General features: G+C 41.7%; 1 protein-coding gene across 1 annotated transcript; it reads right to left on the bottom strand.

The window, feature by feature from the left end:
- Nucleotides 1–14,627: 14,627 nt before the first annotated feature.
- On the bottom strand, nt 14,628–38,316 carry th (tyrosine hydroxylase). The gene is given in 14 exon segments (XM_029668794.2): nt 14,628–16,926; nt 18,564–18,697; nt 19,555–19,650; nt 19,869–19,925; nt 20,163–20,232; nt 24,033–24,168; nt 25,342–25,487; nt 27,304–27,354; nt 33,862–33,929; nt 34,216–34,304; nt 34,761–34,938; nt 37,332–37,535; nt 37,995–38,211; nt 38,213–38,316. Coding segments are annotated over 14 exon segments (1,710 nt in total). The 3' UTR covers nt 14,628–16,766.
- Nucleotides 38,317–72,089: the final 33,773 nt, after the last annotated feature.

Raw genomic sequence — 72,089 nt, 5'->3', positions numbered from 1 at the left:
ATAATGTTTGTACCCTGTGCTGCTGCCATGTTGTGTCGCTATCATGTTGTTTTCATGTTGGCTTAGGTCTCTCTTTATGTCGTGTTGTGTTATCTCTTTTGTCGTGATGTGTACTGTGTCCAATATTTCTGTTTAATTTATTTTATTTTTAATCCCAGCCCCCGTCCCCACAGGAGGCCTTTTGCCTTTTGGTAGGCCATCATTGTAAATAAGAATTTGTCCTTAACTGACTCACCTAGTTACATAAAGGTTAAATAAAATAAAATAAAGTAAAATCTCCATTCTGAACTCATTCTCCCTAGGATGCATTCTAATGTTGTGCTGATCAAATCAAAATTATAGGTAGAGTACACAGTATTTAAAGGGATCGCTTTAGATAAATGAACAGATAAACAAATGGAGTAAAAACTTCCTGATCAAATTGGTAGGCCACCCAGTGGGTGTGTTTACCTTGCCTGATGACTCAAACTGAATTCATCCGCTGCTGTATGTTCGCTGCATACTTGAAGTCATTTGTGGTGATATCAAAATGAGGGGTGTTGTAGAAAACATGCCCCTCTTCCCAAGTCATCAGCGATTGGAACATTTCTAACCATCAAAGCCAATGACGAATTTTCTAAATGCCACTTTACTCATGTGTGTTCTGGCTCTGGCCCAACCTATCGTTTTCTGTGACCAATTAGAACCATTAGAATGTGTTTGCGTTCTAGCAATTGTTGGGGAGGTATTCAGATCCAGACTCATTTCGGTGAAGAAACGTGGGTGTGGCATAGCATTTGGCCAGAGCAAGGAGTTTGGGTAGCCAGGGAAGTTTTTTTGGGGATTGAATTAGATTTATTCAGTGCACACAAGGAAGCCCCACCTGCAACCTCGTTACACAAGTTTATAGGGTAAGTAAACACCAAATAATGAGTGTTTAAATCAAAAAGTGTAAAAAAGGCATACATTTCCTAAATCTGCATCGGTTCCTATTTGAATTCATCCTCCCTATATAAAGCGAAGCCACTTTAGAAAGGGAACCCAAGTGCCCGCCACAGCTGAAGCATCAGGTGCTCATAACAATCACACCTACCTTATTTGGCTGTCGACTTAAGGTGACCGGTTCTGCTCACACATTCTGCTGTTGCTCTCTGCTTCCACTAGTATGTATTTGCTTCTTTTGCTGCATTGACGCTCTTGCTGTAATTGGCGGTACTCTCTATGCTGCTGTTTCTGATATGACATTTTCTTTGCAAATTCTCGCTATCTGTGTTTGAATCTCACCCACGTCACTCAATCTGCTCATGTTGTAATGTTAGGCTGCTGCGGGGATGTCATTGATTGCGGGGATCAACCACGTTGCTGCTCTAGTGTTGTCAGTCAATAGCCGGCTACAATTAGCTAAGTAGAATTAGCCTCGGGAGTAGCCTATCATATACTTTGTTTGTTCCCAATGCCAGTTTTGTTGTACAAATGATTTCTGACTATGGTTATTATTCTTTGGAACCCTATTCCCTTACACTTTTTAAACTAGAAACACATTCAACCTCATTTTCAGACTGGTCTGGATTAGTGCGCTTGTTCAAATCCAGGCTGTATCACATCCGGCCGTGATTGGGAGTCCCATAGGGCGGCACACAATTGGCCCAGCGTTGTCTTGGTTTGGCCGTGTTAAGCCGTCATTGTAAATAAGAATTTGTTCTTAACTGAATTGCCTAGTTAAATAAAATGTCATTGAAAAAAACAAACATTTTTTATACTACACATTTGCTGCTTTTCTGAGAAAATCAGAGTATATGGTGATGACCATGTTGGCTCCTCATCTAGGAAAGAGACACTTTGTATGTGGACAATTGGTACAGAAGTCTTCCAGCATCTGCTCTCCAACGGCACAGGGACCTGTGGCACAGTCAGGTCGAACAGGAAGGGGATGCCGGGATTCGGAAGCAGGAAGATGCAGAGGGGGAGGTTGAGTTCAAGGAGAATGGTCAACAGCTGGCAGTAAAGTGGCACGACAAACGAGACATCCATGTCCTCTCCAGTGTCCATACGTCGACCATGTCGGTCACAGGGATGGAGGAAACATCAAACCAGACTGTATGCTTGACTATAACCTCAAAATGGGGGCAGTGGATAACGCAGACATGATAAATGTGAAATGCGTTCAGAAAACTACCAAGTGGTATAATAAGATATTTTTAATAAGATAGATAAGATATATCTCATTGACACTTCTGTCCTCAATGGCCACATAGTTCACCACCAAATAGCTGGTGAGATGATTACTGTACAATATGTTTTTGGTAATTGGACATATAGTTCACATACAAATCACATAAAGTTGCATTAATCAATTATAGTGACAATATCTCACCCACCTACCCACTCCCTCATCCTCCCCACTCCCTCATCATTCTCTCCTCTCCCTCATCCTCCCCACTCCCTCATCATTCTCTCCTCTCCCTCATCCTCCCCACTCCCTCATATGTAAAGTAATTACCTACCAAAAGTACAGAGAGAACCTCATGAGAGAGCTGCTGGAGGAGCACCACACCCCTCAGTGTCGATCCACTGGGGGTCGTCCTGCTGCAGACAATTCCCTATGCCTTCACTGTACGACATTTTCCCTGTGAAGTCCCTCAAACTTATGCTCAAGGCAGTCACACACGGAGACACTGCAAAGTCTGCCTGTCTGGAACCAGGAGAAGGAAGCAAAGGAGGTTGACCAAGTATATGTGTTTAGATTGTGACACACTCCTGTGTGTTTCACCATGCTTTGGGGAGTACCAAACGCTCAAGCACTACTGAGCACATCTGCAGACATTACTGACTGACTGACTGGACAGGTGACCTGCCATGATGTTATGCCTTTAGTTGTTGTTCAATCACTGCATGAATATTGAAATATGGATTATGCATATTCATAAGTTGTCAGTATTTTCTTGCAGTTTTTTTTTTCCTTGAGTAAAGCAAGTTTTTGTTGTTCAACCACCGACAATATTTAAATAAAATAGACACACGTCTTGCAGAGCGTTGGTTTTCCTGTGATTTACTCCTCCCGTGTATGATAGTTTTTTGCCTGCCTCAGTAACTTTGCTTTTTGCATTTTCCCTGCTTGTACTTCAGCATATTGGATATCCTGTTATCTACCTATTGCCTGATCTCCCAGACTATGTTACTAGCCTTTTCCCTGCTTGTACTTTAACCTATTGGACTTCCTGTTATCTACCTATTGCCTGATCTCCCAGACTATGTTACTAGCCTTTTCCCTGCTTGTACTTTAACCTATTGGACTTCCTGTTATCTACCTATTGCCTGATCTCCCAGACTATGTTACTAGCCTTTTCCCTGCTTGTACTGTTGCCCTTTTGGACCCCCTGTGTGTGACCTTCTGCCTGCCCCTGGATGTTTCCAGATTGGTTGTTGAAAATGGCGCTGGAGGAGATGGACGCCGTTTTACGGTCTCCTAACCAATTGTGCTATTATGTGGGTTTTTTCGCGATATTTGTAAATGATTTTGTATATGTTTCTTTAACCGTATCTGACGGAAGAAAAGAGCTTCTGGACATCAGGACAGCGATCAAGCACCTCGGATTAGATGAAGATTTCTTCAACAACAACAAGCAGGACTCAAACGATATTCTCCAAACACCCCACAGGGCAGACATCCCAATTATTCACAAAAGTAAGCGACGCAGAGGACGAAGTGCCGGATGCCTCGTCCGGACCCGCAGAAGACAACTAGGAAAGCTGCCGTTACCGTCAATATTACTCGCCAACGTGGAATTATTGGACAATAAACTAGACGAGTTAAGATCACGAATATCCTATCAACGGGACACCAAAAACTATAGTATCCTATGCTTCTCAGAATCGTGGCTGAATGACGACATGGATATTCAGCTAGCGGGATACACATTGCACCGGCAGGATAGAACAGCACACTCCGGTAAGACGAGGGGGGAGTGGTCTGTGCACATTTGTAAACAACAAATGACAGCCACCACAGACAGAAGCTGGCACTAAGACCGCACTCAGTCAGCTGTACAAGGAAATAGGCAAACAGGAAACCACTCACCCAGAGGCGGCGCTCCTAGTGGCCGGAGACTTTAATGCAGGGAAACTTAAATCAGTTTTACCAAATCTCTATCAACATTGTAAATGTGCAACCATAGGGAAAAAAATTCTAGATCACCTGTACTCCACACACAGAGATGCGTACAAAGCTCTCCCTCGCCCTCCATTTGATAAATCCGAATCACAACTCTATCCTCCTGATTCCTGCTTACAAGCAAAAATTAAAGCAGGAAGCACCAGTGACTCGGTCTATAAAAAAAATGGTCAGATGAAGCAGATGCTAAACTACAGGACTGCTTTACTATCACAGAATGGAACATGTTCCGGGATTCTTCCGATGGCATTGAGGAATACACCACATCAGTCACTGGCTTTATCAATAAGTGCATTGAGTCAGTGACTGTACGTACATACCCCAACCAGAAGCCATGGATTACAGGCAACATTCGCACTGAGCTAAAGGGTAGAGCTGCCGAATTCAAGGTGCGGGACTCTAACCCGGAAGCTTACAAGAAATCTCGCTATGCCCTGCGACGAACCATCAAACAGGCAAAGCGTCAATACAGGGCTAAGATTGAATCATACTACACTGTCTCCGACGCTGGTCGGATGTGGCAGGGCTTGCAAACTATTACAGACGACAAAGGGAAGCACAGCCGTGAGCTGCCCAGTGACACGAGCCTACCAGACGAGCTAAATCACTTCTGTGCTCGCTTCGAGGCAAGCAACACTGAGGCTTACATGAGAGCATCAGCTGTTCTGGACGAATGTGTGATCACGACCTTTAAACAGGTCAACATACACAAGGCTGCTGGGCCAGGCGGATTACCAGGACGTGTGCTCCAGGCAGGTGTCTTCACTGACATTTTCAACATGTCCCTGATTGAGTCTGTAATACCAACATGCTTCAAGCAGACCACCATAGTCCCTGTGCTCAAGAACACAAAGGCAACCTGCCTAAATGACTACAGACCAGTACATCTGCCACGCTGATCCTCAACACTGGAGCTCCCCAGGGGTGCGTGCTCAGTCCCCTCCCGTACTCCCTGTTCACCCACGACTGCATGGCCAGGCACGACTCCAACACCATCATTAAGTTTGCAGACGACACAACAGTGGTAGGCCTGATCACCGACAACGACGAGACAGCCTATAGGGAGGAGGTCAGAGACCTGGCCGGGTGGTGCCAGAATAACACCCTATCCTCCAACGTAACCAAGACTAAGGAGATGATTGTGGACTACAGGAAAAGGAGCACCGAGCATGTCCCCATTGGTCCAAACACACCAAGATAGTCGTGAAGAGGGAACGACAAAGCCTATTCCCCCTCAGGAAACAGGGGGAATGGGTCCTGAGATCCTTAAAAGGTTCTACAGCTGCAACATCGAGAGCATCCTGACCGGTTGCTTCATTGCCTGGTACGGCAATTGCTCGGCTTCCGACCGCAAGGCACTTCAAAGGGTAGTGCGTACGGCCCAGTACATCACTGGGGCAAAGCTGCCTGCCATCCAGGACCTCTACACCAGGCGGTGTAGAGAACCCCAGCCACCCCAGTCATGTACTGTTCTCTCTACTACCGCATGGCAAGCAGTACCGGAGTGCCAAGTCTAGGACAACAGTTTTTACCCCCAAGCCATAAGACTCCTGAACAGGTAACCAAATGGTTACCCGGACTATTTGCATTGTGTGCCTCCCCCAACCCCTCTTTTACGCTGCTGCTACTCTCTGTTTATCTTATATGCATAGTCACTTTAACTATACATTCATGTACATACTACCTAAATTGGCCCGACCAACCAGTGCTCCCGCACATTGGCTAACCGGGCTATCTGCATTGTGTCCCACCACCTGCCAACCCCTCTTTTTACGCTTCTGCCACTCTCTGTTCATCATATATGCACAGTCACTTTAACGATACCTACATGCACATACTACCTCAATAAGCCTGACTAGCAGGTGTCTGTATATAGCCTTGCTACTCTTTTTTCAAATGTCTTTTTACTGTTGTTTTATTGATTTGCTTACCTACACACACACACTTTTTTTCCCCCCGCACTATTGGTTAGAGCTGGTAAGTAAGCATTTCACTGTAAGGTCTACACCTGTTGTATTCGACGCACGTGACAAATACACTGTAACGTACTGGGTGTAGTGGGTGAGAAGTCAGGTGCAGGAAACAGAGAGTTCAGGGTAGTGCTATATTTAATGCACAAAACGGCGAACATACGCCAACCCCACGAAAACACACAACTCTATCCTCCTGATTCCTGCACAACAAAACAAATGCCCCAAACACGGGGACTAAAACAGTCCAGCAAAACCCACAAAATGGGAAACAGGTAACCCACAGATGTGCATACAAGTTACACAAAACAATCCCCGCACAAAGAGCAGGCTGGCCTACTGGTAAATAAAGCCTGACTAATCAGCCTAAAACACAAACAGTTGAAACCAATAAACAGAAAGGGGAAAAGGGATCAGGGGCAGCTAGTAGGCCGGTGACGACGACTGCCGAGCGCCACCCGAACAGGAAGGGGAGCCACCTTCGGTAGGAGTCGTGACATACACTTTGGTTTGATTTGATCCAGCTACCTGCCTCCTCCTGTGGTCCTTTGCAATAAACACCTGCTGCGCCCTGCGCCCTTCTCTTGGAACCAGCTCTCTGTCTCCCCTCGTGTTTATCACAAGAGGTCCAGTTCCAGTTATGATACTGGCAAATACTGTTTGTGTGTGTGGTTTCTGGAAGTACAGAATAAATATCAGGATATAGCAATAAAACAGTATTGCAAGGAACATAACACTGCTCTAAAAATAATACCTTGCATTGACAAAATGAAAGCTCTACAAGGGGACAGGGCAAGGCAAAGCAGCGCTATGCTAAACAGGCCAAATTAAATCACACAGACCATGGTCATAAGACCAGGGCAGCTTCAAAAGACAACACAAGCTAATCCTTCTCTGACACCGTTAGCATTGTTTTACAGAGCTACAATAATAGAATAATGTAGCTAGCTACAGAAGCACAACTGAGTATTACACCATAAGGGCTATGTCCACGGTTATAAGGAATACACACAAATATATTATGCTCCATACATACAGTGAGCAACAGTGGAAACGACACACAGAAACTTTTATGATAACCTAGTAAGGCACTTACTTTGATAGAAACGCACACGTGTCCAGAGTTATTATCATGTAGTAATGAAAACAACAATGAAATCAATGAGGGCAATTGTGACCTCTATCTGACCAGCTGGTCATAATTATGACCACTATATTATGTACTATATTATTGTAACAGTTTTCTTCCTTGGCTCCTTACGATAAACAGGGGGAGTCAAGGAAGAAAACCATTACAGAATCACCCACCACAACAGGACCAAGCGGCGTGGTGACAGGCAGCGGCAGCAGGAGCAGCGCAAGGAGGAATGGACATGGGATGATGTGTTGGACGGCGAGGGTTGCTACACATGGGAGGAGATCCTGGCGGGAAAGGATCGCCTCCCATGGGAACAGGTGGAGGCAGCTAGGAGAGCAGAGGCAGCCGGAGAGAGGAGCCGGCGATACGAGGGAACACGGCTGGCAAGGAAGCCTGAGAGTCAGCCCCCAAAATGTCTTGGGGGAGGCACACAGGGAGTATGGCGAAGCCAGGTAGGAGAGCTGCCGTAACGCCCGCTTGATGTCCGCGTCCACCTCCCATACCACCGGTGCCACCAGACATGAAGCTGGAAGTATGGGAGTAGGATCGATGGACCGCTCCTCGGTGTCATAGAGACGGGACAGCACGTCGGCCTTAGTGTTAAGGAAACCTGGTCTATAGGAGATGGCGAACCTAAATCTGGTGAAAAACATGGCCCACCTTGCCTGACGAGGATTCAGTCTCCTCGCTGCCTGGATGTACTCCAGATTACGGTTGTCAGTTCAGATGAGGAAAGGGTGTTTAGCCCCCTCAAGCCAATGTCTCCACACCTTCAGAGCTTTTACCACAGTCAACAACTCCCGGTCCCCCACGTCATAGTTTCGCTCCGCCGGAGCGAGCTTCCTCGAAAAAAAGCGCGGGGCGGAGCTTCGGTGGCGTGCCCAAGCGCTGTGATAGCACGGCTCCAACCCCAGCCTCGTACGCGTCCACCTCCACTATGAACGCCAAAGAGGGGTCCGGATGAGCCAATACGGGAGCATCGGTAAATAGCGCCTTCAGATGACTAAAAGCTATGTCCGCCTCCGCAGACCACCGCAAACGCACCGCCCCCCCTTCAGCAGTGAGGTAATGGGTGCAGCCACCTGGCCAAAACTCCGGATAAACCTCCGGTAGTAATTGGCAAACCCTAAAAACCGCTGCACCTCCTTTACCGTGGTCGGCGTCGGCCAATTACGCATGGCTGAAACGCGGTCACACTCCATCACCACGCCAGATGTGGAAATGCGATACCCCAGGATGGAAATAGCTTGTTTGGAGAACACACATTTATCAGCCTTGACGTACAGGTCATGCTCCAGCAGTTGCCCAAGCACCTTGCGCACCAGAGACACATGCGTGGCGTGTGTGGCGGAATAGATCAGTATATCATCGATATACACCACCACACCCTGCCCTTGCAGGTTGCTGAGAATCTCGTCTACAAAGGATTGAAAGACGGCTGGAGCATTTTTCAACCCATGTGGCATGACGAGGTACTCATAATGGACAGATGTGGTACTAAACGCGGTCTTCCACTCATCACCAAGTTATACGCGCTCCTGAGATACAGTTTTGTGAAAAACTGCGCTCCGTGAAATGACTCCACCGCCTTAGCGATGAGAGGTAGCGGGTAACTAAACCCCACTGTGATGGAATTTAGACCTCTTCAAAATCAATGCACGGACGCAGACCTCCCTCCTTCTTCACAAAAAATAAACTTGAGGAGACGGGTGACGAATGTACCCCTGTCCCAGAGATTCAGTGACATATGTCTCCATAGCCACTGTCTCCTCCTGTGACGGTACACGTGACTCCTGGGAAGTGCTGCGTTTACCTGAAGGTTTATCGCGCAATCCCCTCGTCGATGAGGTGGTAATTGGGTCGCCCTCTTTTTACAGAAGGCGATAGCCAAATCGGCGTATTCTGAGGGAAGGCGCACAGTGGAAACCAGGTCTGGACTCTCCACCGTCGTTGCACCGATGGAAACTCCTATACACCTACCTGAACACTCCGCTGACCACCCCTTTAGAGCCCCCTGTTTCCATGAAATCCTAGGATTGTGAATAGCCAACCAGGGAATCCCCAACCAGGGAATCCCCCCAGTGTGGTGAAAACGCAGGCGAATCAATAAGGAAGAGACTAATCCGCACCTTATGACCTCCCTGCGTTACCATGTCCAGTGGAACCTTGGCCTCCCTGACCAGCCCTGACCCTAACGGTCGGCTATCTAGGGAGTGCACGGGGAAGGGTTGGCCTATCGGCACCAGCGGAATCCCTAAACTTAGAGCGAGTCTGCGATCCATAAAGTTCCCAGCTGCACCTGAATCGACTAGCGCCTTATGCTGGAAAGAGGGGGAAAACTCAGGAAAAGATGTTAGTATGAACATGTGACCAACAGGGAGCTCTGGGTGAGTCTGGTGCTGACTCACCTGGGGTTTCCGAGAAGTGCTCTGCCTGCCCTCTCGACTCCCAGACGAGCTCCTCCAGCACCGATCGGCAGTGTGCCCTCTCCGACCACAACTGGTGCAGGAGGAGCCTCCTCCTCCGGTTCCCCTAGAACCTTGGGGGTGGAACAAACAGGACCCACTCTGGACGCCTGCGGGCAGCTAGCAGGTTGTCCAGTCGGATCGACATGTCTATGAGCTCATCCAGGGTGAGGGTGGCGTCCCGACTAGCTAGCTCCCTGCAGACGTCCTCCCGGAGGCTACACCGGTAGTGGTCCATCAGGGCCCTGTCGTTCCAACCCGCTCCAGCGGCCAGGGTCCGAAACTCCAGCGCAACGTCCTGTGCGCTCCTCGTCTCCTGCTTAAGGTGGAACAGCTGTTCACCCGCCGCTCGGCCCTCTGGTGGGTGGTCGAAAATGGCCCGGAACCGGCAGGTGAACTCAGAGTAGTGGACCCTTGCGGAGTCAGGACTCTCCCAGATCGCATTGGCCCACTCCAGGGCTCTGCCCGTCTAAAAGGAGACAAGGACGCTCACACTCTCCTCTCCAGAAGGAGTCGGGCGAACGTTAGCCAGGTACAGCTCTAGCTGGAGCAAGAATCCCTTGCAGCCGTTCCATCGTACTCCCTCGGGGGTGCGAGCCGAAGAGCACTGGGTCTGGACGGCACCGTAAAATTAGGTAGAGCAGGCGGAGGAGGACACGGGGGGTCGCAGCTGCTCCTGCTAACTCCATGCTTAGGTGCGGGTTTCTGTCACATTAGCTAGGAGTGGTGGGTGTGGAGTCAGGCGCAGAGAGCAGAGGTTCCAGAAAGGACGTATTTATTCCAAAAATGGTCAAGCAAAAAACAACAGGCACAAATGACCACAAAAAGGGACACCAAACAATCCGTAATGGAACAAAACACAAACTTCCACTGACAGAAAAGAAAATAAGCCCACACAAAAGCAGACGGGCCTTGAAGACTTAAATAGCCCCAAATTAACCACAAACAAGATACAGGTGAAAACAATAAAGACAAAACCAACAGAAAAGGGAAAAGGAATCGGTGGCAGCTAGTAGACCGGTGACGACGACCGCCGGGCACCGCCCGAACAGGGAGAGGAGCCACCTTCGGTGGAAGTTGTGACAATAAGTTCTGTACTCCTTCCCGTTGTTCCCTCCTCCATCCTTCCACCCAAGCTAGAAGATTCCTGCAAAAACGGAGAATCAAGAATTGAAAAAGGCAGTTGAGAGGTATAACATTAGAATGTGTGTTGAGGGGGACCAGGGATAGGCAAAATGTATTGTATTGTCAAATACAAATTACACAAAAATACAGTGGCATTAAGTACTTCAGTAAAATACTTTAAAGTACTACTTAAGTAGTTTTTTGGGGTATCTATACTTTTTTTGTTTATATTTTTGACAACTTTTACTTTTACTTCTCTACATTCCTTAGGAAAATAATGTACTTTTCACTCCATATATTTTCCCTTACACCCAAAAGTACTACTTACATTATGAATGCTTAGCGGGACAGGAAAATTCACGCACTTATCAAGCGAACATCCCCGGTCATCCCTATTGCCTCTGATCCGGCGAACTCAATAAACACACATGCTTCATTTGTAAAATGATGTCTGAGTGTTGGAATGTGCCCCTGGCTATTCCTTAATAAAAACATTTAATGATGCCATCTGGTTTGCTTAATATAAGGAATTTGAAAGTATTTATTATTTTATTTGGATACTTAAGTATATTTTAGCAATTACATTTACTTTGATATTTAAAACCAAATACTTCTAGGCTTTTACTCAAGTAGTATTTTACTGGTTCACTTTCACTTTAACATTAGTCATTTTCTATTAAGGTATCTTTACTTTTACTCAAGTATGACAGTTGGATATTTTTTCCACCACTGCAAAAATACAAGGATCTCTGATGAATCAAAAAAATCTTCACATCCATATTGGGGGTACAAGCCGAGCTTACTGTTTTACAGACATAAACAATGAATGTTTTGTCTATCCATGTACCATCCATCCCTCTCTCTCTCATTGTGTGTGTGTGTGTGTGTGTGTGTGTGTGTGTGTGTGTGTGTGTGTGCGTGCGTGCGTGCGTGCGAGAGAGAGAGAGAGAGAGAGAAAAGAGAAAGTCTTTGGATGCAACTCAGCATTCTTTGTCCTCCAAACACGACGAGTTGAGTTTTTACCAAAAAGTTATATTTTGGTTTCATCTGACCATATGACATTCTCCCAATCTTCTTCTGGATCATCCAAATGCTCTCTAGCAAACTTCAGACGGGCCTGGACATGTACTGACTTAAGCAGGGGGACACATCTGGCACTGCAGGATTTGAGTCCCTGGCGGCGTGGTGTGTTACTGATGGTAGGCTTTGTTACTTTGGTCCCAGCTCTCTGCAGGTCATTCACTAGGTCCCCCCGTGTGGTTCTGGGATTTTTGCTCACCGTTCTTGTGATCATTTTGACCCCACGGGGTGAGATCTTGCGTGGATGTCTTCCATTTCCTAATAATTGCTCCCACAGTTGATTTCTTCAAACCAAGCTGCTTACCTATTGCAGATTCAGTCTTCCCAGCCTGGTGCAGGTCTACAATTTTGTTTCTGGTGCCCTTTGACAGCTCTCTAGAGCTTGAGACACTGTACACTTATAGATGATTTTTGACACATTTTTGTTGTGTTTATAAGCTGCACATCACTTAAAGCACGACCAGAATTGGTCCCAAAGCGTCAACAACATTTTCCCAAAGAGTTTCAACAGTGAAACGGTGTCAAAACATATGCATGAAGTTTCCTATTTCAGAACAAGAGCATTTATCGTTATCGGCAAGCTTCATTTTAAATTTGCTCTCAGGAGTAAAATAGGTACTGTGTGCAAATTGTAAACGGATCAGCTAATGGACCAACACATTTGTTACACATTTGTTACATTGTATTCATTTAATTTGGTCCATTTGGTTTCACATTGCCAAATGTCTAACAAACAAAAATGACCAAACAAAACCACATGTTCATGCAAGTCATTTGTTTTTTGGACACAAATGGTCATGTTAAATCCATTTATTATCATCATGTGTGTCCCAATCTTCATACTACCTTTGCTTTGGTCAACATACGGGAGGAAACTCATAACTGCCATGATAGGGGAGACTGGGTGTCTCATCATGGGTTGGTTGTCAGAGTTCTTAGCCTATTACTCTAGGATGCTGTGTAGCCTAGTAATTTTAAGATTAAAACGTGTGACTTGGTCAATTCATATCAACATCTCAAAACATGGAGGAGAGTGGGATCTGTGTGTTTTTATAAGAGGTCAAAATAAAAATACATGCATTGGTACACTATATACATACAAAGGTATGTGGACACCCGTTCAAATTAGTGGATTCGGCTATTTCAGCCACACCGGTTGCTGAAAGGTCTGTAAAATCGAGCACACAACCATGCAATCTCCATAGACAAACATGGCCTTACTGAAGAGCTCAGTGACTTTCAACGTGGCACCGTCACTGGATGCCACCTTTCCAACATGTCAATTAGTCAAATTTCTGCCCTGCTAGAGTGGCCCCGCTCAACTGTAAGTGCTGTTATTGTGAAGTGGAAACGTCTAGGTGCAACAACGGTTCAGCCACAAAGTGGTAGGCCACACAAGCTCACAGAATTGGACTGCCGAGTGCTGAAGCATGTAGCGAGTAAAAATTGTCTGTCTACGGTTGCAACACTCACTACCGAGTTCCTAACTGCTTCTGGAAGCAAGTCCGGAAAAACAAAAACGTCATGAAATGGAGCTTCATGAAATGGGCTTCCATGGCCGAGTAGCCGCACACAAGCCTAAGATCACCATACACAATGCCAAGCGTCGGCTGGAGTGGTGTAGAAGTTAGCAGCCATTGGACTCTGGAGCAGTTGAAATGCATTCTATTGAGTGATGAATCATGGTTCACCATCTGCCAGTCCGATGGACAAATCTGGGTTTGGAGGATTCTGGGAGTACACTACCTGCCCCAAAGCATAGTGCCAACTGTAAAGTTTGGTGGAGGAGGAAAAATGGTCTGGGGCTGTTTTTCATGTTTTGAGCTAGGCCTCTTAATTCCAGTCAAGGGACACTACAGCACACAATGACATTCTAGATGATTCTGTGCTTCCAACTTTGTGGCAACAGTTTGGGGAAGACCCTTTCCTGTTCCAGCAGCTTGACTGGCCTGCACAGAGCCCTGACCTCAACCCCATTGAACACCTTTGGGATGAATTGGAACGCCGACTGCGAGCCAGGCCTAATAGCCCAACATCAGTGCCCCGACCTCACTAATGCTCTTGTGGCTGAATGGAAGCAAGCCCACGCAGCAATGTTCTGACATCTAGTGGAAAGCCATTCCCAGAAGCGTGGAGGCTGTTATAGCAGCAAAGGGGGGACCAACTCCACATCAATGCCCATGATTTTGGAATGAAACATTTGCGAGCAGTAGTCCACATACTTTTGACCAAGTAGTGCATTATTTGAATTATAGGAGTAGGCTATCCATGAACAATGTATTTGTTGAAAAAAGACATATGGAAAATTAATATCACATTTTGCCTTTATGCTCAGTTGTATAAAAAATGATATTACAAAGTTTAAACGGTTGAATTTAAAAAAATAATATTGTTATATACTCTGTTTTTATAGTTTATTCTCCGTTTGTTAGCAGCTCTACACTAAATCAGTTTCTCTGGGTGTGCAGCAGCTCATGCTTTTTAGTCAAACAACCAATAATACTGTTTGCATCTTGTTCTTTTCCTGTGTTTTGTTGGTATGTATATAATGTTTATTTAATTTAATAAAATGTTGCCAGATTAAATTTGAGAGGAATAGTCAAAGCGATATACTAGAAAATGTACTGTATATGTGTGTTTTTGTTTTGAGGAATCCCTTTTTCTTTGAGATGATTGAGTCAGGAATGGACACCAAGAGGTAATGCTAATGTCTGATTATTTCATTTTTTTATATTGATATTTTTTACAGAGAATGTGCATTCATAACTTCCTCAGTGGGCAAGCATAAATATAATTATATAACATCAGATACAGTTCTTTCTTTTTATTCTGCTATTAGATCGCAACAAGCACAATGCTTACAATTCACAGAACATTTTTATACAGACAATAATATATATTTTTTATTCCAAACAGGGTGATTTGTTTTTAATGATTTAAATATTTACCCTGGTTCAATATTACAGTAATTTACATAAACATCTTTCATTTTTATCATTATACCATGTCCAGTTTCCCTACTTTTATTACATTCATAATTTTACTGCTTGGATTTGGTCATTTTCCTAGCGTTTTACATATTTTGTTGAATTCATACCAAACTATTAAAGTGAGGTGAAACTTTGCATTGAGACTTTTGTTTGAAAGCATAACACATGTGAGTAGCAAACCACAACCTTTCCTTAGCCCTACATTAACCCTGCATTTTAGCCCTATTCCTTGTGCACAAAATTTGCATTTTGTCGACAATAGGCCATTTAAAAATAATTTCAGATTGAAGTGACATACTCTCCCCTCTGTATTTATTTGGACAGTGAAGTTTACATGTTTAATTTGTCTCTATAATCCAGTATTTTGGATTTGAGATCAATTGTTTCATTTGATGCAACAGTACAGAACGTAACATTTTATTTGAGGGTTTTTTCATGCACTTTATGTATCAAGTCCCAACATTTGAAGGTGTCAAGTATTTGGACACATTTACTTGTGGTCTATTATAGTAGTCAGAAGCTTAGTAATTGTTCCCATAGTCCTAGCACGCAATGCCTACACTGTACATCAAACTTGTGACTCTTCAAAGTTGTTGGATACATGTGCAGTTTCTTTTGGTTGTGTTTTGGATTATGCTGTGCCCAAAAGGAACTGCATGGTGAATAATGTAGGTTGTGTTTAAAACAGGTAGCCCAGCGCTGATCTTTTTTCCACTAATTGGTCTTTTGACCAAATCAAAATCAGATCTTCTCTCATCAGATCTTTTTCAGACCTGATCAGATTCGTCAAACGCAGCCGAATTGTTCATTTTGGAATCACTTTTATTGTAAATAAGAATATAATATGTTTATGAACACAACAATAATAATGTGGATGCTACTATTATGGATAATCGTGAATGACTACTGAATAATGATAAGTGAGAAAGTTAGAGGCACAAAGACCATACCCCCAAAACATGCTAACTTCTCACCATTACCAATAACGGGAGTTTTTTGGTGGCGGGGTTTGATATTTATGCCTCTGTAACGTTCTCCCTCATCATTATTCAGGATTCATTCATGATTATCCGCAATCATGGTAGCTTCTACCTTCCTTTAGAAGTGTTCAGAAAAATATTTTATTCTTAATTAAAATAAAACTGACTCCAAAATGACACAATATATTATTCACCATTCAGTTCCTATTGGGCACAACGTAATCCGAAACACAACCAAAACAAACTGCAAAATGCATCCGACAAGTTTGTGGAGTCACATGCTAGGAAAATGGGACCAAATACTAAATGTTTGACTACTTCTAATACACTATAAGTGAATTTGTCCACATACTTATGACACCTTCGAATGGGCCGACTAGATACATATAGTACTTTCATTTCTAAACGGTAAAACAAATATGTATGAACATACCCTCAAATAAACGGTGACATTCTGTGCTGTTGCCTCATAAAACATTTGATCTCAAATCCAAAATGCTCAAGTATAGAGACAAATTAAAACTTTTAGCTTCACTGCCCAAATAAATATGGAGGGGAGTGTGTACAACATTTGAGATGAATGCAGTCTCCACCAATGGAGGAAAACTGCCTTTAAACGCCTCATTGTCTACAAAGCACGATCAGATCGAATCCTGACTTTAGTAAGCATGGTAACCAATGGATAATGCCCACCCACCTGCACAACATATCTTAGAGACATCACCAGATCAAATAAACCAAACAAGTCCAGTGAGAGGTTTCAAGGTCGCCACTTAGCCAGCCACATAAAGCACAAGAGAACAATGGTTATGTCACACATCAAAATGGCACAGAGTGGGACCAGCAGCAGTAGCAGTGTTGTTGTGCATCATGCGAGCACGTTGAGGGCATCTGTGAGCATCTTCAGTTCGTCCTTGACAGACTCCAGGCCTCCTCGGATCTTCAGGGGATTGTCCAGGACCTCTATGCTGTAGGTGTAGGGGTCAAACCGCACAGAGAACGGCCTCTTAATTCCAGCCACATACGATCTGTCAGGAAAAACACAAGGCAAATATACAAAGTCTAATATCTATTGATTGGTCAATGTCTGTCTGTCTGTCTGTCTGTCTGTCTGCCTGCCTGCCTGCCTGCCTGCCTGCCTAAAGTTCAATTACAAATTCTCATCATTCTTATTGTATCAGGCAATATAGGTATAAAGGGTTCACCTTTTCTTCAGTAGAGGCCAACTACAAGAAACATGCATTCAATATGCATTGAATCACAGAAAACTGATTTGCATTGCACTGCAACTACATATTAACCATCTACAGTCTAAGCCTCTAGAGAGCGATATCGACTAACCAAACATATAGAATTGTTTTAAGTTAGTAATAACATGGACCATTTAGCTGATTTGAAATTTTAGGACACCTGTAGGTATAAATAAAAAAAAAAATAATATTACCTTTCGCCTTACTGCTATTAGACCATAGAAACCCACTGAATAACACACACATACATGGCAAATAAGAGAAGCAAAAAATGTACACTACTGTTCAAAAGTTTGGGGTCACTTACAAAAGATGATTAAAGACTAATTGAGTATCTGGAGCATCAGCATTTGTAGGTTCAATTACAGGCACAAAATGGTCGGAAACAAAGCAGTTTCTTCTGAAACTCATCAGTATATTCTTGTTCTGAGAAGTGAAGGCTATTCCATGCGAGAAATTGCCAAGAAACTGAAGATTTAGTACAACACTGTGTACTACTCCCTTCACAGAACAGCACAAACTGTCTCTAACCAGAATAGAAAGAGGAGTGGGAGGCCCTGGTGCACAACTGAGCAAGAGAACAAGTACATTAGAGTGTCTAGTTTGAGAAACAGACACCTCACAAGTCATCAACTGGCAGCTTCATTAAATAGTACCCACAAAACACCAGTCTCAACGTCAACAGTGAAGAGACGACTCCGGGATGCTGGCCTTCTAGAAGCTAGCAGGTAGATCAGGTTTACAACAAAAACTGATGTAAGTTGGTAAAATAATAAAACTAGTGTGAGCCCGGACTATACGGCTTGTACGTGTGCGCTTGTGTGTGTATGCATTCGTGTGTCAATGGCCGTGTCTGAAATCTGTCTTGCCTACTACTTACTAAAACTACATGCTGTGTACGTCAGTGGAGGCTGGTGGGAGGAGCTATAGTAGGGCAGCTCATTGTAATGGCTGGAATGGAATTAATAGAAGGTATCAAACAAATCAAACATATGGAAACCACATGTTTGACTCCATTCCATTCATTTATTTCCAGCCATTACAATGCGCCTGTCCTCCTGTAGCTCCTCTCACCAGCCTCCACTGGTGTACTTAGGGTACTACATACTATTTTGTATGTACTGTTGAATAAAAATGTATTCAGCAAACAACAAATATCAACATTCCACTCATCCATACTGAGAAGGCATCATCTAATGCGCAATCGCGCTTGTTAATTTTTCATTCAGCTTTGAATGGATGATTCTCTTCCTCAATAGTGTGCAGTGAATTCTACTTCATGTAAAGCCAAAATGAGTATGACTTCCTGGCATACTACGTTTTCTAAATGTATATTTTTGCATACCAAAAAAGCCTACTATTTAGCCTACAAGTATGGGTATTCTGACACGGCCTATGTGTGTCTGGTCCGTTACCTGAGTTTCTCTTTGGCATCTGTGAAGCTCTCAGAGACAAAGTATACAGACTGGTAGTTCTGGTCTTGGTAGGGCTGAATGGCAGCAGCCTCTGGGTCAAACTCCCTCCTCTCTGGCTCATCTGACAGAGCATGCTGGGCAAGACAGGGGGAGAGTGAGAGATAGAGAGGGAGAGAGGGGGGGGGGTGGTTAATGTCTGGACGTCTGGATATTACTGTAATTCAACATTTAATTGAAAATTAGGTTAGGGGAGGTTTATTCTGTTCCATTATGTTGTCTATATTATGATGGCTTATATCTAAGATGAACATCTTAAGGATCTTTTTTTGTTGCCTAAAATGACATACCCAAATCTAACTGCCTGTTGCTCAGGACCTGAAGCAAGGATATGCATATTCTTGATACCATTTGAAAGGAAACACTTTGAAGTTTGTGGAAATGTGAAATTAATGTATGAGAATATAACACATTAGATCTGGTAAAAGATGTGCAGTTTTTTTCATCATCTTTGAAATGCATGAGAAAGGCCATCATGTATTATTCCAGCCCAGCTGCAATTTAGATTTAGGCCACTAGATGGCAGCAATGTATGTGCAAAGTTTTAGACTGATCCAATGAACCATTGCATTTCTGTTCCAAATGTTGTATCAAGTCTGCCCAAATGTGCCTAATTGATTTATTGATACATTTTCAAGTTCATAACTGTGCACTCTCCTCAAACAATAGCATGGTATTATTTCACTGTAATAGCTACTGTAAATTGGACAGTGCAGTTAGATTAACAAGAATTTAAGCTTTCTGTCCATATCAGATATGTCTATGTCCTGGGAAATGTTCTTGTTCCTTACAACGTCATTCTAATCACATTAGCGCACATTCGCTCAACTGTCCCGTGGGGGGGGTCACCGATCCCATAGAGGTTTTAAGATATGGTATGATTTTAGATTGGAGAGAGGAAGAGAATACTCCATGTCTAAAACCATGTACTCACCACTAGCTCTCCATATGAGGAGAGGAGTCCTGCCCCGTAGGCTTTCACAATGCCACCCTGTTTACACAGACCAAACTCCACCGTGAACCAGTAGAGCTGAGACACACACACACACACACACACACACACACACACACACACACACACACACACACACACACACACACACACACACACACACACACACACAGGAGACATGCTTTCTAAATTAGTCATGTTTCCACAGCTTTACACTTCATATGTTTTGCATGTGTGGTAGGAAGCAAATGAGGGATCAGGAATAATCCAAGACATGTTGCAACAACAAAATTTACCGTTGACAGTTTCTCAATATCTTCTTCTGAAGCCCCCAGTGAAGCAAGACCGATGTTCTACAAGACACATGTGATCTCTGTTAGTTAAGCATGACAGAGTATCATCTTTGGTTCATGGTATACAAAGCAGACAAAAGGGTGATGGGTAGACAGCTCAAGTCAAGGTGCAGGCCAGAGGCCCAACTCTCATTTTAGAACTGCTCCTTTAATAAATGTTATTGGGTTAAAAAATGTCCATCTTCACAATCAATACATCAGAATCAATAAAGCCAATAAAGCCACAGAATTTGTCACCTGAGAAAACTGGGCGAACACCCGGTCAGCCAGAATGGGGACGTGGCCCAGGAGTTCGTGCACACAGTCCCTATCGCAACATCACAAAAATAATGAGATGATTAAATGCTCACAGTCACACAGGAGATGGAGACAGAAAGTGAGAATAAGATGCCCAGTACATATTTCCTACAATTATCGTACAGAAAGTGCATGATGCTGTCTCGATCTAAGAAGGTGCAGATAAGGAAGAGAGAGGTATGGAAAGAGAGAAATTAAGAGAAATAAATGATACAGGACAGAGAGCTGTTTGGACTGCAGACCTGAGTTTAAATACTATTTGAAATCTTTCAAAATACCCTGCAAGAGATGCATAATAAGTCATGTCAAACTTTGTAGAATTGCAGGAAATTGGCAAGCGGTTCCCACTGACAAGTGGTTTCAACTCGCTGTTCACATTTGAGGTCCAACAGAAGGTCTAACCGAATGATTCATAATGTGTTTCGGGGTCCATATTATGGACACCGAAACACATTGAGATATTATTTTACTGTAATAGAGGAGAAGTTTTCTAACAATCCCCTTTAGATGTCTCAAGTCCTCAAATTGCACGCAGAGCAGACACTACTAAAATGGTAGTATCGATGAACATTGATTCTGTATGCTCAGTACTACATACCATTAGCAGGATTTTATCCACAGACTGTTATACTAGCTGTATAGTCTGTGTTTTATAAATGTGCAATAAGCACAAAATACAATTATATAAGGAATTGGCAACACATTCTCATTCTGAGAAATAAGGTAGGCCACTCGATTTCAAAATGAACAAAGTGGACAGGCTATCATGCTGTTCAAACAGTAGGAGACGGACAGAAGGGTGTGTTCATAACAATTCAACTGTTGTGCCTTGTTAGCTAGCAAATAGATCCAAGTAGGATAAACTTAAAATATAAAGATTAGCTGACTGCTCACTAGCACGTGGGCTTGTGCTTGAGAGATTGTTGATGAGACCGGGGTTAATTTTCTATAATGCCTACAAGAAGTTAGTCATTATTAGTGAATTTGCATTATAAATGGTTTTTGGTGTTTTTTTTACAAAATGGTATTGTCATAGACAAACTTGAAAGTCAGATCAGTTTTTTGCCCTACCTATCTCTAACCCTACATAAGGGACGCATGTGGCAGCTCCCTAACGATTGATAAGGATTTTCATAGGGCAAATGGACGGTCCCTTACTAGACGTCCACGGGTGCTATTAAAATAGGCAGATGACCTCAGGTCGCGCCCCAAGGCCTGGTCTCAGGGAAGTAAAAAAAATAAAGTTTCCAGGGCACTCGGTTTCTGAGATACTGTATCTCAGGGACCGTCCATTTGCCTTATGAAAATCCTTAGTCAGACAGTCAGACCCAGAGCTCTGAAACTTTATAAACCTGTTCTAGAGCTTAAGTCGGTAGTGCATGGTGAGTTATGTGGCTCTAGAAGGTTCTCAGGCCGAGAAACAGCCTAGTCCATTTGCAATATCTTCAATTAATTTTTAGTGTAGCGAAAATGACAACCTTTAGAAAAGTCTCGGCCCCTAGAGACGGACCCTACAAGTTTCTGTCCGATAGCTCTTTCAGGGACCCCGTAGCAACGCCCCCAAAAAATGCATTTTCAGCACTAATGAAGGTCGCTGCTCAGGCTCCGAATGACCTATCGAGCCAAAACTCGGGATTCGGGGTCGCCGCAGCTAGGCCTACACAGAAAGTCAGAACTGGAACCGCAGCTAGAACGTAACTATGTGTTTTACGGTCTTTTAGGCGCTGTGAATTTTGGGCCGGCTCTGAAATATGTGATAGTTGGCTTCTAAACGAGTTTTAAAAAAGTGGGTTTGTGTCAGTATGTATCAGTTTGGTGTCAGTATGATATCTTATTGACTGATGGATGGCTGACTTGATGGCTGAATTATTGTCCATTTCCAATAAGTTTAAACAGTGATGAACCATCATCAAATGGACAGGCTGAAATCAACACTGAAAGGGTTGGCGAATGGCATCACCGTAGTCTCTGGGATGTTCCGAGTTCAACGAGGTGCCCCACTTGACCGTAGCTCGCTTGGTCTGACCGCAGCGACTGTGCAAAAAGTAGGCCCAGAATGAAGCCTGACAATTAGTGATTTCAACATGCTTGTGACATATTGTGACCTCTTCGTCACACAGAGACACACCGATTTCGATGGGGTCGTCGAGGGGAGGTTGGGTTGGATAAGCCACAGAGTTATTCTCTCTGCGCTCACAGGTTCATGTAGTTTGACACATCCGAGTTTCTCCATAAGGATAACATGGGTTTACAGGTTATACTCTAACTTTTTGCTACATTAAATACATGCTTAATCATTTGGACAAGTATGCTGCCTCTATTGTATTGTGTTTTGGAGAAAATGGGGGTCATGTTAGCAGTAACTGCATAAGGTTACTATGAAACCAAGGTAAATAAAAGCATTTTTTCTCAATTCCACGCTATGAGCAGTTACTGCCTTTTTGCTTAGTAGGGCAGTACTGCAAAAAATCAGGCTCAACTATTTTGATGAAATAATGACATTATTATTGGGTCTTATGGTTGTGGAAGGCTTATATTTAGATACACAGTTTATTAAGTAAAGCACCCCATTCACGAAAGTGGTTTGCTCTTACAGCGAGTCACGTAGCCGTGGCTTGCTATATAAAGCAGGAAGACAAGCATCGAGGTATTCAGAGACTGTTCGATTGAACGTTAGAAAGGGCAAAATGAGTGACCTAAGCAACATTTAGTGGGGTATGATCATCGGTGCCAGGCACACTCAGGCACACTCACATCTCAGTATCTCAGTATCTCAGCCCACTTGGGCTTTTCACGCACGACAGTGTCTAGGGATTACTGACAATGGTGCGACAAACAGAAAACAACCAGTCAGTGGCAGTCCTTTGGGCAAAAACAGCTCGTTGATGAGAGGTCAAAGGAGAATTGCAAGGGGGTATGCTCTAAAACGTTTTGTGTGCGTTCAAGTCCCCTATGCGACTCAAATTAGAAAAACTATCTCCTGCTGGTCCTTGAGTCAAATAATGCATTTGTGATGTTTGTAGATCAATTTTAATAATGTATGTACAACGTTGTACAGTTAAATATACACGTCTGTGCAATATATGTAATAAACAGGATTATTAACCGTGTGTCTACAGGGCTGAAGAAAGATGCCTCATTAAATGTATTATTATTATTAATTATCAAGGTGTTGCACTTCCCTTTGCAACACAATAACACAAATGTAATTGTACATTAAAAAAATGAATAATTTAATCTGGGATTCAAACCCTTGCTGCAAACTGTGAATATGATCAGGAGCTTGGCTCACTACATTGTGAGCTATTTAACCAGTCATTTAAACACACGTGATTTCGTGACTTTGATTAGCAGAACTTCTGTTAGGAACGCTTTCATGAAAAACTGCTCGATCACGTCCAACTACAGTACGTCAACGTTTTTAACTGGCTGATGTGGAATTTGTTACATTATAGTTAGTTGCATGTCATTTGCGGCATACATTATCTTGAGCAAAGTCATTATAGCCTATCATTTCACTTCCCCTGTGAGAACCATGAGCACAGGTTGATTTGGCTTTACTGTACCACAGTCGAAGTCTGACAGCAGACTACCTACCAAAGGTTGCACTGTATCCAAAACAATGTAGAAAAATGTAGATCAGCTATCTTTTAACCGGGGTATGGAGAACTAGGATGTTGTGCAATGTTAAGATAGAAATATAGCATGTAGAATTAGGAATCACATCAGCTCTATTCATGACATCTCTATCTGCAACTTTATACAATGTTTGCATACTGAATAAGGCCATGGTGAAACAGTAGTACTCACGGTTCAGGGGAGTGCATGGGAGAAGAGGCGTGGCGTATATACTGGGTACACTGGAACACACGGAAGGCCAGACTGGCTAAAAAGTCTCTGGCGGAGAGGAGACCTGCCACGGGACGCAGCTGGAACCCTGTTCGCTCTGTGTGTGAGAGTGAGTGAGTGAGAGGGAGGCAGAGAAAGAAAAAATAGAAAAAGCTGGGAGACAGTGACAATGACAATTGGTACTAATGACTACTCATCTACCAAGAGGTGGAACTTAGGTAGTGTGTATTCAGCCGACAGAAAATGTATGACTGCTGTACGTAACCTTTGTCTCTAAACCCAACCTTAACCCTAACCTTTACCATTTTCGACCCCTACGCAGGTTGAATATCCACTTCTTTGCACTTACATGTATCTAATGTTCAATCAGGAGTGGGCTGTATTGAACATGCTATAGGTCAGTAGTAGACACTAATATTTCTGAGGGAGCTACTTTATTGGGGGGGTCATGAAGTGAAATTGATTCATACATTATATCAAATGAATTCATACATGACATTTAAGATACTGTTAACATGGACCATCAAGCTTTCATTCAAGTTGCAGTATTAGAAACAAATGTTTAAATATCATTGTATGAATCTTTTGAATCTGGCCTTAGTGCTTCTACACCTGCATTGCTTGCTGTTTGGGGTTTTAGGCTGGGTTTCTGTACAGCACTTTGAGATATCAGCTGATGTACGAAGGGCTATATGAATACATTTGATTTGCACCAATTTGTAAGTCGCTCTGGATAAGAGCGTCTGCTAAATGACTTAAATGTAAATGTAATGATTTGATTTGATTTGATTGCCATTTTCTCAAAAATAAAAAGTTGATGATGATCTTTGTGTATGATCTTTTGTGAAGAATCAATTATTTTCCCCCAGTCATTCTGTACAGATTCTTCTCTGTCTCTTCTACTGAGTCCTGCACAGCTTGTGTGATAGATAGAAACAGAAGAGACAAACACATTCCTGAGAATCTTAGCTTTCATGAATGGGGTCAAAAACTAGAGCCAAATTTGTAGGAATATTTTGTATTCAAGATGCACTAAAAGCACTAGAAACCATTGTTACTGTTCCGTTTGTCCCAGCCGCTAATAGCAAAGGTTACTAACGTAACCATGGTTCTATGAACTAAGCGGCGCATTCAGCTGACTGAGGAAAACATTTTTCACAGCACATTCATTCAAATTATTTCTGGAGTTGCCAATGAAATTGCAGAGAGACGCATGCGTCTTGTGAGAAGCTCAATGACAATGGCTGCAATAGGCGGCATGTATGAGTACCTCTGAGGAAGCGTGACACGTCCTCCAACTGGGGGATGTTTTCAGGGCTGTATCCACAATGTCTCTCCAGCAGACGGAAGGCGTCCAGGTGCTCACTGCAGGCATGGGTGGTGTACAGGTCCCTGAGGGTGGAGTACACCTCTCTCCTATCCAACACACACACACGTGGGAGAACACAAAGACATGCATGCACATACGCACACACACATGGATACACACACACCAGAAGGTGAACACACATGATGGAAACAAATATAATTTTGTCGATAAAATTGCAGATGAAAATGTAGAAATCTTAAAACACAACTGTGAGTCGTCATGGGAAAAGGATTGATTTCTCTGCATTTTCAAGACAGAAATGTTATAGAAGTCCAAATGTATACATTAAAAAAGAGAAGACTTCTGTATAACCCATTTCCAGAATGGTGAGCTGAATGTGTGGCCTCTCTTTGATTGAGTTATGGCAGCATATTGTCCTCTAGGTCAACTATAAATCTCTCCAAAACAAAACTGTTTACTCTCTTATAATCGGGTTATCCATGAGCAAGTCTACGTTCCAAATGGCACCCTTTTCCCTATATAGTGCACTGATTTTGAACTGGGCCCATAGGACTCTGGTCAAAAGTAGTGCACGATATGGGAATAGGTTGTCATTTGGGATGCAGAACAAGTCGTGTACCAGATGGTTGACAGTCACTTCGGAGAAGTTCGGTCGAGGGACCTGAAGGTTTTTTTGACAAGGTTTTTATATTGTTCAAACACAATGTTTCCGTTTGGTGGAGTGAGTCAAACAATGAACTGACATTTTAGACTGAAATGATATCTGGGCAATTGACTTTAATCTGTGACATTTGCACATAAACGATCAAAAGCTTTTACTCTAGATGGCTTGATAGCACCCTCCATCCGTGGCAAATCAGGAAAATAACCATTAAATAACCTTTACCACTCTGAGTCAAAATCACAAAATAGTATGAAATAAACACGTCTTTGTGCAAATGGACATGTAAACAGAGGGCTGAAGCATAACAGAAAGCATACAATAAACAATCCTTGCACGATAAGTATTGAGATGTGAAGAGTCATTGTAGTTGCTCAGGCCCTGAAGACAGGATACGCATATAATTGGTACCATTGGAAAGAAAACACTTTAAAGTTTATAGAAATGTTAAAATAATGTAGGAGACTATAACACCATAGATATGGTAGGAGAAAATCCAAAGAAAAACCAACCAGAATGTTTTTTTGAGAGCCCATGCTCTTACAATGGAAAGTAGGGGCATACTGAATTCTAGCTCTCAGGATGCAATTCCTATGACTTACATATACATAGGGTGTCAGCAGTCTATGTTCAAGGTTTCAGGCTTGTAACTTCCCCCCCAAAAAAGAAATATCAGTTTTAGTATGGGGACACAGTCTTGTTTGTGTTTGGGCGCACGATGAACATACTTCTTTCCGTAAGAAATATTATAGCTTGATTACATTTTAGAGTATCTGAGGAGTAAATAGAAATGTATTTGACTTGATTAAACAAAGTTTAGCGGTAGATTTTCAGATTCCTTTCTCTGTATGTTGAACGACTGGATTATTCAAATCAATGGCGCCAACTAAACTGACTTTTTGGGATATAAAGAAGGATTTTATCTAACAAAACGACACTACATGTTGCAGCTGGGACCCTTTGGATGACAAATCAGAGGCAGATTTTCAAAAAGTAAGTGAATATTTAATCGCTATTTGTGAATTTATGAAACCGGTCCTCAAACAACCTCATGGCATGCTTTCGCTGTAATAGCTACTGTAAATCGGACAGTGCAGTTAGATTAACAAGCATTTAAGCTTTTAACCGATATAAGATACTTATATGTACCTAAATGTTTAATATCCACACGCCTATCACTGATTAAGGTTTGAAAACTTATCACTGATTTTACCAGAGAATATCATGCTAGTGCCACTCACCATGTACCGATCTCCTCCTCTGTGTATTCTACTCTGGGGATGGGCTCCCCTCTGACAAAGAGAAGAACGAAATTAGTAGATATACACCATTGTAGCTTCCTATTCCTGGATAAACCTTGAATCCACTTTTTTGATGATTTTTACATGACATTTTAAGTAGTTATTCGTCTCCATTTACTGTGAAAGTTTCATGACTCTTTGTATTTGTATTACTACATGGCAGACCTAGAAAAACTATAGTTTTAACTATTCTTTGTGGAAAACTATTTTTCCAGAGAAATAAATAGTTACTTTTGAGGTGACCACAACTATTTGAGTAGAGATCCCCCAAAAATACTACTTTTTAAAACAATTTGAATAAAAATCTCATAAAGTAACTACTTAAAAAAAAAATCTGTACTGTATCTGGAACTGCATGTTAAGATAGAAATATAATGAATAGAGCACACCAAATCTAATAAACCATTCCAATCTATAGGACAGTCATAATTGATATACACAATACATTTTATCTGAACATTTTGTAAATGTCCATTCTCCTGAATGTCCATTTCCATAAAGTCTAACCATTTATATATACAGTACCAGTCAAAAGTTTGGACACACCTACTCATTCAAGGGTTTTTAGTGAAGACATCAAAACTATGAAATAACACATATGGAATCATGTAGTAACCAAAAAAGTATTAAACAAAAGGCACGAGCACATCTGAGCTATCTTTTTTGCTAATGCATGGTAACAGTTGAATAAAATTAGAAAAAAGAAGAAACCCGCACACTGCTCTTGATAGTATCACTACTCTTTAATAAGCTTTTACGTATCGGCCTCACGGCCTTCTTCAGAGCTTTTTTTGCACTCTTGGCATTCTCTCAACCAGCTTCATGAGGTAGTCACTTGGAATGCATTTCAATCTAATCAAATCAAATCAAATTGTATTTGTCACATATACATGGTTAGCAGATGTTAGTGCGAGTGTAGCGAAATGCTTGTGCTTCTAGTTCCGACAATGCAGTAATAACCAACAAGTAATCTAGCTAACAATTCCAAAACTACTACCTTATAGACACAAGTGTAAGGAGATAAAGAATATGTACATAAAGATATATGAATGAGTGATGGTACAGAGCGGCATAGGCAAGATACAGTAGATGGTATTGAGTGCAGTATATACATTTGAGATGAGTATGTAAACAAAGTGGCATAGTTAAAGTGGCTAGTGATACATATATTACATAAGGATGCAGTAGATGGTATAGAGTACAGTATATACGTATACATATGAGATGAATAATGTAGGGAACATTGTATTAGGTAGCATTGTTTAAAGTGGCTAGTGATATATTTTACATCATTTCCCATCAATTCCCATTATTAAAGTGGCTGGAGTTGAGTCAGTGTGTTGGCAACAGCCACTCAATGTTAGTGGTGGCTGTTTAACAGTCTGATGGCCTTGAGATAGAAGCTGTTTTTCAGTCTCTCGGTCCCAGCTTTAATGCACCTGTACTGACCTCGCCTTCTGGATAATAGCGGGGTGAACAGGCAGTGGCTCGGGTGGTTGCTGTCCTTGATGATCTTTATGTCCTTCCTGTGACATCGGGTGGTGTAGGTGTCCTGGAGGGCAGGTAGTTTTCCCCCGGTGATGCGTTGTGTAGACCTCACTACCCTCTGGAGAGCCTTACGGTTGTGGGCGGAGCAGTTGCCGTACCAGGCGGTGATACAGCCCGACAGGATGCTCTCGATTGTGCATCTGTAGAAGTTTGTGAGTGCTTTTGGTGATAAGCCGAATTTCTTCAGCCTCCTGAGGTTGAAGAGGCGCTGCTGCGCCTTCTTCACGATGCTGTCTGTGTGGGTGGACCAATTCAGTTTGTCTGTGATGTGTACGCCGAGGAACTTAAAACTTACTACCCTCTCCACTACTGTTCCATCGATGTGGATAGGGGGGTGTTCCCTCTGCTGTGGGTTAGGGCAGTGTGCAGTGTGGTTCAGATTGCATCGTCTGTGGACCTATTTGGGCGGTAAGCAAATTGGAGTGGGTCTAGGGTGTCAGGTAGGGTGGAGGTGATATGGTCCTTGACTAGTCTCTCAAAGCACTTCATGATGACGGAAGTGAGTGCTACGGGGCGGTAGTCGTTTAGCTCAGTTACCTTAGCTTTCTTGGGAACAGGAACAATGGTGGCTCTCTTGAAGCATGTGGGAACAACAGACTGGGATAGGGATTGATTGAATATGTCCGTAAACACACCAGCCAGCTGGTCTGCGCATGCTCTGAGGGCGTGGCTGGGGATGCCGTTTGGGCCTGCAGCCTTGCGAGGGTTGACACGTTTAAATGTTTTCCTCACGTCGGCTGCAGTGAAGGAGAGTCCGCATGTTTTAGTTGCGGGCAGTGTCAGTGGCACTGTATTGTCCTCAAAGTGGGCAAAAAAGTTATCTAGTCTGCCTGGGAGCAAGACATCCTGGTCCGTGACGGTGCTGGTTCTCTTTTTGTAATCCGTGATTGACTGTAGACCCTGCCACATACCTCTTGTGTCTGAGCCGTTGAATTGAGATTCTACTTTGTCTCTATACTGACGCTTAGCTTGTTTGATTGCCTTGCGGAGGGAATAGTTACACTGTTTGTATTCGGTCATGTTTCCAGTCACCTTGCCCTGATTAAAAGCAGTGGTTCGCGCTTTCAGTTTCACGCAAATGCTGCCATCAATCCACGGTTTCTGGTTTGGGAATGTTTTAATCGTTGCTATGGGAACGACATCTTCAACGCACGTTCTAATGAACTCGCACACCGAATCAGCGTATTCGTCAATGTTGTCGTCTGACGCAATATGGAACATATCCCAGTCCACGTGATGGAAGCAGTCTTGGAGTGTGGAATCAGATTGGTCGGACCAGCGTTGAACAGACCTCAGCGCGGGAGCTTCTTGTTTTAATTTCTGTCTGTAGGCAGGGATCAACAAAATGGAGTCGTGGTCAGCTTTTTCGAAAGGAGGGCGGGGCAGGGCCTTATATGCGTTGCGGAAGTTGGAATAGCAATGATCCAAGGTTTTTCCCGCCCTGGTTGCGCAATCGATATGCTGATAAAATTTAGGGAGTCTTGTTTTCAGATTAGCCTTGTTAAAATCCCCAGCTACAATGAATGCAGCCTCCGGATATATGGATTCCAGTTTGCAAAGAGTCAAATAAAGTTCGTTCAGAGCCATCGATGTGTCTTGTTAAAAGTTCATTTGTGGAATTTCTTTCCTTCGTAATGTGTTGTAGCCAATCAGTTGTGTTGTGACAAGGTAGGGATGGTATAAAGAAGATAGATTGTTAAAAGACCAAGTCCATATTATGGCAAGAACAGCTCAAATAAGCAAAGAGAAAATGACAGTCCATCACTACTTTAAGACATGGACAGTCAATGCCTATGTGCCAACATTTCTTCAAGTGCAGTTGCAAAAACCATCAAACGTTATGATGAAACTGGCTCTCATGAGGACCACCACAGGAAAGGAAAACCCAGAATTACCTCTGCTGCAGAGGATAAGTTCAGTAGAGTTACCAGCCTCAGAAATTGCAGCCCAAATAAATGCTTCACAGAGTTCAAGTAACAGACATCAACTGTTCAAAGGAGACTGTGTGAATCAGGCCTTCATGGTCAAATTGTTGCAAAGAAACCACTACTAAAGTGCACCAATAATAAGAAGAGGTTTGCTTGGGCCAGAAAACCTGAGCAATGGACATTAGACCGGTGGAAATCTGTCCTTTGGTCTGATGAGTTCAAATTTTAGATTTTTGGTTCCACCAACCGCTGTGTCTTTGTGAGAAGCAGATCTCTGCATGTGTGGTTCCCAACATAAAGCATGGAGGTGTTTTGATGGTGTTGGGGTGCTTTGCTGGTGACACTGTCAGTGATCTTTTATACATTCAAGGCATACTTAACGTGCATGGCTACCACAGAATTCTGCAGTGATACGCCATCCCATCTGGTTTGCGCTTAGTGGGATTATCATTTGATTTTCAACAGGACAATGACCCAACACACCTCCATGCTGTGTAAGGGCTATTGACCAAGAAGGAGAGTGCTGCATGAGACGACCTGGCCTCCACAATCACCCAACCTCAACCCAATTGAGATGGTTTGGGATGAGTTGGACCACAGACTGAAGGAAAAGCAGCCAACAAGTGCTCAGCATACACAAGGCGTCGCTACATTTACATTTACATTTAAGACACAAATTAAACACCCCCGGCCAAACTCTCCTAACCTAGACGACGCTGGGACAATTGTAATCTGCCCTATGAGATTCCCTGTCACGGCCGGTTGTGACACAGCCTTAGATCAAACCCGGGTCTGTAGTGATGCCTCAAGCACTGCATTGCAGTGTATTAGACCGCTGCGCCACTCGGTAAGGGTAGGCCCTAACCAATTATATTTTGTACAGATAAGTATAAGGAAGTTGTGACGCTCAACTACTATGCCACTGAAAAGGTAAAAAGCTGCAAAACATTTTATGATACCTGGAGATACTGCAGAGTAATTCAAAGCCATTTGTAAACAGCAAGTTGGAGGCTTAGCAAAAACAACTTGAACTTTCTCCATCTGAGGATAAATGTTCTTGTTTCAAACACACACTATACCATCTTTAAAGGGATTGTTAACTCAGAATACAAATTAACATGATTTTCAACCTACCTTGGCTGTAATTGATTCAAGAAGGCAGTATTTTCAAAAAAATTGATTTACCTTTATTTTTCTAGGCAGATCAATTAAGGACAAATTCTTATTTTCAATGACAGCCTAGGAACAGTGGGTTAACTGCCCTGTTCAGGGGCAGAACGACAGATTTTTACCTTGTCAGCTCGGGCATTTGATCTTGCAACCTTTCAGTTACTAGTCCAACCCTCTAACCACTAGGCTACCTGACGCCCTAGTATTGGGATTTTTAGTTTCCTTTTGACACTTAATAGGCATATTTTGTTACTGTTAGCGTTCTCAGTAACACTTAACAAACTGTTCTGGCGCCTGTGTAATTAAACTGTAATAACCTTGAGAAACATTTTATTAACATGTTACCTAACACTTTGGTAATTGCATAGCAATGAGCAATACAGTACTCTACAGGAATAGTAACTGCTCCTTATTCCACATGTTATAACTCCATTATTATGCAATTATAAAGCAATTTCCACAATCTTATGGAGGGCTTAGAACCTAAATTATTTTCCAATTGTTTCGTTCTGAACAGAACCCCTCAAAAAAATGGTTTGGTTCCACTGTTACTATACACAAAATACCCCATAATGACAAAGCAAAAACAGGTTAAAAAAAATGTTTGCTAATTTATTTAAAATTAAAAAACTGAAATAACTTATTTACATACGTTTTCAGATCCTTTGCTATGAGACTCGGAAATGAGCTCAGCTGCATCCTGTTTTCATTGACCATCGTTGAGATGTTTCTACAACATGATTGGAGGTCACCTGAGGTAAATTCAATTGATTGGACATGATTTGGAAAGGCACACACCTGTCTATATAAGGTCCCACAGTTGACAGTGCATGTCAGAGCAAAAACCGAGCCCTACGGCGAAGCAAGTTGGTGGCAGCATCATACTGTGGGGGTGTTTTTCAGCGGCAGGGACTGGGAAACTAGTCAGGATCGAGGGAAAGATGAACGGAGCAAAGTACAGAGAGATCCTTGATGAAAACTTGCTCCAGAGAGCTGAGGACCTCAGTCTGTGGCAAAGGTTCACCTTCCAACAGGACAACGACACTAAGCACACAGCCAAGACAATGTATGAGTGGCTTCGAGACAAGTCTCTGAATGTCCTTGAGTGGCCCAGCCAGAACCCAGACTTGAACCTGATCAAACATCCCTGGAGAGACCTGAAAATAGCCATGTAGCAACGCTTCCCATCCAACCTGACAGAGCTTGAGAGGATCTGCAGAGAAGAATGGGAGAAACTTCCCAAATACAGGTGTGTCAAGCTTGTAGAATCATACTTGAGGCTATAATTGCTGCCAAAGGTGCTTCAACAAAGTACTGACTAAAGGGTCTGAATACTTATGTATATGTGATATTTCTATCTTTAATAAATTAGCAAAAATGTTTAAAAACCTGTTTTTCCTTTGTCATTGTGGGGTATTGTGTGTAGATTGAAGGAAACAAAACAACTAATCAATTTTAGAATAAGGATGTAACCTAACAAAATATGGAATAAGTCAAGGGGTCTGAATACTTTCCGAATGCACTGCATATTCAAGTACCTTAAAATATGATTTGTTTTTCTGAGAGGTATTCCAAATACTATTTGTTTTTCTGAGACCTGTATTATCAAAGAAAATAGTTGCCTTTTTGTTCAAATTATATAAACTATATTTGACTACCTCCAGTTTGTACTGTATTTTCAAATAAACTACAAAATATAACTACAGTATTTTCTTCCCAGGTCTGCTACATAGCAGTATATTGAAATATCTATATATATTAATTTGTGAAATTAGAAATCTGATTTCTTAGGGCTTATGTTTAAAATGAATAAATGTTGTAATGAGTCACGGTATAATTATTTCTGGCTTACTGTTTATATCTGAAGGCAATGTCTCCAATCATCTTCCTCCTCTGCCGATAGATGGGATCTGTGAATCCCTGTACAAAACCGTCACACAAAACATGAGTAGTGACCCAATATCTATAATTTCACATTTGATCTAGTGTCATTATACTGTTATTAGAAATATGGCATCGTTATAGCAATGTAATAAGATTATTATCTGATGTAGGCTCAACGACAGTCAAAACTTGTGAGTTGCGCCCAAAACGTTGTTTCCCATTTAATAATAATCATGTAATAACAGTGTAATAACAATGATATTCTCACTCTCACTCTCTCTACACAAGCAGCTAGAGTGATTGTTTCCATTCATTCACTCACTGGGTGTTCTTGGTCTAAATCTGGATCAAATTTTGTGATAAGGTGGTGACATCTGTCCAGCTCAGAGATTTTCTTTGGGAACCAGTGAACTGAAAAAAGACCATAAAGATTTTTTTTACAAACATGCTCCCATTTCCATGTATACCTTTAGTTCTTGTCACTGCAAAACACGTAATGCACACAAATGTTTGGACAAAGCCTGCCATCTATCGTAGATGAATAGCCTTGGTCAACTCAATAGCAGCTACAGTATGACTAAATACAATGCAAAGGTGGCTATATCTAAGGAGGTGACCAGACAATCAAGTCTTGAGATTCAACAGGATCATTCAACTACACTTTTTGAGATTTTGTAAGTGTGAAGATGGTTCAGCTAGGTTACATTTGGGTCATACATTGGCTATACAATATTAGATGGTCTTACACCTGATAGCTGCTTCTGTTTAAGCCTCGAGTTCCACAGCATTATGTGTTCTCACCTGTGCTCGTGAGACTAGTACAGTTTAAATAAAGTGCATTATGCAGAAATGATTGAAGGTTCTCACATTTGACTTCTTTGGTGGTTTTGACGTCCTCTGCTATCCTCTTGATGGAGCTGATGAGGGTGCTGACATCAGACAGGTGCACCTCGCAGCGAACAAAGTACTCCAGCCCCTCCAGGCTGGTGTCCCGGGGCTTCCTGCACGGCCGTGTTTCCAGGTGGTGGATCTTAGCTTCAAACGTCTATCAGGCACAACATATATATCTCTTAGGCTCTTCTCAATTGCTCAAACATCTATCGTTTCCTCGTCTACTCCCCTTCATCTGCACAGTGGTGGAAAAAGTACCCAACTGTCATACTTGAGTAAAAGTAAAGATTTCTTAATAGAAAATTACTCAAGTAAAATTCACCCAGTAAAATACTACTTAAGTAAAAGTCTTAAACTACTTGGTTTTAAATATACTTAAGTATTAAAAATAAATGTAATTGCTAAAATATACTTAAGTATCAACAGAAAAAAGTATAAATCATTTAAAATTCCTTATGTTAAGCAAACCAGACGGCATCATTTTCATTAATTTTTTTACTGATAGCCAGAGGTACACTCCCACACTCAGACATTTATATAAAAATAAAAAAACGTGTTTAGTGAGTCCGCCAGATCAGAGGAAGTAGGGATGTCCAGGGATGTTGTCTTGATAAGTGTGTGAATTGGACCATTTTCCTGTCCTAAGCATTCAAAATATAACAAGCACTTTTGGGTGTCAGGCGAAAATGTATGAAGTAAAAAGTATTTTCTTTTCTTTAGGAATGTAGTGAAGTAAAAGTTGTAAAAAATGTAAATAGTAAAGTACAGATACCCCCCAAAAAACTACCTAACTCGTACTTTAAAGTATTTTAACTAAGGTTTACACTACCACTGCATCTGCACTAGAAAATAGGAAATGTCTGTCAAGCACAACATACTTCTCTTAGGCTCTTTCTCATTTGCTAAAAATGTTTCCTCGTCTCCACCCCTTCATCGGCACTACCTAGAAAAGACTTGAGAACATTATTTTATGGTGGAATCTCATCATTAGACTGGTTCTCATCTGGCTTGTTCTTGCAGTGAAGGAAAGGAAGTGAGGAGATATTACACTTTATATACATCATAGAAGACTGAAATATAACCAAACCGTTTGACATAGAAACACTGGATTTTCGTAGTTAAAGTTTTTAATTATGAAAAAGATTAATAAAGTTCCACCCATAAGGGCGCTTCTGTTCATTCGACTGCAGAAATGAGCTATCACATAGCTACACATCAGTGCAGGATTTCTTCACAAACGCAGGGCAACTAACGCCTCTATCAGACCTATCAGACCCACAGGGTAGATGCATCAATACTTGAAAAAAATGTTTTATTATAATTTTGCACCAAAACGCAACGACACTGACGGTCTGATCAAGGCAGAAAGGGAGATTACATGCACTTGCGTGTTTAAACAAACTTGCTTGGAACATTTGATCTCATGCTGTTGTATCAGGCAGCTTCCTCTAGGTTCTCTACATCCACACCCAATGAAATAGCGACCTATCAGGAACATTAAAAATCTCAAGGCTGGTAATATAGGATTACCTTTCCTACAAAGATTTCATCTTAAATGTCAACATAATTTATGTCATTTTAAATAACTTTATGAGACTACAATTGAATTAAAACAAGATTATACTTTAACGCAATCATGACCCACTGAGCATTGACATCAGTTCAACATGTAGTTTTGTTTGACATTTGGTTCAGTTGTCAATTAACGTGAATTCAACGTGAAATCAACGAAAAATGTTACCCTTTCATTGGATTTACCTTAACAGTTAAGTGAAAAAATGACGAAATTCCTTGACATTGAAGACTTTTGGCAAATCAAATCAGTTTCCCACGTTGATTCAATATCATCACTGATTTTTTGGGTGGGGTTGAAATGACGTTGAAATTAACTCGTTTTTGCCAGTTGGGGGTTGGCTTGATTAGATTAGCCCACGCATTTTAAGATGTGGACAATTCAGGGATACTTTATTTTCCCCTGATAAGAAATTACTATACTTTAAAACAAGTTGTTGTTGATAGCATAAGCTACACCACGAAAACAATATCGCCATAGAATCATTCCCATTTAGGAAATATATTTAGGAATAATCCTTGACACCTTTGTTCAAGGCTCCAACAATCTGCTCTGCATAATTTGCCATAACATTTGAATTTACCTAGTTGCTTCTCCTGGACCATAATGACATAATAGACACAGTGATGCTGCCTTGTCGCCTGGAAAAATTAACACGAAGAGCTGAGAGCAAGCACTAATAGGCTTAGGCTACAACATTTTCTCACACCTTACAACTCCGAATTAATTGCCTTCTTGAATATCTCCTATTTTCCCGTATATTCATACAAAATATAAATTGTGCAAAATATGTATCCCACTCTCCATTTGAACAAAAACAAGTGTTGGTTTATGATAATTGGTAGACTATTAGGTTAAATTCGATGTTGTTTATTTTCAAAGTTAAACGTTTCACTTTAAATACTTTTTTGAATTATCCCAAATCCTATTTAGGCTCTTTAATACAGAAAAAGGCCTAGCTCGTTTGTACTTACCTCGAACACCTTGAGAGAGCGTGACAGTGCTGGTGTCTTGGAACTTCTCAGCGTGAAGAAGAGATTGAGCAGAGCTTTTCCATCCTCTTCCTCAAACACGATCTGTTCAGTCGCTTCAGCCGCCTCTGCCGCGGCTGCCGCTGCTTCTCGTTCCTTCCGCGCATCCTCGATCAAACTTTGTCGTCTCCCAATGAATCTTGGAGACTGCGCCAAAAAAAGATCAACATATTGGATTTAAAACAGCTTTACTGTTATGTCTGTGAACATATTTAAACTCGAACATATTTATCTCGACCACCGGCAGCGCACAAGACACAGCCCATAGAGCCTTGCTTACCTCGGTGGAACCATCTCCAAACACGCATAAGAACACCAATGCCGTCTAAGTAAACCTGACGCATAGCTTAGTCTTAGTGATTTAAAAGTCAAGCTGCTAAACCACAATAAGTTATTTTCCTATAAAAAGTTACCATTTACCCAACCGCTCCTGCATAATTAGTGCCCTCTCCAAGGAGCCAGGCTCTCTGCGCGCATTGAGGCAACATAAAAAAAGTCTTAAAAAGATTAGCAAGTGACACTTATAACAATAGTTTTGACCATTTCTACTCAAAAGTTGAGTATGATAGGTCTAAATGGAATGGTAATAAGAACGTTACTCCTTACCGTAACAGAATCAGACCTCTCGAGCTCGGACGCTGCCCTGCGCATACTCTTCGTTGAGGAAGAAGAGCTGCTTGAAATCGGCATGGTCAGATTCTGGAGTGTGTGAAATAGTGTCTTTGTATGCGTGTGTAATGTGAGTGTCTGTGTATCTGAGCGTCTTTTATTGATGCTCCCTGCACTGCGTTGACTTTGCTTGGTGCGCCTGGTGTCTTTTTCCCCCACGCGGAAGAACTTGTCTATCTTATTTATTGGGGAGGGGGGAGGATTTGTTTGTCCTTCCTGACGTCAAGCATCCCGTTCTCTTTATCAAACAACACAGCATCCGACACATGTTCCCATATTTGCCTTGATTATTATGTAACAGAGCAAGTGGCATTTAAAAAGCCATTTTCGTGTGGTTTCGTTTTGGTATCCTAATGTAGCAAGAACATTTATATTGATCTCCAATCATAGCTGCGGGAAGTAGGGGTGCTGAAGGTTCTGCAGCACCTCCTGATAAATTGAAATAATGTGTGCAAAATTATATGACTACTCCTGTCTGAACACTGATGAACATGGGCAGCACATGCACCAAATATAGAACAGTTTCTTGCTCTGCTGCCATAGAAATCTAATCCATAGCACCCAGCTAGCACATCATGTTCTGAGAACCATATGTTTCTTAGAGCTTGGTGAGAGCATGTTTGTCCAATGGTTATTTTGCATATAACCTTCCCATAATGTCTCCTACATAATGTTTCTTCATGGTTCTATTTAAAGTAATATTCTCAAATTATTCAGAGACCGTAAAGAAACAACCGTCTTCTGTGGGAATTCTAATACTTTAGCATAATCTTTTCTGCAGGTTTCCTCATGGTTCAATTTAAAGTCCTGTTTTCAGAACATTAAGAAAACTTTCCATAAACCCCCCCTAAAATCCTTAGTAATGTTCAAAGAAGGTTCTAATAATATTATTAGTGTTTTGGCCGCGTCCACTAATTGGCCACACCTGAATCAGCTCCTCTGTAGAGATGGGTGAACCTTCCAGGAGGACAACCACCTCTGCAGCCCTCCACCAATCAGGCCTTTATGGTAGAGTGGCCAGATGGCAGCCACTCCTCAGTAAAGGCACATGACAGCCCGCTTGGAGTTTGCACCTAAAGGACTCTCAGACCATGAGATTCTCTAGGCTAATGAAACCAAGATTGAATTATATTTTTGTTCAGTATACAGTACCAGTCAAACGTTTGGACACACCTATTCATTCCAGGGTTTTTCTTTATTATTTTACTATTTTCTACATTGTAGAATAACAGTGAAGACATCAAAACTATGAAATAACAAATATGGAATCATGTAGTAACCAAAAGAGTGTTTGTTATATTTTATATTACATATTTGAGATTCTTCAAAGTAGCCACCCTTTGCCTTGATGACAGCTTTGCACACTCTCTCAACCAGCTTCATGAGGTAGTCACCTGGAATGTATTTCGATTAACAGGTGTGCCTTGTTAAAAGTTAATTTGTGGAATTTCTAATGCGTTTGAGCCAATCAGTTGTGTTGTGACAAGGTAGCCCTATTTGATAAAATACCTTGTCCATATTATGGCAAGAACCGCTCAAATAAGCAAAGAGAAATGACAGTCCATCATTATTTTAAGACATGAAGGTCAGTCAATCTGGAACATTTCAAGAACTTTGAAAGTTTCTTCAACTGCAGTCGCAAAAACTATCAAGGACTATGTTGAAGGACCGCCACAGGAATGGAAGACCCAGAGTTACCTCTGCTGCAGAGGACAAGTTCATTAGAGTTAATGGCGCACCAGATTGCAGGCCAAATAAATGCTTCATAGAGTTCAAGTAACAGACATCTCAACATCAAACTTTCAGAGGAGACTGCGTGAATCAGGCCTTTGTGGTTGAATTGCTGCAAAGAAACTACTACTAAAGGACACCAATAAGAGGAAGAGACTTACATAGACCAAGAAACACGAGCAATGGACATTAGACCGGTGGAAATCTGTCCTTTGGTCTGATTAGTTAAATTTAAGATTTTTGGTTCCAACCGCTGTGTCTTTGTGAGACACAGAGTAGGTGAATGGATGATCTCCGCATGTGTGGTTCCCACCATGAAGCATGGACGAGGATGTGTCATGGTCTGGGGGTGCTTTGCTGGTGACACTGTCTGTGATTTATTTAGTATTCAAGGCACACAGCATGGATACCACAGCATTATGCAGCGATACGCCATCCCATCTGGTTTGCACTTAGTGGGACTATCATTTGTTTTTCAACAGGACAATGACCCAGCACACCTCCACACTGCTATTTGACCAAGAAGGAGAGTGATGGCGTGGTCCATCAGATGACCTGGCCTCCACAATCACCAAACCTCAACCCAATTGAGATGGATTGGGATGAGTTGGGCCACAGAGTGAAGGAAAAGCAGCCAAGAAGTGCTCAGCATATTTGGGAACTCCTTCAATTCTGTTGGAAAAGCATTCCAGGTTCTGGTTTAGAGAATGCCAAGATAAATAAAGGTTTAATAAAAAAATAAAAAATAAAAACTGATCATGGCACTAAGACTGCACTCAACGAGCTGTATAAGGCCATAAGCAAAAAATAAAATGCTCATCCAGAATCTGTGCTCCTAGTGTCCGGGGACTTTAATGCAGGCAAACTTAAATCTATTTTAACCTCAGTTCTACCAGTGTATCACATGTGCAACCAAAGGAGAAAAAAAACTAGGCCACCTTTACTCCACACACAGAGATGTATACAAAGCTCTCACTCACCCTCCATTTGGTAAATCTGAACATAATTATATCCTCCTTATTCCTGCTTACAAGAAAAAAACTAAAGCAGGAAGTACCAGTGACTCACTCAATACGGAAGTGGTCAGATGACGTGGATGCTACGCTAGAGGACTGTTTTGCTAGCACAGACTGGAATACGTTACGTGATTCATCCAATGGCATTGAGGAGTATACCACCTCAGTCACCGGCGTCATCAATATGTGCATTGACGACGTCGTCCCCACATATCCCAACCAGAAGCCATGGATTACAGTTAACACCCACACTGAGCTAAAGCCTAGAGCTGCCACTTTCAAGTGGCGAGACACTAATCCGGACACTTATAAGAAATTCCGCTATCCCTCAGACGAACCATCAAACAGGCAAAGCATCAATACAGGACTAAGATTGATTCCTCTTACTACACCTGATGTTGCAGGGCTTGCAAACTATTACGGACTACATAGGGGAACCCAGCTGCGAGCTATTCAGTGGCGCCAGCCTACCAGATGGGCGAAATGCCTTTTTATGATCGCTTCAAGGCAAGCAACACTGAGGCATGCGTGGGAGCACCAGCGGTTCAGGACGACTGTGTGATCACGCCAGTGGTTGACAGTGCTGTTAATGATGAGAGAGGACAAACATTTTCTTCATGAGCATGGCCTTTTTGCAGCCTGTTGGATGACTGTCATTCATATTCCATTCACCCAGTTCAATGTAACATCGATAGGTTTAGGCTACTACATGATACTCACATTTTCCCTATACCCATCATGAGGTTGCTAAAACCTAACCTATGAATGAAAGTTTACAATGTAGGTGCACACAGGTCGAGAGAAAATGTTGAGATGACAGACAGTGACACATGGACAGACAGTGACACATTCAATACCGCCTTGCACACTCTTGCCTGCATCTAGCTTATCTAGGGTGTAATCATTAGTCCAACAGTTTGCAAATGAAAATTTCTATTGGACAAATACAGGCATTTTTACCCTTCTTTCTTTGCTTCCGTTTAAGAAAAGTTTTTCAACAGAACTGGTGGAATGAATACACCCCGGATCCCTTATAAACACAGTTCACTTTCATAGCAGCCACATTGAATTCATTATAGCCTCTGTGCACTCTCCTCCTCTCACCTTTTCCCTTCATTTGTGGACTTCAATGAACAACACATCAGCTGTATGTGACCAGGCAAAAAAACACACAATAATGCAGTAACGTTACAGTGTATAGTCAGTAAGCAGTTACACTGGCAGGCCCCGGTTGCAATTAATAAAACCAAAAGTTTACCACGACTTGGAAGAGTTCCAGTGTTGTGTTGGATAGTCATAGCCAGCTAGCTAACATAGCATCCCTCTGTTTGAACCGGGTGTTTGAGTAATTCAACTAGCCAGCTGCATTTGCTAACTAAGTAATTGAAACTGAAAGTTTAAAACTTCTTTGGGAACGGGGGGCAGTATTGAGTAGCTTGGATGAATAAGGTGCCCAGAGTTAATGGCCTGCTACTCAGGCCCAGAGGCTGGAATTTGCAAATAATTAGTAGATTTGGAAAGAAAACACTCGAAAGTTTCCAAAACTGTTAAAATAATGTCTGTGAGTATAAGAGAACTCATATGGCAGGCAAAAACCTGAGAACAATCCAACCAGGAAGTGGGAAATCTGAGGTTTGTAGTTTTTTTAAGTGATTGCCTATCCAATATACTGTGTCTATGGGATCAGATTGCACTTCCTACCACTTCCACTAGATGTCAACAGTCTTTAGAAAGTTGTTCTACTGTGAAAGGGGAGCGAATAAGAGCTGTTTCAACCAGTGGTCAGGTTGAAAATCTTGAGTTGTTTATCGCGCGCGGCTGTGCCCGAGCTCCTTTCCCTTTCCTTTCTAATGACAAAGGAATTGTCCGGTTGGAATATTATTGAAGATTTATGATAAAAACATCCTAAAGATTGATTATATACATCGTTTGACATGTTTCTACGAACTATAATGGAACTTTTTTTACTTTTCGTTTTGGACTTTGTGAGCGCGCTTTGTGCATTTGGATTACTGGACTAAATGCGTGAACAAAAAGGAGGTATTTGGACATAAAGATGAACTTTATCGAACAAAACAAACATTTATTGTCTAACATGGAGACCTGGGAGCGCCATCCGGTGAAGATCATCAAAGGTTAGTGATTAATTTTAACGCTATTTCTGACTTTTGTGACACCTCTCCTTTGTTGGATAATGGCTGTATGGTTTTCTGTGGCTATGCGCTGACCTAACATAATCGCATGGTGTGCTTTTACCGTAAAGTCTTTTTGAAATCAGACACTGTGGCTGGATGAACAAGAAGTTTATCTTTAAAATGGTGTATAATACTTGTATGTTTGAGGCATTTTAATTATGAGATTTCTGTTGTTTGAATTTGGCGCCCTGCAATTTCACTGGCTGTTGGCGAGCTGGGACGCCCACATATTCCAGAGAGGTTAAAAAAACGTGACACTCGCTCTCTCTTGCTTCTCCTTAATTTTTGAAGAAATTAAATTGTTCAAAACTGTTCAACTTTTGTCTTTCTCTCTCTGAGACAATTTCTCACCACATTTTATGCACTGCAGTAGTAGCTAGCTGTAGCTTATGCTTTCACTTCTAGGTTCCTTCTCTGATACTTTGATTGGGTGGATAACATGTCAGTTCATGCTACAAAAGCTCTGATATGTTGGAAGACGTCCTCCGGAAGTAATTACTGTGTAAGTCTATGGAAAGGGGTGAGAACCAAGAGCCTCCTAGGTTTTGTATTGAAGTCAATGTACCAATAGGAGGATGGAAGCTAGCTGTCCTCTGGCTACACCACGGTCCTGTTGAGGCTACTGTAGATCTTCATTGCAAAACAGTGTGTTTTAATCTATTATTTGATGACGTGAATATATTGAGTAGAGTTTTATCTAAAAATGATAACTTTTTCATTTTTATGAAATTCACTGTGGAGGATGGTCCTCCCCTTCCTCAACTGAGGAGCATCCACTGGATCACACTCTCAGTAGATGATGTGAGCAAGACCTTTAAACAGGTCAATATTCACAAGGCCGCAGGGTCTTCACTGATATTTTTAATCTCCCTGCCCGAGTCTGTAATACATGTTTCATGCAGAACACCATAGTCCCTGTGCCCAAGAAAGCGAAGGTAACCTGGCTAAATTACTACCGCCCTGTAGCACTCACGTCAGTAGCCATGAAGTGCTTTGAAAGGCTGGTCATGGCTCACATTGACACCATTATCCCGGAAACCCTTGACCCACTCCAATTTGCATTCCGCTCCAACAGATCCACAGATGACGCAATCTCAATCGCAATCGCACTCCACACTGCCCTTTCACATCTGGACAAAAGGAACACCCATGTGAGAATGCTGTTCATTGACTACAGCTCAGCATTCAACAACAAAACTCATCACTAAGCTAAGGACCCTGGGACTAAACACCTCCCTCTGCAGCTGGATCCTGGACTTCCTGACGGGCCGCCCCCAGGTGGTAAGAGTAGGCAAAAACACATCTGCCATGCTGATCCTCAACACAGGGACCCCTCAGGGGTGCGTGCTTAGTCCCCTCCTGTACTCCCTGTTCACGCAAGACTGTGTGGCCAAGCACAACTCCAACACCATCATTAAGTTTGCTGAGGACACAACAGTGGTAGGCCTGATACCCGACAACGAGTTTACATGTATTACATTTTTAACTTGAATCCCAATATTACTCTTTATATACATCGCAGAACACTGCAATTAAATAAAAACGTTTGACATAGGAAAACCTGATTTAAAAAAAACATGGACAAGAAAACTTTCCACTTCAAATCCCCACCCCCAGTTTAAGCAACACCTTCGCCCAATCCTTCGCCCAATCCTGCACCAATCCACCTTTGCCCAATCGAAGGATTGGGCGAAGGTGGTGCTTAAACTGGGGGTAGGGATTTGATGCAGAAAGTTTTCTCGTCCAAGTTTAAAAACATACGCATGAGCTAGTTAAGAAGCTGAGATTTAAGTAGTCTTCTTTTATAGAAATAGATCATGCCTCTCCCTAAACAGCAGGAAGTAGATTGTACAGTCAACTTTCCTGCAAGTTCTTGACTATGACTATGGCGACACCATTTATCAGAAAGCAGTAGTCTTTCCTGCAGGCAAATGACTAGTGACCTCATGGGAGGAATGTTATAAATATTTTTCATAATTTAATAATTAAGTTTTCTAGTGTGCCCCTGGAAGGACCACCCAACGGACCCCTCCTCCTACATCATTTTAATTAAATGAACATGTCACAACAGTCGCCTGGTAAAAAAAAAAACACTTTGCCAATGACCCCATCCGAAGTGCTGGAAGTGTGTTGAGTTTGTGGATCTACTTTCAACACGTCTCCAGAACACAAACTTAATTGAGTATCTGACCAAATGACCTGAGATTTTAGTTCTGTGTTTACCGAGATTAGGCCCATGTTATGCACAACCAAGATGAGTAAACCACATGTTCTAACCATACGATGTTGCTTAAATAAGGTCCCTTCATGCTACGGTATGAAAATATAATGATAAGGAGATACGGTACGTCAATGGAGTAGATTGAGGTCCTGGCTATTGCAGCCTCGTGTGGTTTTAGTGTGGCCCCAGGGCAGGTGGTGGATGGAGGACAGGGGGCCATTAGAGGAAAGGTAAATCTAATCACCATTCTGTAGAGTGACGGGGCTTTGTGTCACTGCTGGAGGGAACACTAACCACTGCATCAATACACTGCTCCTCTGACCTCAGCACAGAGTTGTGTAATATAAAAAAAACAGAAAGCAAATCTTTGTTTTAAAAATAAGAGGTGATTTGTTTCGAAAACAGCAGGGAAATTAGGGTCAGGTAGTTGCTGACTGTCTAAAAAACAATGGGGACTGTTGTATGGTTTTTAAGGTAAGCGTTTCAGTAGAATATTAGTCTATCACAAGTGTTCTGTGAAAATGTTTTCGTCAAGAGGTTGTGCTGTATAGTTGTAGAATCATCATGCGTGACAATGTGGTTTACTTTTTAACATATTACACATCACTGAGTGTAAAACTCTGAAATGTGACTGCGCTCTCTGGACGTTTCATTTTGTGAGGTTCTTATTGGTGAGAAAGCACCTACGAGGCATGCAACCAAAGTGAGACGCACTACTCAAAACAATTATCATGATTGATGAAAAACATTCTTGAAGTGATTTCTTATGGCTCAGACCAATTCTTCTCCAGGGCATGGGAAGACGCTTTGATGTTCTAGATAAGACATGCCAGTCAGGGTGTTTCTCAATATGCAATAAGGCATTCTCTTCAGCTTGGTGTCGAGCTTGGAGGGTTCAATAGTGTTGAATGCTGAACTGTAATCAATGAACAGCATTCTCACATACAGTTGAAGTCAAAGGTTTACATACAGCTTAGCCAAATACATTTACACTCAGTTTTTCACAATTCCTGACATTTAGTCCGAGTAAAAATTCCCTGTCTTATGTCAGTTAGGATCAACACTTTATTTTAAGAATGTGAAATGTCAGAATAACAGTTGAGAGAATTATTTGTTTCAGCTTTAATTTCTTTAATCACATTCCCAGAGGGTCAGAAATTTAAATACACTCAATTAGTATTTGGTAGCATTGCCTTTAAATTGTTTAACTTGGGTCAAATGTTTCAGGTAGCCTTCCACAAGCTTCCCACAATAAGTTGGGTACATTTTGGTCCAATCCTCCTGACAGAGCTGATGTAACCGAGTCAGGTTTGTAGGCCTCCTTGCTTGCACACGCTTTTTCAGTTCTGCCCACACATTTTCTCTAGGAATTGAGGTCAGGGCTTTGTTATGGCCACTCCAAACACTTGACTTTTTTGTCCTTAAGCCATTTTGCATACTTTGGAAGTATGCTTGGGGTCAATGTCCATTTGGAAGATCCATTTGCAACCAAGCTTTAATTTCCTGACTGATTTCTTGAGATGTTGCTTCAATATATCCACATAATTTACCTCCCTCATGATGCCATCTACATTGTGAAGTACACCAGTCCCTCCTGCAGCAAAGCACCCCACAACATGATGCTGCCAGCCCCGTGCTTCACGGTTGGGATGGTGTTATTCGGCTTGCAAGCCTCCCCCTTTTTCCTTCCAACATAACGATGGTCATTATGGCCAAACAGTTCTATTTTTGTTTCATCAGACTAGGGGACATTTCTTCAAAAAGTACAATCTTTGTCCCCATGTGCAGTTGTAAACAGTAGTCTGGCTTTTTAATGGCAGTTTTGGAGCAGTGGCTTCTTCCTTGCTGAGCAGCCATTCAGGTTATGTCGATCTATATCATCTACTGCATCTTTATGTAATATATGTATCACTAGCCACTTTAACTATGCCACTTTGTTTACATAATCATCTCATATGTATATACTGTACTCAAAATCCATCTACTGTATCTTGCCTATGCTGCTCTGTACCATCACTCATTCATACATCTTTATGTACATATTCTTTATCCCCTTACACTTGTGTTTATAAGGTAGTAGTTTTGGAATTGTTAGCTAGATTACTTGTTGGTCATTACTGCATTGTCGGAACTAGAAGCACAAGCATTTCGCTACACTCACATTAACATCTGCTAACCATGTGTATGTGACGAATAAAATTTGATTTGATTTGATATAGGACTTGTTTTACTGCGGATATAGATACTTTGTACCTGTTTCCTCTAGCATCTTCACAAGGTCCTTTGCTGTTGTTCTGGGATTGATTTGCACTTTTCGCACCAATGTACATTCATCTCTAAGAGACAGAACGCGTCTCCTTCCTGAGTGGGAGGACGGCTGCGTGGTCCCATGGTGTTTATACTTGCGTACTATTGTTTGTACAGATGAACATGGTACCTTCAGGCGTTTGGAAATTGCTCCCAAGGATGAACCCGACTTGTGGAGGTCTTGGCCGATTTCTTTTGATTTTCTCATGATGTCAAGCGAAGAGGCACTGAGTTTGAAGATAGGCCTTGAAATACATCCAGAGGTACACCTCCAATTGACTCAAATGGTGTCAATTAGCCTATCAGAAGCTTTTAAAGCCATGACATAATTTTCATATGTTCTGGGATTTTTCCAATGGCATTGAGGAGTACACCACATCAGTCACAGGCTTTATCAATAAGTGCATCGAGGACGTTGTCCCCACTGTACGTACATACCCCAACCAGAAGCCATGGATTACAGGCAACATACACACTGAGCTAAAGGGTAGAGCTGCCACTTTCAAGGAGTGGGACGCTAACCCAGAACCTAGAAAAAATCCCGTTATGCCCTCCAACAAACCATCAGACAGGCAAAGAGTAAATACAGGACTAAGATCGAACCGTACTACACTGCTCCAACGCTCGTCGGATGTGGCAGGGCCTGCAAACTATTCCAGACTACAAAGGGAAGCACCACCGAGAGCTGCCCAGTGACACGAGCCTACGCTTTGAGGCAAGTAACACTGAAACCTACATGAGAGCATCAGCTGTTCCGGACAACTGTGTGATCACGCTCTCCGCAGCCGGTGTGAGTAAGACCTTTAAACAGGTCAACATTCACAAGGACGGATTACCAGGACATGTTCTCCGAGCAAGCGCTGACCAACTGGCAAGTGTCTTCACGGACATTTTCAACCTCTCCCTGTCTGAGTCTGTAATGCATGTTTCATTCAGACCGCCATAGTCCCTGTGCCCAAGAACACTAAGGTAACCTGCCTAAATGACTACCGACCCGTAGCTCTCATGTCTGTAGCCATGAAATGATTTGAAAGGCTGGTCATGGCTCACATTGACACCATTATCCCAGAAACCCTTGACCCACTCCAATTTGAACACCGCTCCAACAGATACACAGATGATGCAATCTCTCTTGCACTCCACACTGCCCTTTCACATCTAGACAAAAGGAGCACCTATGTAAAAATGCTATTCATTGACTACAGCTCAGCGTTCAACATCATAGTGCCCTCAAAACTCATCACTAAGCTAAGGACCCTGGGACTAGGTGATTAGGCTAAGGTGATTAGCTCACTAAAGAACTCTAAAGCCAAAGATGTGTTTGGGATGGACTCTACCTTTCTTAAAAACTACAAAGAGTCACTCATTGGCCCCATTACTAAGGTCACCAACACATCTATTGGTCTCGGTGTGTTTCCAAGGGTATGGAAGTCGGCCATAATAACGGCCATCTTTAAATCAGGCGACCCTGCTGACGTGAGTAACTACAGGCCCATTAGTATACTACCTGTGGTGTCAAAGGTTGTTGAAAAGTGTGTAGCAGAACAACTGATTGCCCACCTCAACAACAGCCCCTTCACATTACACTCCATGCAGTTTGGCTTCAGAGCGAAACACTCCACAGAAACGGCCAACTGCTTTCTTCTGGAAAATGTGAAGTCCAAGATGGACAAAGGGGGTGCTGTTGGGGCTGTGTTTCTGGACCTAAGGAAGGCTTTTGATACTGTTAACCATGAGATTCTCATCACAAAATTGTCCAAGTTCAACTTTTCCCCTGATGCCTTGAGATGGATGAAATCATACCTTGAAGGCAGAACTCAGTGTGTCAGAGTGAGCAATGAGCTGTCGCCCACTCGTAGCTATGATGTGGGCGTGCCCCAAGGGTCAATACTGGGGCCCCTCCTGTTCAGCCTGTACATTAATGATCTGCCTTCTGTCTGTACTGGGTCTGAAGTTCAAATGTATGCAGATGATACAGTGATATATGTGCATGCAAAGAGCAAACAACAAGCTGCACAAGAACTCACTACTGTAATGGTCCAGGTTACAAAGTGGCTCAGTGACTCGTGTTTGCATCTCAATGTGAAAAAAACTGTTTGCATGTTCTTCACAAAGAGGGCAACAGATGCTACTGAGCCAGATGTCTATGTGTCAGGGGAGAAGCTCCAGGTGGTATCCGATTTTAAGTACCTTGGCATCATACTTGATTCCAACCTCTCTTTTAAAAAGCATGTGAAAAAGGTAATTCAAATAACTAAATTCAATCTAGCTAATTTCCGATTTATACGAAATTGTTTGACTACAGAGGTAGCAAAACTGTACTTCAAATCTATGATACTCCCCCACTTAACATACTGCTTGACTAGTTGGGCCCAAGCTTGCTATACAACATTAAAACCTATTCAGTCTGTCTACAAACAGGCTCTCAAAGTGCTTGACAGGAAGCCCAATAGCCATCATCATTGTCACATCCTTAGAAAGCATGAGCTCTTGAGTTGGGAAAATCTTGTGCAATACACCGACGCATGTCTTGTATTCAAGATCCTTAATGGCCTGGCTCCCCCTCCACTCAATATTTTTGTTAAACAGAAAACCCAGACATATGGCAGCAGATCCACAAGGTCTGCCATGAGAGGTGACTGTATATCTGCATTCTCTGTGAGAGCTTCCCATGTCTGGAATACACTGCCATCAGACACACTTAACTGCACCACATATCACACTTTCACAAAATGCTTGAAGACCTGGCTAAAGGTCAATCAGATTTGTGAACATGGTCCCTAGCTGTGTGTTGCCACTTTCCATGTTGTCTGTTGTCTGTAGCTTGTGAGGTGTGGAAACACTTTGTTGCTTTTATGAATTTTGTCTTGCTGCTTTTTGTTCTATGTTGCTCTGTCTGTATGCTATGTCTTGCTTGTCCTATGTTGCTATGTCTTGCTTGTTCTATGGTGCTATTGTCTATATTGTAATTGTTTTTAATAACCTGCCCAGGGACTGCGGTTGAAAATTAGCCGGCTGGCTAAAACCGGCACTTTTACTGAAACGTTGATTAATGTGCACTGTCCCTGTAAAAATAAACTAAACTAAACTAAACTAAACACCCCTCTGCAACTGGATTCTGGACTTATGACGGGCCGCCCCCAGGTGGTAAAGGTAGGTAACAACACATTCTCCACGCTGATCCTCAACACGGGGTCCACTCAGGGGTGCGTGCTCAGTCCCCTCCTGTACAACCTGTTCACTCATGACTGCACGGCCAGGCACGACTCTAACACCATCATTAAGTTTGCTGATGACACAACAGTGGAAGGCCTGATCACCAACAACGATGAGAGCCTGTAGGGATGAGGCCAGAGACCTGACCATGTGGTACAAGGACAACAACTTCTCCCTCAACGTGATCAAGACAAAGGAGATGATTGTGGACTACAGGAAAAGGAGGACCGAGCACGCCCCCATTCTCATCTACGGGGTTGTAATGGAGCAGGTTGAGAACTTCAGGTTCCTTTGTCGTCAACATCACCAACAAACTAACATGGTCCAAGCACACCAAGGAGGTCGTGAAGAGGGCACAACAAAGCCTACTCCCTCCAGGAGGCTGAAAAGATTTGGCATGGGTCCTCAGATCCTCAAAACAGCTGCACCATCAAGAGTATCCTGACAGGTTGCATCACTGCCTGGTATGGCAACTGCTCAGCCTCTGACCGCAAGGCACTACAGAGGCTAGTGTGTCCGGCTCAATACATCACTGGGGCCAAGCTTCCTGCCATTCAGGACCTCTATACCAGTCGGTGTCAGAGGAAGGCCCTAAAAACTGTCAAAGACTCCAGCCACCCTAGTCATAGACTGTTCTTTCTGCTATCGCATGGCAAGCGGTACCAGATCGCCAAGTCTAGGTTCAATAAGTTCCTAAATGCTTATACCCCCAAGCCATAACACTCCTGAACAGCTAATCCAATGGCCACCTAGACGATTTGCATTGCCCCCACCCCACACACTTTCACGCTGCTGCGACTCTCTGTTATTATCTATGCATAGTCACTTTAATAACTCTACCTTCATGTACATATTACCTCAATTACCTCGACACTGGTGCCCCCGCAAATTGACTCTGTACCGGTACCCCCTGTATATAGCCCTGCTATTGTCACTGTTTGTAATGGCTGCTCAGATAAACAACCTGTCCTGATTTGTCATAGACGCTTGCTGAAAAACTTTAATGAGCAAGCCTTCCTTCATGAACTGGCCTCTGGAAAATGGTATAGAATCAGCCTGATCCCCCCCAGTAGAAGATGGTTGGACCTTCTTTTTTATATTTTCAGTGGTATTTTTAACAAGCACGCCGCCATAAAGAAAATGAGAATAAAAAACAGGTTCAGCCCCTGGTTTGACTGTGATCTGGCAGAGTTACTCCACCTCAGGAACACCATTTGGCGAAAGGTTCGGCACACAAATATTCAGATTGACTGGCTTTTGTTCAGGTAAATGACAAATACGTGTATTCGGGCTGTCAGGCTACCACAGTCAGTTACTTTAAGGAGCAGTTCTCTCTCTGTGGGTCTAACCCCAAGAATTTTTGGAAAATAGTGAAAGGATAAACCTTCCTCCTCACAGCTGCCCCTGCCCCTTAATGTTGATGGTGTGGTTGGTACTGACAAGGAGTGTATTCCAAGCGCTTTAGTCACCACTTCGATAAGTCAGGATTCTTATTTCACTTATTTCAATGATGAACTGACTGGCTTTCTTGATGTCTATAGTATTCTCTCGGGTATGCAATCTGGTTTCCGCTCAGGTTATGGATGTGTCACTGCAACCTTAAAAGGTTCTAAATGATGTCAGCACTGCCCTTGACTCTAAGCAATATTGTGCTGCTATCTTTATTGACTTGGCCAACGCCAATTGCACACTCCCTCAAAACTTGAGACATCTGTGTCTTTGTGTTGTGTGACAAAACTGCACACTTTAGAGTGGCATTTTATTGTCCCCAGCACAAGGTGCACCTGTGTGATGATCATGCTGTTTAATCAGCTTCTTGATATGCCACACCTGTCAGGTGGATGGATTATCTTGGCAGAGGAGAAATTCTCATTAACAGGGACGTAAACAAATGTGCAAAACAATCTTTTTGAGCGTATGGAAAAAATGTTTATCTTCCATTTTGTCCTTCGTGCTGTTGTCTGTGCCTAGCAATGTTTGTGCTTTTTGGCTCTTGATATGCCGTCATTGTTAATATGAATGTTTTCTCAATTGACTTGCTTGGTTAATTAAATGTTAAATAATAAATAAACACAATAGTAATGTGTGATGGTTGTAATAGCATAAGCTAGTAGTAGTAGAGAAAGTGTTACATGATGGTTTGTTTTTTATGGTATAGATAATAGTTGTTTTTTTATGGTATATGTTATCACTTGAACATCTATCCTTCTTTTTGCAATTACTACCAATAAAGGAACATAACAAAAGCTTCTAAGGGTAGATCACAACAATTAATTGAACCTTTATTTAATTTGAACAGTTAAGAACAAATTCTTAGTTACAATGACGGCCTACCCCGGCCAAACTCAGACGACGCTGGGCCAATTGTGCACTGGCTATGGGACTCCCAAACATGGCTGGATGTGATGCAGCTTGGATTTGAACCAGGTACTGCAGTGACACCTGTTGCATTGAGATGCAGTGTCTTAGACCACTGCACAACTCAGGAGGAGTGGTCTACAACTGTTGTGTCCCCAAGAAATGTAATGATGGTGTTGGAGTCTTGCTTGGCCACGCAGTTGTGGGAGAACAGGGAGTACAGGAGGGGACTAAGCTTCGCAACCCGTGTTGAGGATCAGCGTGGCAGATATGTTGTTGCTTACTCTGACCACCTGGGGGCGGCCCGTCATGAGGTCCAGGATCTAGTTACAAACGGAGGTGATTAGTCCCAGGGTCATTAGCTTAGTGATGAGATTTGTGGGCACTATGGTGTTGAATGCTGAGCTGTAGTCAAGGAACAGCATTCTCACATAGGTGTTCCTTTTTTCCAGGTGTGAAAGGGCAGTGCGGAGCACGATTGAGATTGCGTCATCTGTGGATCTGTTGGGGTGGTATGTGAATTGGAGTGAGTCAAGGGTTTCTAGGATTTCTGGGATGATGTGAGCCGTGACCAGCTTTTTAAAGCACTTCGTGGCTACCAACGCGAGTGCTACGGGCGGTAATCATTTCGGCAGTTTACCTTCGCTTTCTTGGGCACAGGGACTATGTTGGTCAGCTTGAAACTTGTAGGTATTACAGACTCGGCCAGGGAGAGGTTGAAAATGTCAGTGAAGACACTTGCCAGTTGGTCCGTGCATGTCTGGCCCAGCGGCCTTATGAATGTTGACGTGTTTAAAGGTCTTGCTCAGATCGGCTACGGAGAGCGTGATCCTACTGTTTAATCAGCTTCTTAATATGTCACACTTGTCAGGTGGATGGATTATCTTGACAAAGAATAAATGTATTTTTTTTTAAATGAAAGATGGCTTTGGTCTAACTGGTCTAGCCTATTCTCCAAAATTAAACAAATTCTAGTAACCGCCTTTGAGTGTGGACTGTATGGACTGCATACAGGATGGACTGGTTACCTAATGCTACACTCCAAACTTTCTATCCTTGAGTCTGGGAGAGAGCGTATACGCTTAAGCGATTCTGTTGGTTCATTGGTTGTGCAGGACGGCTTACAGAATTAGCCTACAATTATAGTGTATTTGATTTAGAATAACCTACAAATTTGGATTTTTATATTTGTATAATGAATAGGCTGACACATTACCTTTAGCTACAGAATATCTCACCAACATGCGTTTCCATATACTCCTCTCTCTCCTTCATTCCTTTCTGGAGCATGCAGAGAGAGAGGCTGTCAACAGTTTAATGAAATATTTTTAGTTGCTTAAAACCTATTACGATTAATGTTCCTGAACATACTTCACTTGATTTTCCAAATGAAGCACTGGGTAGCTGCAGGAATAGGTTTGGAGAGCCCATGTCATACAGAGTTTGGGCGGATATCACCTGTTGTGCAGGGAGAGGCTGCATGCACCTCAAACAGTGGTTGATGCTTGGAGTGAAATATTCGTAGCCCACCTGGCATAATTTTAAAAAAGGAACCATTCACTATTCCAGTGAATACAGATGATATGTATTTTTGCTCCTGCCCTTGTTCCTGCCTATTTGATAATGGGCCAATCTAAATTAAAACTAATTTGACATATTAGTAAAGACAAGATTAAATAGAGAATAGTCTGATGGGTGAACATATGATCACTCAATGAGAGAATAGCATGTGCAGCTTGAGCAAGGACAAGAGGGCAAGCTTTTTTTTTGCAACTTTCTGAAATCATCAATTGCCTGTAGTCGCATCATGCAGCCCATATATGTTTTGATTTCTAAGACATTCGAAACGTTATCATTCACAACTAAAGTTGCTAAATAGTTCTATTGTATTGGACCTGTTTCATGTCAACATAGCCACTTCATATGCATACTTGTTCCTTAATGGGAAAAATATCATTGGGATTTTATTCCGCTAAGTTCAATTATATTTTTCTTATTATAAAATCATACATTGGAATAGAATGGCATTGGACTTATAACCATATCTTGTTCACTAAATGAACAAACCTATGGCGTTGCGCATAGCCAGATAGGCTAACATACAGTAGGCCAAATCTATTCTGTTCTTCGTCATATCATAATAAATCAAATACATAATGGATTTATTTGGATGGTGTATATTCAATTGATGTTTTATACATTTTAAAATGTAGATGTTTCAAGGGCACACATCAGTGGAGGCCTGGAGATGCTAAACATGTTTATGTTAATTAACGGTCAATTACCGTGAGAATGGCAGACTTTTGCATGACAATAACTGGCTGACAACTACATTACCAGTCAAAAGTTTGGACACCTACTCATTCAAGGGTTTTTCTTAATGTTCTACATCGAAGAATAACAGTAAAGACATTAAAACTATGAAATAACATATATGAAATTGTGTAGTAACCAAAAATATATTTTAGATTCTTCAAAGTAGTCACCCTTAGCCTTGATGACAACTTTGTACACTCTTGGCACTTTCTCAACCAGCTTAACTCGTCTTGAATGAGTTCCCACATATGCTGAGCACTTGTTGGCTGCCTTTCCTTAACTCTATGGTCCAACTCATCCCAAACCATCTTAATTGGGTTGAGAACGGGTGATTGTGGAGGCCAGCTCATCTGATGCAGCACTCCATCAATCTCCTTCTTGGTCAAATAACCCTTACACAGCCTGGAGGTATGTTGGGTCATTGTCCTGTTGGAAAACAAATTATATGCTTCGTTAGCCATGCTGGTTAAGTGTGCCTTGAGTTCTAAATAAATCACTGACAGTGTCACCAGCAAAGCACCCCAACACCATCACACCTCCTCCACCATGATTCAGGGTGGGAACTACACATGTGGAGATGATCCATTCACCTGTCTCACAAAGACACGGCGATTGGAACTAAAAATCTCAAATTTGGACTCACCAGACTAAAGGACAGATTTCTAATGTCCATTGCTCAGGTTTCTTGGCCTAAGCAAGTCCCTTCTTATTATTGGTGTCCTTTAGTAGTGGTTTCTTTGCAGCAATTCAACCATGAAGGGCCTGATTCACACAGGCTCCTCTCAACAGTTGATGTTGAGATATATCTGTTACTTGAACTCTGTGAAGCATTTATCTGGGCTGCAATTTCTGAGGCTGCTAACTCTAATGAACTCATCCTCTGCAGCAGAAGTAACTCTGGGTCTTCCTTTCCTGTGGCGGTCCTCATGAGATCCTGTTTGATCATAGCGCTTGATGTTTTTTTTGAGACTGCACTTCAAAGTTCTTGAAATGTTCCGGATTGACTGACCTTCATGTCTTAAAGTAATGATGGACTGTCATTTCTCTTCGCTTATCTGAGCTGTTCTTGCCATAATATGGACTTGGTCTTTTACCAAATAGGGCTAACTTCTGTATAGCACCCCTACCTTGTCACAACACAACTGATTGGCTCAAATGCAAGAAAGACATTTCACAAATTAACTTTTAACAAGGCACACCTGTTAATTGAAATGCATTCCAGGTATGTCGAGTGTTTAAAGCTGTCATCAAGGCAAAGAGTGGCTACTTCGAAGAATCTCAAATATAAAATATATTTTGATTTGTTTAACACTTTTGGTTACTACATGATTCCATAAGTGTTTTTTTCTTAATTATGATGTCTTCACTATTATTCTAGATTGTAGAAAATAGTAACAATAAAGAAAAACCCTTGAATGAGTAGGTGTGTCCAAACTTTTGACTGGTACTGTAGCCCTTACATAGCCTGGGGCGTCAAAGTAGTGTCAAAAGTCAATTTGTTTCAGAAGTTGCATTGTTGAATTTACAGTGAATCGAATGTTGGAAGTCATGATGGGGAGATTTAGAATGTTGCAAAAAGTCCCATGAAAGTGAATGAAGATGGTCAAAAATGTTGAGAGTTGAGAAGTTTAAAAAGTATTAAATATATCAAAATCTTGTCACGCCTTGGTCTTAGTATTTTGTGTTTTCTTTCATTATTTGTTCAGGCCAGGGTGTGACATGGGTTTATTGTATTGTCGTATTGGTTTTTGTAGGCATTGGGATTGTGGTTGATTAGGGGTGTGTCTAGTATAGGCTTGGCTGCCTGAGGTGGTTCTCAATCAGAGTCAGGTGATTCTTGTTGTCTCTGATGGGGAACCGTATTTAGGTAGCCTGAGTTTCACTTTGTATTTCGTGGGTGATTGTTCCTGTCTCTGTGTCGTTTCACCAGATAGGCTGTAATTAGGTTTCACGTTCCGTTTGTTGTTTTGTATTTGTATCGTTATTTCATGTGTCACTTTTTTCATTAAAGTCATGAGTAACCACCACGCTGCATTTCGGTCCTCTCTTTCTACAAACGAAGAACGCCGTTACAAATCTGCCTCTATTTCTCTGCTTTTCAAATCTGAATGTGGAACAAAAACCATTATGGCAAAAAGTTACTGGGTATGATATCTTCATCTACTTCTCTGGTATTCAAATCTGTTCATGGAACAAAAATATCCGCTACGGATCTAACGATACAGCTGTTTCAGTAACGGAATTAACACATTTGCGTCTACTTCTTTGCCTACAAATCTGAAAACAGATTAGGAATAGCTTCTACCAATTAATAAATGAAGCTGTTTAAGTAACCCATCAGATAAGTCATGTCAGAAGCAGATCCATTACTTACCAACAAAAACTGCAAATTCCAATAGAACTACATCACGCTTTGAAGTTTACTTTCCTTGCTTTTTCAAACACTATTATGAATCTAGCAAAGTCGTTTTGTGATCTAAATAACTAAACTGGCTAGTTTCCCTGTCTGTAAAGAGAAAGGCAGGCTGTAGCCCTGTGCTTGGATAGAGTGAAATTGATTCTGTTCACTCACTTCAAACTTCACCCGATAACCTTGTTCCCCGATAACCTCGTTCAGTTTTCAGATGCAACAACTGTAGTTTAGACTCTGACCACAACTAAATTCTTAGAAAAAAAGGTTCTGGATATAACCAAGAAGGGTTCTATTGCTTGCTTCATATATGGCAGCCCTAAAGGTACTATATACCGTTTTTGTAGAGTTCTTTAATCAGAACCCCAGGGGTTCTTCTTCACTGAACCTAAACTGGTTCAATATAGGCCCCTTGGGTTCCATATAGGGTTCTCCATAGCTTTTCACACAGCTTTAACACATCTGGACTAGAGCAACACCTACAGTGGAAGTCAGAAGTTTACATACACTTAGGTCATTAAAACTAGTTTTTCAACCACTCCACAAATTTCTTGTTAGTTTTGGCAAGTCACTTAGGACATCTACTTTGTGCATGACAGAATACATTTTTTCAACAATTGTGATTATTTCACTTAATTCACTGTAAACAATAGTACGAATGTAGAAACACCAAGGGACTACGCAGCCGTCATACAGCTCAGGAAGGAGACGCGGTCTGTCTCCTAGAGATGAACGTACTTTGGTGCGAAAAGTACAAATAAATCCCAGAACAACATCTTGTGAAGATGCTGGAGGAAACAGGTACAAAAGTATCTACAGTATATCCACAGTAAAACGAGTCCTATATCGACTTAACCTGAAAGGCCGTTCAGCAAGGAAGAACCACTACTCATAAACCACCATAAAAAAGCTGGACTACGGTTTGCAACTGCACATGGGGGACAAAGATTGTACTTTTTGGAGAAATGTCCTCTGGTCTGATGAAACAAAAATAGAACTGTTTGGCCATAATGACCATCATTATGTTTGGAGGAAAAAGGGGGAGGCTTGCAAGCCGAAGAACACCATCCCAACCGTGAGGCACGGGGCTGATAGCATCATGTTGTGGGGTGCTTTGCTGCAGGAGGGACTGGTGCACTTCACAAAGTAGATGGCATCATGAGGGAGGAAAATTATGTGGATATACTGAAGCAACATCAGTAAGGAAGTTAAAGCTTGGTTGCAAATGGGTCTTCCAAATGGACAAACACCCCAAGCATACTCCAAAGTTGTGGCAAAATGGCTTAAGGACAACAATGTCAAGGTATTGGATTGGCCATCACAAAGCCCTGACCTCAATCCTATAGAAAGTTGTGGTCAGAACTGAAAAAGCATGTGCGAGCAAGGAGGCCTAGAATCCTGTCTCAGTTACACCAGCTCTGTCAGGAGGAATGGGTCAAAATTCACCCAACTTATTGTGGGAAGCTTGTGGAAGGCCACCTGAAATGTTTGACCCAAGTTAAACAATTTAAAGGCAATGCTACTAAATTCTAATTGAGTGTATGCAAACTTCTGACCCACTGGGAATGTGATGAAAGAAATACATGCTGAAATAAATCATTCTCTCTACTATTATTCTGCCATTTCACATTCCTAAAATAAAGTGGTGATCCTAACTGACCTAAAACAGGGAATTTTTACTTGGATTAAATGTCAGGAATTGTGAAAAACTGAGTTTAAAACTTCCTATGTCTAGGGGTGTATGTTTTGTTCGATAAAGTGCATATTTCTATCCAAAAATCTCTGTTTACATTGGCGCGTTACATTCAGTAGTGTTTTGCTTCCACATCAATTTACAGAGCCACATCAATTTACAGAAATACTCATAATAAACATTGATAAAAGATACAAGTGTTATTCACAGAATTAATGATAGACTTCTCCTTAATGCAACCGCTGTGTCAGATTTCAATTTTGTTAACGGAAAAAGCAAACCATGCTATAATCTGAGTACAGTGCTCAGAGACGAAACCAGCCAAAGAAATATCCGCCATGTTGTGTAGTCAACATTAGTCAGAAATAGCATTTTAAATATTCACTTACCTTTGATGATCTTCATCAGAATGCACTCCCAGGAATCCCAGTTCCACAATAAATGTTTGATTTGTTCGATAAAGTTAATAATTGATGTCCAAATGCCTCCTTGTTGTTAACGCATTCAGCCCAATAATCCATCTTCATGAGGTGCGAGCACTAGGTCCAGACGAAAAGTCTAAACGTTCCGTTACAGTCCGTAGAAACATGTCACACGATGTATAGAATCAATCTTTAGGATGTTTTTAACATAAATCTTCAATAATGTTCCAACTGGAGAATTCCTTTGTCTGTAGAAAAGCAAAGGAACACTAGCTACCTCTCACGTGAACGAGCGACACTCGTCTGGGGTATCGAGGGCCTGGTCCGCAAGGCAAGGACCCTGAGGTTGCCCGGCTAACCGGTTATTTGTCACGGATTGTTCCCATTCCCCGGTCCTGGAATGGGCCCATTTCTCTTATCCAGGGGCCCAACTGATGGTACAGCACATCTTCTGAATCCATGGACTTCCGGTCGATATAGTCTCCGATCATGGTCCTCAGTTCTCGTCCTGATTCTGGGCCGTCGGCCACCCTGTCCTTCGGGTTTCATCCTCAATCTAACGTCCAATCGGAGCGTGCCAATCAGGCCAATACCACCACCAGGAGCCAGCAATTCGTGTGGGTGGAGTATGCCCGGATAACCCTTCCCTTCTCGGCCACTGGTCTCTTGCCCTTTGAGTGCTCTGTGGGTTATCAGACTTCGCTCTTCCCTGAGCAAGAGGAGGGCAACATACCCTTGGCCAATATGTATGTATGCCACTGTCGGTGTACCTGGAAGAGTGCACGGTCCACTCTTAAGATCACCTCCAGGTATCGTCTACAGGTGGACGGCCACCGAACCGCGGCTCCCCCAGAGGGTATGGCTGTCTACTCGGGATCTGCCCCTCCGGGTGGAATCTTGCAAACTTTCCCCCCGTTTCATCAGCCCTTTCCCTATCTCTAATATCCTTGGCCCCGCTGCTGTTCACCTTCTGTTGCCCCGCACCCTCCGTATCCTTCCTACATTTCATGTGTCCAAGATAAAACCTGTGTCTCACTGTCCTTTGTCTTCTGTTTCTAGTTTCCTGTATATTCAATACATCTCTGAGTCTTGAATCATCTGCCTCACGTGTCTGCATCTGGGTCTCATGATGAGTCAGTTTGGACACACGTACTCATGCAAGGGTTTTTCTTAATTTTTTACTATTTTCTACATTGTAGAATAATTGTGAAGACATCACAACTATAAAATAACACGTATGGAATCATGCAGTAACCAAAAAAGTGTTAAACATACTTTATATTTGAGATTCTTCGAAGTAGCCACCATTTGCTTTGATGACAGCTTCGCAATGCATTTCAACTAATTAACAGGTGTGCCTTGTTAAAAGTTAATTTGCGGAATATCTGTCCTTCTTAATGTGTTTGAGCCAATCAGTTGTGTTGTGACAAGGTAGGGGTGGTACACAGAAGACAGCCCTATTTGGTAAAAGACCAAGTCCATATTATGGCAAGAAGAAGCTCAAATAAGCAAAGAGAAACAACAGTCCATCATTACTTTAACCTTTTCACATGTACCAACAAACGGGTGTGATCAGTCTATAGTGGTCCCTGGAGCGTACGATCAACCGGTTTGATTAGAATGCTTATTTAGAACGTTTTGAGTGATGCAACAGTCAGCATTTGAGCTGGCCATACTGTTTTTTCACAGAATCATTTTGCACAAACACAGCCCTTACAAAGTTATGTCCTGAATGTGACAAATTTATTTTTAGATGCAATGTTCAGACTTTCACAGAAGTAGCAACAGCATAACACGATCATCCAAACCGGAAAACGTAGGCTACATTAGTCCTAGCGCTAACTGAGGAAAGACTGGCATTACACAAGCGGTCATATTTAGATAACTCTCGACTGCCAGAAACCACAATATGAATTAGCTAATAGCAATTACTATTTATTATTCATCACATCACGGGTCAGCTCAACATTGATCGAAATAATTGAGTAAAACTCTTTCTAGAAATTGAAAGTAATCCGACGATGGGTAGTTTGTGCACACCGCCATGTTTGTTTTTCGAGTCAACCAAAGATAATAAGAGGAGACAAGATGAGTTTGATCTGTTTGCAGTATGCATATTGAAGGGGGTGTGCCGTCTATGATCATTCACTTTAGCTGAAGTTTACCTGAAAGATGAGTGAACCATTCCTTCACCTCATTATAACATCTTTGGTCTGACAGATGTTTATGTGACACCCAGAATGCATTGTATAATGTAAACAAAGATTGCGCCACACATAGCTGGCAAATAGCTTAGCATTATCTCATTATAATCAGTACAACCTTCAAAAAAGTATTTTACCCACATCATAGTTGTCCATTACATTCTATGCAATAATCGAAATGCATTATTTGTTACCAGTACTTGAAAACATGTAAATAAAACTGTAAATACATAATGCTCCATACATACATACACACATACATACTGTAATGACCTGACTAGATCATAAAGGAACAATTATCCAGACTGAGGCTTGAGTTTACGAATTGACGGTTTATTAACCCAACTTTACACAGGCTACTGTTTGGCCATAGCCCACGCCAAATAAATGAAAGATACCCCACAAACCAACCGTGAGCTTCTCTTGTGAAGGCCAGACGTAAGAGAGAGAACAATTGCTAAACCTGGTCTTAACTTCCAATGCTCCATCCCCCTGCCCAAAACCCCTCCACGCCACTCCGCCAGGAAGCCCGGCATCAGAACATTCCAGGCATTCCCGTGATTGGCAGATAGCAGGTTGATTGGCATGTCGGACCCCGTGAACACTGGTAAGTACAACACAACCCACTAATAGCCTAGCACATAACACACTGTCTGTGCAGGTCGCTACAATACATAATACTGTATGCAACAGTAGAAACAACAACACAATATACAGAAAATAAGGCACTTACTTTGATAGGAACGCACACATGTCCAAAGTTATTATTTGCTAGGAAAAAAACAAGTAAGACAATGCGAGCGCCAGCCAGAAAATGTGCCAATTCGTGCAAAACTGTACACTTGATCTGCGGAAACATTGGTGAAGTGCGTGGGTTCTCCTCCAAGAGAGAAGTTTGTCCGGCTCAGTAAAGCCTAAACATAAATTGTCTGCAATACTGAAATGGACTACTTCAATGCGAATTAATGAGCAGGCGGAACACACCTCAATTCAAACTGTCGTTAGAAAATACAACTTGTTACAAAATTATTTGAAATTGACAAGTTGAAACATAGCCTATAGATAATTAACAGGCAGCGCGTGTTAACTGACCTGTTGCGTAACAATCACATTATGGAACAGTGACTGCCTTCTGACATCACGTGCATGAAACTGTAATGAACACGATGGGAGACAGAGAGGATAGGGCACTGTGCAGTGCGATGGCGATTGCATCGTCTTTGCATCTATTTTGGCAGTAAGCAAATTGAAGTGGGTCTCTAGGGTGTCAGGTATGGTGGAGGTGATATGATCCTTGACTAGTCTCTCAAAGCACTTCATGATGACAGAAGTGAGTGCGATGGGGCGATAGTAATTTAGTTCAGTTACCTTTGCTTCAAATCAAATCAAATTGTATTTGTTACATGCACCGAATACAACCTTACCGTGAAATGCTTACTTGGGTACAGGAACAATGGTGAACATCTTGAAGCATGCGGGGAGAGCAGATTGGGATAGGGGGAGATGTCCGTAAACACTCCAGCCATCTGGTCAGCGCATACTCTGACAACGCGGCAAGGGATGCCTTCTGGACCAGCATCCTTGCGAGGGCTAACATCCTTAAATGTCTTACTCACATCGGCCATGGAGAAGGAAAGCCCACAGTTCTTGTTAGCGGGCCACGTCAGTGGCCCTGTGTTATCCTTAAAGTGGACAAAGAAGGTGTTTAGCTTGTCCAGAAGCAAGACATCGGTGTCCGCGACGTGGCTGCTTGTCCCTTTGTAGTCCGTAATTGTCTGTAGACCCTGCCACATTCGTCTCGTGTCTGAGCCGTTGAATTGTGACTACATTTCGTCTCTATACTGACGTTTGCCTGTTTGCCTTATGTCGGGAATAACAATACTGTTTGTATTCGGCCATATTGTCAGTCACCTTGCCATGGTTAAATGCGATGGTTTGTGCTTTCAGTTTTGCACGAAAGCTGCCATCTATCCACAGTTTCTGGTTTGGGTAGGTTTGAATAGTCACAGTGGGTACAACATCTCATATACACTTCCTGATGAACTCAGTCACCGTATCAGTGTACTCGTCAATGTTATCCTCGGAGGCTACTCAGAACATATCCCAGTCCGCGTGATCAAAATAATCTTCAAGCGTGGATTCCGATTGGTCAGACCAGCATGGAATAGTCCTTAGCAAGGGTACTTGACTTGAGTTCCTGTATGTTATCACAATCCCACCATGAGCAGTTAACTTCTTTCGGATCAGTGGCATCCCACCTCGACAAAATCCGGTTAAATTACAGAGGGCCAAATTCAATTTTTTATTTTATTTTTTATTTCACCTTTATTTAACCAGGTAGGCAAGTTGAGAACAAGTTCAAATTAAATTACTATATATATTTAACTTTCATAAAATCACATCAAAATAAAGCTTAACTTGTTAATCCAGCCACCTTGTCAGATTTCAAAAAGGCTTTATGGCATAAGCAAACCATGCAATTATCTGAGGACAGCTCCCCGCATACCAACACATGAAAAACATATTTCAACCAGGTAGGTGCGACACGAAAGTCAGAATTAGCGATATCAAAAAATGCCTTACCTTTGAAGCTCTTCTTCTGTTGGCACTCCAAAAGTTCCCAGAAACATCACAAATGGTAATTTTTTGATAAATTCCTCCTTTATATCCCTGAAATGTCCACTTATTTGGCACATTTGATTCAGAAATACACCGGTTCCAACTCGCCCAACACTACTAAAAAGTATCTAATAAGTTACCTGTAAACTTGGTCCAAACATTTCAAACAACATTCCTAATCCAACCTTAGATATCCTAAAACGTAAATAATCGATCAAATTTTAAGACGGAATATACTGTGTTCAATAGCGGATAAAAACAACATGAAGCGAGCTCCTGCTTATGCGCACCAAACAGAAGAGTCCACTTGGCTTGACACTCACAATGAACAGCCCTACTTCTTCATTTCTCAAAAGAAAAACATCAATCAATTTCTAAAGACTGTTGACATCTAGTGGAAGCCATAGGAACTGCAACCATGTTCGTCATAAATATAGTTTCCCATAGAAAAATAATTGAAAAAACAGTGACCTCAAATGTTCTTTCCTGGATGGGTAGTTTCGCCTGCCAAATAAGTTCTCTTATACTCACAGATATAATTTTAACAGTTTTAGAAACTTTAGAGTTTTTTCTATCTAAATCTACCAATATGCATATCCTAGCTTCTGGGCCTGAGAAACAGGCATTTTACTTTGGGTACGCTTTTCATCCGGACGTGAAAATACTGCCCCCTACCCCAATGAAGTTAATCATAAAACATACACCCCTGCCCTTCTTCTTCCAAGGAGAGATATATATTCCTGTCTGCGCGATGAACTGAGAACCCAACTGGCTGTACGGACTCAGACAGTATATCCCAGGAGAGCCATGTTTCCATGAAACAGATTATGTTACAATCCCTGATGTCCGTTATGATATTAATCTCTAGTGTAAAATACTCATATTTAGGAAAAGTCAGGGAGAGCTGGGTTCAAAGTTTATATTGAAATTAAGTTATTGAAATTGCAAAATTAAAAACGGTCAGAATGACCGTCTTGGCGGTACTACTGTTGCAAATAATTTTACAAGGAAAAACATTTTATAATGGCAAGGTGAGGTAATCTATATTTTAAAATGAATTTTAATAAATGCCAAAGCATTTCTGTTAATCTTTGTGATTGGTAAACCCAAGTGAGTGTTGTGCTTCAGAATGCCTAAAGCCGGTACATGTTGCATGGTGTCACGCCCTGACCATAGAGATCCTTTATTCTCTATGTTCGTTTGGTCAGGGTGTGACTCGGGTGGGAAACTCTATGTTCTTTGTTTCTATGTTTTGTCCGGGTATGGTTCTCAATCAGGGACAGCTATCTATCGTTTTCTCTGATTGGGAATCATAGGTAGGCAGCCTTTTTTCCTTTTTGTATTTGTGGGTAATTGTCTTTGTTAGTGGCATTATAGCCTAAGTAAGCTTCACGGTCGTTTCCTTGTTCTTTGTTTTGTTGGCGACATTTATCAAATAAAAGTTATGTACGCTCACCATGCTGCACCTTGGTCCGGTCATTTCCATGACGACAGCGATTGTGACACATGGCTCGATTTTCATAGCTGTAGGTGAAATTTAGAAAACACCGCAACGATGACTAGGTCTCGAGGTAGGTTTTAATGTACCACGTTTTTTTACCCCCTACCCCTTTCAGATATAAAGAAAATATGATAGAAAAAAGATTGTATGTTAAAAATAAAAAAAAAAAAAAGTTGTCAAGTCAACTTATCAGAAATTACAGGTCTACAAAACCTCTGGATGGAGTCATGGCCACCTACCACAATGGTCAATGGGGACAGAGAGGGCAGACTGTATATATTTTCTGAACAGAAGGGTAGGGAGGTTCAATTCAGTTTTCAAAATTAGTCAATTTAGGAAAGTGACTTGAAAATTGTCAGTTGTATTCAATGTGGATTTTTCAATTAATGGATTATATCTAAATTAACTTCATGAAAAGACTGAATGTACAACTGAATTGACCCCAACCATGTAGATAGAGCTGGCTAGTACACTCGTGTGCCAGGTCATGGGGATGCTACGGTCATGACAATGGCAGTTAACGTGGCTGACTGAGCATTGCTTGCCTGCCCTCCACCAAAAACACTGCCAATCGGCTGACAAATTACCCATGTGGAGACAAGATCGAGGCAATGGAGGAGCACTCTTTGTGTGATTACCCATTTCTCTTGGCAGCTGTATTTTGACACATTCAGAAGCAATCACGACAATCTGTGGTTATAGCCCCTCGACTAAAAAGTACAGGAGAGAAAAAAAACACAGAAAGGACATGTTGTGATTGTTGTTGTGATCATTTGGCTAGAACAGTACCCAGTGAGCACCAACTGACACAGGAAGTCCATGGACGTTGATTATTAGTTGGTCAGCCCTGGCCTTGATTTTTGGACCAGTCCAGATGGATTAAATATGGACCAATCATAGACAACTTTTTCGGGGCCAAATCAAAGACAGGCTAGACTGGCCCAATAGTTATCGTCTAATATTGGTCCAGACTTAGTCCATCTTGACTGACCTTGATTTGGTCCAAAAGTAGACATCTATGATTAGTTCCGATGTCTTACTGGGTAGGCTTGCATAATGACAGAATATTACCAGGTCAGTTTTCATGTCATTTTCATGGGGACAAAATATATAAAGGTCTTTATGGTGGCGAGATTAAAAATGACAATAGCAAAATCGAGGATTGTTTCTTTTCATGACTTTCAATCTGTCTTCACTCTCTCCTTCTGTCTCTCTGTTTTCATACACTCAATCGCCCAATGAAAAAGTGCTGTGTGTGTGTGTGTGTGTGTGTGAAGTACAATTAGTTCTCCCTTACAGGATTAGTTCCTCCTCAGCAAACATTTTAAGTAACTCATTTGTATTACCATCTGGAGAAGCTATTTCACTGGACTTAAAGGAGGGATGGGTGTTTATGTTTTCTCATTTTCTCTGCCCCACTATATCACTAATCATACATCAACAACTACAGAGCAATAATGACAGTAATGTATTATAGCCCACTGATATGCTTATTGTGATACTTATGCAACCTGATTGGAATGAAAAGAGTATTTATTTGTTTCCTTCTCTTCTCATCCAATGAACGCTTCTAATGAGCGCCACAAAGACGACGCAGCATTCAATAGAGAGGGAAAAAAGAAATGTGGAGGATGGACAAATAATCGCCCAGCTGGTCGCCGCCTGCTGCAATTACCTCGTCTGAAGTCCGACAATTACACTGACGCGCACAATACCACGATGCTGCTGTCGAATCAATACATAATTGTCATAATTATCGTCCCTGTGTCTGTTCTCGGACCATCGGGGACTTCCAGAAAAAGGAGAGGTGATTGAACAAACACGACAGGGTGAATGGAAGAGGGATATCACCTCGCCAGACTGCGACTTTTCAAACAAAAGGTGGACTCGATACCTGGTGTGAGGCGCGGTGGCGATGAGTCAGAAGGTTTATGGGAGTTATTAGTTGAGGTCTCCTCCTCAACGCTATACTGCCAGACTTTCAATGCAATTGAATAAGAAAGAAAGGGTTAAATTGGAACGTTTGGTGATGGTGGAACTTTATGTCTGTATTTTGCCTGCCGTAAGAGGATAAGATTGATCATGTAATTTAATTGTTGGTAGACATTTATGACAACTCCACATAATAAATCATTTATAGTGGACTAGTAAATAGTTTATTCATAATTTATTAATTATTACTCCATTCATAAGATATTTAAAATAGGTCCTTATAAACCATTTACTACTCATTAGTTACGTATTTTTTGTGGCCTCATCTCAAGCTATTTATACTTTATAAATACTTTATAAATGTTTTGAGTGACCAGTGTAATTTTACTGGCAGACATTCCACCAGTACCTGATGCTCTCAAAATAGCCTACTTGAGGATTTCATATCTATTGCTTCTGGTATTGTTATGTAGCCCAGACTGTTGTCTCTTCCTAATTATATGTCACATATGAATTGTCCATTTTTGATACTCTTATATATATTCCTTGTTAATATGCATTGACTCCCTATTCTCTGATCAACTATCTGCTTGTACCTGTTACGCACAGCAGGTGTCTTAATTTGTTTGTACAGCACTGATGAAGGCAGAAGGTAGAAACATATGCTCCATTCCTTTGTTATTTTTTATATAGCACCTTGCATGTTCACTTGATGTATTCTTTCAAGCATGGATCACATTAATGATATTACTTTGTACCTCGGCCTCCTTGGGTTATTCCTTTTCATGGTTTTGAGTGTGAGTACTTTTTGAACTCTACTGTCAGCCTCGTGAACACATAAAAATCATTAAACAGAGTGATGTAGCCTACACACAATCCCTTTATAATAATGCATTCTATCATCGCATTTGCCTAGTGGCATACAGTTCAGCAGAAGTTGTTTTAGGATTGACACACATCAGGCAGAAATCTTGGCCTTTTATAAATGCATTTCATGCAATTCTACGTAATTTGGGATCCTATGGTTCTAGCAATGAACTTAGCCTAAGATGCTTTTAGCAAACCGGGCCCAGGTTGTTTATATTTATCTGTTTGACAGTGTCATTTTGGTAATTTGTGTAGTATTAAAATAGATTCTGATCATGTCTCCTGCCTTGGTCTTGACCTGGCCTAGGGACAATAAAAAGAAGGGAGACACACATATTGTACGATATACATAATATATATATTATATATATATATAAATATTCCAGGCTACAGTAGGCTACTGAATCAACTCTCCAGTGGAACTGGCTCACCCAATCATTAAGATAGCATGCATAGGAGTAACCAAGGCTTCTTCTCACCATAATGTTGATAGTCTCAAAATACTTTGAAAAATAGTGTTGTTCGTCCAACTTGTTGAGAAAAAAATGGTAGCTTCACCTGACAAATTAGCCTTCTCTTTTCAGCAGTAGCCATTTGCTTTCCAAACGTATAGTCTGGCACAGTGGACGCGTCATAATAACCATAAAATTTAGCTGTAAAACCCGATAATGGTTCCAATCATTTTCTCAAGTTTGCGTCTGGAATTGTAGAACTACTTCATAGAAGGTTTGTGTTTCGTGTAGGCTTACCCTGGTGTGAAGTTTTGATAACCGTGTAGTTCTCTCCCGTACAAGGTGACTTTTCTCAATATAATCCCCTCAATTTACTCTCAAACATTCAAAATGCTAATAAGCAACAGAGAAGACCTCAGCAAGATTACAAATTCCTGCAGGAAGTGCCTACACATCATCTCTAGCCCGACAATGTCAGCTACCGTTCACCAGCACGATCAGAGGACTTTGTGCCCAGACACCTTCTGTGCCCAATCTAACAATTTATGTCCACTTTCTCTGTCTTAGCTAGCCACTGACTAGATTTTAGCTAGCTAGATAGCAGAGCACTAGATACATTTTTGTATTTGTTTTACTTAGCCTAGATAATTGTTTGTACAGTATGTTGACTTTGGTGTCTATTTCAGACCTTAAGGCATTTTTCAAGGATGAGCATACAGTGGCAAGAAAAAGTATGTGTACCCTTTGGAATTACCTGGATTTCTGCATAAATTAATCAGAAAATGTTATCTGATCTTCATCTTAGTCACAACAATAGACAAACACAGTGTGCTTAAACTAATAACACACACATGATTGTATTGTTCTTGTCTATATTGCCCTATAAAAAACATTCACAAAATGTGGCTTTACTATTCACAAGAAGCATTGCCTGATGTGAACCATGCCTCAAACAAAAGACATCTCAGAAGACCTCAGATTAAGAATTGTTGACTTGCATAAAGCTGGAAAGGGTTACAGAAGTATCTCTAAAAGCCTTGATGTTCATCAGTCCACGGTAAGACAAATTGTCTATAAATGGAGAAAGTTCAGCACTGTTGCTACTCTCCCTAGGAGTGTCAATCCTGCAAGGATCACTGCAAGAGCACAGTCAGAATGCTCAATGAGGTTAAGAAGAATCGTGGAGTGTCAGCTAAAGACTTCCAGAAATCTCTGGAACATGCTAACATCTTTGTTGACAAGTCTACAGTACGTAAAACATTAAACAAAAATGGTGTTCATGAGAGGACACCACGGAAGAAGCAACTGCTGTCCAATAAGTCCACAAAAGAGCACCTGGATGTTCCACAGCGCTTCTGGAAAAATATTCTGTGTACTGATTAAACTAAAGTTGAGTTGTTTGGAAGGAACACACAACACTATGTGTGGAGAAAAAAGGCACGACACACCAACATCAAAACCTCATCCCAACTGTAAACTATGGTGGAGGGAGCATCATGGTTTGATGCTGCTTTGCTGCCTCAGGGCCTGGACAGCTTCCTATCATCTCCGGAAAAAAGTATTCCCAAATTTTTCAAGATATTTTGCAGGAGAATGTAAGGCTATCTGTCCTCCAATTGAAGCTCAACAGAAGTTGGGTGATGCAACAGGATAACGACCCAAAACACAGAAGTAAATCAACAACAGAATGACTTCAACAGAAGAATATACGCTATTATTAGTTGAAAAAAATATTTAGTTGAGTTTATTGCTGGGGTCAACCAGTTATTAAATCCAAGGGTTCACATGCTTTTCCCACCCTACATTGTGAATGTTTACACGGTGTGTTCAATAAAGACATGAAAACGTATAATTGTTTATATGTTATTAGTTTAAGCAGACTGTGTTTGTCTATTTTTGTGAATTAGATGAAGATCAGATCAAATTTTATGACCAATTTACACAGAAATCCAGGTTATTCCAAAGGGTTACTTTTTCCTGCCACTGTAAGAGCATTAAAAGGGGAGAAGACCACTAAGTCTGGCCATGTGGCGAAGTGCAGCTATAGTGAGGGGCAATTTACTGGTTAGGTCTGGGTCAAAATGAGGGATAAAGTTTATCCTGTGTCATTGAGTGTAGCTATTAAGTTAAGTTTGAGGATACAATGTGTTCTATACAGCTGTCAACATTCTACAAGGAAAGAGCCACTTAATCAATTATATAACCATTAACCAGATTACCCCAGATACCAGACTTCGATGAGTGACAACTCAGTTCTAGAATGTTGTCATTGATGATAATGAATAAAAAAATCTATTGACATCCAGAATTGACTTTGTTTAGACATCCAGCCTGTATTGCAGTTTCATGACAAGACAAATCTTCAAAGGCATAGTATTTATTTATTCGGAGTTGTACATGCATTTATTCGGAGTTGTACATGCATTGATGTATTGTCATCAATCAAACTTTATTTATATAGCAAATGTCTTACAATGAATGCATTTCAAGGTGTTCAAAGTCATGCATTGAAAAGCATGTGTCACTTAACCTCCTTCCTCTTGGCAGGTCTGTATAGGTGAGCAGGGGATTC

Source organism: Oncorhynchus nerka, linkage group LG9a, assembly GCF_034236695.1.
Source record: "Oncorhynchus nerka isolate Pitt River linkage group LG9a, Oner_Uvic_2.0, whole genome shotgun sequence".
In the NCBI taxonomy this organism is placed as follows: Eukaryota; Metazoa; Chordata; class Actinopteri; order Salmoniformes; family Salmonidae; genus Oncorhynchus; species Oncorhynchus nerka.
Note: the sequence above shows the minus strand (reverse complement) of the source record. Positions and strands in the feature narration are given on the sequence as shown.